General features: G+C 39.4%; 7 protein-coding genes and 1 pseudogene across 9 annotated transcripts; 1 reads left to right on the top strand and 7 right to left on the bottom strand.

Moving 5' to 3' along the window:
- Positions 1–15763: 15763 nt before the first annotated feature.
- On the bottom strand, positions 15764–16518 carry LOC142372690 (heat shock protein 30-like). Its single transcript, XM_075455641.1, has one exon. The coding sequence runs from the start codon at positions 16450–16452 to the stop codon at positions 15838–15840; it is 615 nt and encodes a 204-aa protein (XP_075311756.1). The 5' UTR covers positions 16453–16518; the 3' UTR covers positions 15764–15837.
- A 1439-nt stretch (positions 16519–17957) lies between these two features.
- Positions 17958–18740, bottom strand: LOC142372656 (heat shock protein 30-like; annotated as a pseudogene).
- A 1497-nt stretch (positions 18741–20237) lies between these two features.
- Positions 20238–21086, bottom strand: LOC142372645 (heat shock protein 30-like). Its single transcript, XM_075455599.1, has one exon. The coding sequence runs from the start codon at positions 21018–21020 to the stop codon at positions 20406–20408; it is 615 nt and encodes a 204-aa protein (XP_075311714.1). The 5' UTR covers positions 21021–21086; the 3' UTR covers positions 20238–20405.
- A 1433-nt stretch (positions 21087–22519) lies between these two features.
- LOC142372635 (heat shock protein 30-like) lies at positions 22520–23367 on the bottom strand. The gene has a single exon (XM_075455590.1). It carries the CDS (start codon positions 23299–23301, stop codon positions 22687–22689), a length of 615 nt encoding a protein of 204 aa, XP_075311705.1. The 5' UTR covers positions 23302–23367; the 3' UTR covers positions 22520–22686.
- Positions 23368–24694: 1327 nt separating this feature from the next.
- LOC142372671 (heat shock protein 30-like) lies at positions 24695–25661 on the bottom strand. Its single transcript, XM_075455621.1, has one exon. It carries the CDS (start codon positions 25569–25571, stop codon positions 24957–24959), a length of 615 nt encoding a protein of 204 aa, XP_075311736.1. The 5' UTR covers positions 25572–25661; the 3' UTR covers positions 24695–24956.
- Positions 25662–27077: 1416 nt separating this feature from the next.
- Positions 27078–27907, bottom strand: LOC142372663 (heat shock protein 30-like). Its single transcript, XM_075455615.1, has one exon. The coding sequence runs from the start codon at positions 27840–27842 to the stop codon at positions 27228–27230; it is 615 nt and encodes a 204-aa protein (XP_075311730.1). The 5' UTR covers positions 27843–27907; the 3' UTR covers positions 27078–27227.
- A 3924-nt stretch (positions 27908–31831) lies between these two features.
- On the bottom strand, positions 31832–33193 carry LOC142372819 (N-acetyllactosaminide beta-1,3-N-acetylglucosaminyltransferase 2). The gene has a single exon (XM_075455801.1). The coding sequence runs from the start codon at positions 33191–33193 to the stop codon at positions 31832–31834; it is 1362 nt and encodes a 453-aa protein (XP_075311916.1).
- A 1477-nt stretch (positions 33194–34670) lies between these two features.
- On the top strand, positions 34671–52230 carry smad2 (SMAD family member 2). Of its 3 annotated transcripts, none has more exons than XM_075455221.1 (11): positions 34671–34820; positions 37522–38045; positions 44551–44640; positions 44879–45072; positions 45254–45388; positions 45467–45529; positions 45766–45819; positions 45944–46156; positions 46258–46395; positions 47174–47318; positions 48449–52230. In XM_075455221.1, the coding sequence occupies exons 2-11, from the start codon at positions 37789–37791 to the stop codon at positions 48570–48572; spliced, it is 1413 nt and encodes a 470-aa protein (XP_075311336.1). In that variant the 5' UTR covers positions 34671–34820; positions 37522–37788; the 3' UTR covers positions 48573–52230. The 3 variants fall into 3 exon arrangements, with proteins under 3 accessions (XP_075311336.1, XP_075311335.1, XP_075311337.1); XM_075455220.1 differs by having other exon boundaries at positions 45467–45541; XM_075455222.1 differs by lacking the exon at positions 44551–44640 and having other exon boundaries at positions 45467–45541.
- Positions 52231–71331: the final 19101 nt, after the last annotated feature.

The raw sequence follows: 71331 nt of genomic DNA, 5'->3' as shown, positions 1-71331 counted from the left end.
AACAGAATTTACGAGCGATCGAATCAAGTTTGCTCTTCTAATGGATTGTACATTTAATTACTTTGAAGCAAACATAAATAAATATATACGTTATACCCCATAATTATGCTGACATTATTCTGTTTGACTTCAATTATGCACTAATTGAAGGTTAATTTGACTCTGTATATAACAAGGTCAATGGGAAGTGTAACCAGCGGTTGACTCGCTACTTTTGGATGCCTCGGCGCGTCAGACTCTTGGAAGGGAGCGTGTGTTCCGAGATCGTGTACATATCCTTGCAGAGACAGACAAATGGCTGACATCGCGATTTAGATTGCCAAGGACTGTGCTGCTGAAAATGTGCAGCTTGCTAGAGGCACAACTCCAGACAGAGAAACACGCCGATCAAACTCAATTCTACCACACGTCTCACCACCCTTGGATTTTTGGCCACGGAAACCTCTCAGTGGGAGATTGGAGATAGAACGGATATGTCCCAGTCCTCTGTGAGCCATGTGCTCCCCTTGGTCATTAAAACTCTCACTGGTTTATCACCCATGGTACATCAAATTCCCATTCAGTGCTGTCGAACAAGTACAAATTAAGAGGGACTTTCATGCCATGACTGGACTGCCAAACATAATCGGAGCAATAGACCGCACACATATTCACATCAAAGCACCGTGCCGTTGTGGAGCGCACTAGTGTTTTTGTTTATGCATTTAGCGGAAGCTTTTAACCAAAGTGACTTACAAATGAGGATATAACATTACAGCTAACAATAAGCTTGATGCCATTCTTATAAATCAACACTCAACACTTCCTGGCACAGGAGAGAGGAAGCGTAGCCTGATATGGTATTATTTTGGGCATGGAGTATACAAATTTACTATCCTCATGCACATGCACTTACATATGCACGGGTGGCATTCATCATTCACGCAGGTCGTTTATACACTCTTTCTGAAGTTAAAGGACAAGTTTGTTTCTTTTTAAACCTGGACCTTATTTCTGGCATAAAATACGTTCATCTACTCACCGAAAAGTGGTGAAAGTCAGCATCCTTCGGACGATATTTAGGTCTGCGTATATTCATATATAGCATCCAAAGTTTTTTTTAAAAAGTTTACTATTTTTTTCATGTGTAATTTCACTTCTATCACATATTCCAAACTGTTACTGTTATCTTATGTCAACCATGAACATAAATCCTGACATACTCTTCTTCAAAACCTGGTAAGCTTGTCCTATTTTAGAGATATTTGTTTGGTTCCAGTATGTCGTCTCCCATCTCATTTTCTAAACTCACACAACCCTGCTTTAATATGCAGTTGCTTCATGGTGATACCTCTGTCTCCACATCCCAATTGATAAACAACCCAAAGACCAAAACCACACTGAATTCACTCTTTGTTTGAACAGTTCAAGACAATACCACGAGAGATGCTGTAGCATGATACTGTCAATTAAATGATCATATCGGAAAAGTGCTGAAACAAAAAGAGCAGCAAAAAACATGTATAAAGGTGAACAGGAAGATTTTCATATCTCAAGCTTTGCTTGGTCTACATACTGGTACATTTGGAGGCTGTTAGCCCCTTCAACCTTGCTATAATGAAGAGGTACTGCCTGCCCACTGAGCTGTCTCGTCTGATAATTATTTTGACATTACCCGCTGTGAGCTGGAAAGGAATTATCCTCCACAGCGTCTCCTACCATACACTTCCCATAATCAGAGTTGCCATGCATGGGTACATTTGTGCATGCACTGTGCCCTAGTGCAACATGTGTGTATATGTGTTAGAGGGAACATGGTACAAATTACTTTTCTGTCTGCAACAAAGGAACAATCAGTTTAAGTATCATGGAACACGAAATCATTGTACAAAACTCTGACAGTGGTAGTCATAGATTTAAATTACAGAGAAACAAGTGTCTGTCATCGGTTTAACAGTTTTTTGCTGTATTGATTTGTAGGTAGCCTAGCGTTACTGTTTTATAGGATTATGTAAAGGGAATGTAATAAATTAGAAAATTAAGAATTTGTCTTTCATGTTGTGATCAACACATCTTTTTGAGGTGAAGGTCGATGAAAGTGCCTCACAGATTTTTGTACAGGCTGATCTTCTCAAAAACTGGGTCATTGTGGACGATCCACACAGTTATAGTTATTGAGTTATGTGCAATATTTTTACCGTTGGCTAAACATCATCTTCAGTACGGGAGCTAATGTGATACAATAAAAATATAGAAAAAAACTGGACACAAGCTTTCATTAACAAATGTTGCTTCTATATGTGAACTGTTATAACACTGTGTAAAGAAAACGCACTTTTTGAATTCTGTGTGTCTATTGATGGGATTCAAATCTTCCCGAATATGCTAAGTTAATTCAATTTCTTTCAGTGTAGATTAGCGGAATTTCATTTGGCGGAGAGTGATTGGGTTTATTTCTGTTCATTAAAAGCAGTTGATTGTGATTTAGTTAAAGTAAAATCCAATCAGCAGATAACAGAGTGTTTCCAAGAGAGAGTTCAATTTGAATTCTTTACTCAGAATAGAGCATAAAGAATTTGATTTAGCAATGCTTCACTTTCTTAAATGAAAATGCAGATTTCCAGTAATAATCCAGAAGTCATAGAGCACCACCGCTGAAGGACATGGAAATTTGTGATTATCCTCCGATATGTATGAAGTTTAGTTAATCGCTGTAAGAGTCTCTTGGTGTCTGTAAAAGGCAGCCCATCTGTCTTAATATTCCCCTTGCTCAGCATAGACTCCGTAATGACTGCAATGCATCACCTGGATATTACATTTCAAAGAAATGCATGCATGGGTGTGTCATTTCAGCTCATGACAGTTTTTCTCCCTCTGTCAGTTTCTCCTATATGCCACTGCAAAGTTGTTAATCTAACATAAATTATGTGCTACGCATCATATATGTCCAGAGACATGGCTCTCGGTTAAGCTCTGTCTCCATCATGCACATACAGTAAATTTGAATTGTGGGATACATTCACAGGCCGGTGCATTTTTCCTGCCAGTGCACCTATGCAGTAAGTGAGTAGATATAGTGAGGCATTCAAAATTAAGCATTTCATTTAAACACTTTGAGGCTCAGGTGTGTATGCCATCTTAAACTTCAACTCACCATTGGATTGCTTGATTTTTAACAACTCAGCTCCACCAAATTGTTCAGAATTAATCCAGCTTTTATGGTAGTAATGCAAATATTTTAATGTTAAGGGCATATATATATATAATATGTATATGTGTAAATATGAAACAATTTAAATGTGAAATTTGACATTTGACATTATAGAACGGGGTAGAACTAAGTGGACATCTAACTGTTTTAACTGCTCTAACTGTTTGGCCCCTTTCAAATAAATATGAAAGCTTTGTTTTCACTTTTTTTTCTTTTTTTTTTTTTTTCTTCCCACAACCTGGTTTCATCGCAGTCTGTAACACTCCCACAGGTCCACTACAGGAAAGTATGTGTCATGCTTTGCATCACTTAGATGGGAAAAGTACATGTGCTAACATAAAATAAAACATGAAAAGTTGACATAGGAATCCACATTTGGAGGTTGTAGGGATGCTGGACAGATAACCACACCACAGTCACTCAGTATACAGGGGTTTGAGTCCTGTCAAGGTCTGTCATTCTTTAACTTTTTTGCTTTTACTGTACATTTGGAGTTTCCAGGTGGCGTTTTGTAAAATTTAGTGTATAGCCCCCTGTATAGCAGGGTGTGCATTGGTTCATCATAGAGAGCATACCAACTTTTCAATCCCCTATTAATTGCATTGTATTTAGTAATGTGCTGCCCATCTTTGCCGCTCTGTGGTTAGAAGCAGATGCTCTCATTGTGTGGGTTGGTTGGGCTGACGTACTAAAATCACACTGATTCCTCTCTATGTCAAGCAGCGAAAGATTGAACATGCAAGTGGCCCAGCAAAATTGTTCAACCCCCAATCAGTGGGATCTCACACGCAATCGGGGTTGAGTAATTTTCCTGGCAATTGTATGCAAAAAATATGTACAAATACTACAAGTCTATTTTGAGTAAACTAAATATGTCAGTACATGTCATAACACGGTATTTATGCTCAACAGGCTGGTTCAAAGAAAAGTAAATCAAGATAAAAAAAATTTAACCCTCAAAATCAATTAAACACTACTACCCTACGCTACTATTTTTTGGTGGTGTCGCTCAACTGCTTAGTTATGCCATAGAGACCGACAGAACTACACACACAAACACACTGAATTTTTAAATGTATTCCAACTATGGTTAAAATGCTCAGTCTGATTTGAAAATCATAGTTGAGCAAGTTCAGGTATTTGCATGGAAACATGTTGTATATATTCCATGACACAGCAACCCCTAACCCTAGTGTTTATGGCAAACAAAAGCCTGCCCTGCACCTGATGCTGTAATGACCTTAGAACGCCTTCTACAAATGGATTAGCCTTAGACGATCTAGCTATGCCATGTACAGTAGCTGTTTATCTTACAACTAGCTACCTCATCTTTATACCTTCAAAGCAGAAAGGCTTTTCTTCTCCATCAATGTCAAAATTTGTAAAACTTGAGCTATCAACTCAAATTGCAGACAAAAAACGAGAAAGAAATATCTAAACGTGTGAAGGGCACAGTTAAAACACAGCACTGCAGGTGTTTAGAGTAGCTTCACATCAGCTCAGAAAATCAAATTTGTGCTCAGTGGATTGAAGTCAACAACATTGTACTTCAGTTATCGCGGCCTGGGCGTGCATGTTTTCACTCCAACTTACAAGTTATATGAGTGACACACTGTGCATTCATTTTGTGAATAGCCAATATGTTGTACTTTGGAGTTTTGATGATTACATGTAGTAAGTGGATGTCTGGTGGACTGACTGTTTACAGAGCCGCAGCAAGAGAGAGAGAGGTCACCATCGGCACTCATTTGATTTTTCACCTGGTAGTTTTACTTACTTTTGGCAGAGACAGCTGGAATTAATGGATACGCTGCTTCAACAATTAATCTTAACCGGATAATCTCACTCCTTCTCACATTAGCGTGCTCACCAAGCCATCGACTCAGCTTAATCATAGGCAGGAGATACCAACACCATAAAAGTATAAATTGCACGGTTTGAGGAATGTTAGAAGCATAATCAACGGCTGTTGAGTCATAAAAATATCATATACAATAAAAAAATTCTCCAGTCTGTTTGCACTAATAGCTCTATTTATTTATCTGGTCTGAGATCTGTCAATCAGCTTCCTCAGCGAACAGCATCTCAGAAAAGAGAAAAAGGCTTCTCTTCTCATGATACTGAACTTAATTTTGCATACTTGGCGATTGTTTTATGTTCTGTCTTGTCATGATATTTTATCTTTCATGTTTGGCCAATTGGTTGATAAGACATTCTCTGTCATTTATGCAAATACTCTTAATAATATAATAATTTATACTTTTTTCTCCCTTATTTCAACTTTAAGAAATTTATCAAATCGACTAGATATGACCAAGGACAATAACTCAAAAGTTGAGTTTAAGGGAAATCAGGATAATGGTAAATAAATATTTTTTTGCAGGTTAAAGCATAGCTGGTTAAAAAGAAAAGAAAAATACAATGTTATTAGAACAGAGTAGTTTATCTATATATGAACAAATATCTCAGAACTGGTTCCCCAGTCTGACCTTCATTCCGCCAGTGCTCACTAAAGAGTGTAATAAGTCATTATTAAGTCATGTTTCTAAAATGGCTATTGATTTTCTCCCACAGCAAGAGCTGTCTGCCAAGGGCCACGACAAAAATACAAGCTATGAGTGAATTTTCTATAAGGATAATCCCAGCAGAGAGATTCTTGATCATACACGACTGATGATGAATCATTCACCTCTATACTTTGATCACGTTGTGCTTTTCCCATTGTGATCATACAAAAAAAACCCTAGAGATATTTTCATCTGATTTTGTACTCTCCCTGGCAGAAGAATCAATCACAGTTGGAATTACTTTGAATGGATAAAGGGAAACGGGTAAGAAATAAATGATGTAGAAGCTAAGGATGTGCACATTTCAAAACATTCAATTTAAATGTTTTTCAGCTTTGTTACAAATGCATGAAATGGAATAAAAGAAATTTCTCCACCACTTGGCCTTATTCAGTGCAACAACTTATCCCGTTTAATGCTGCTGGAATTTACTGCTGTGAAAATTTGAATACACCAATGAAAAACACACATGTATATGTGCATGCATCAGCATGTGTATGCGAACCCATTTAGCTCCGTGTCAGACCATCTAAAAGTCCATGTCGTAATACATTCAAGTCCATTAATGCCTCTGAATGAAACAGAATCCAAAAGAGGACAGACAGTGCGTGTACACACACACAGACACACTCACATCTACGCACACACAGAGAGCACTGTATGTCTCTGATAGGTTCTATTATCTAGGTCTCCCTCCTGGCTGCACATCAAACATGGATGAGCTCCAACCATAAAAGGCTCCATTTTCCTTTGATTTATACAAGGAATAAAAATCGGAAAGGTGAAAAGTCCAAACTATGCATATTTTATCAGCTTACTGACACCAAAGGCAAGACAGAACAAATTTTAACTCGGAGAACTTAAAATAGACCACGGTAGGACCAAACACAGGAACAGCATTGCCAAACCTCTTGGCCTCACTTGCCAAATGCCTTCCAGCTCTTTTTAGTATTGACAAAAACTGGTCTACAGCTGCAGAAAGACAAACATTCTAACCATTTTACTACAAATTTGCTTGAACTGATTAATTGTTTGAATTCCAATGTGTGGTATCTTTATATTTTATGTTTGTCAGGACACCAGAGATGGAGTGAACAGATACCGCTTTGGAATCAATAAGCCAGTCCTCTGGGCCTTGTTTGTCTTCTTTCTTGCTAAAGGACTGCAGTGATTACATCAGTACTATGGGTAAAAGAAGCTTTATCTTGAGGTCCCCTAAGTGTTTTCAGTCGCTCCTATGGCAAGGGGGGTGGGGAGTCCAGGAGGTGGGGGGGTATCTCTTTTTTTAGGAGCAGCATGATAGTCCTGTGACTGAGTCACCTCACAGTAAAAAGGTTCTAAGTTCCTACCTGCTGGTTGGCCGGAGCCTTTAATGTGTGGAGATTTCTTGTTGTGATATTGACCTTAAGAGTAAATGTGAGCATGTATGTCTCTCTTTGTAAATCCAATAACAGACTGTCAACCTGTCATGGTTGTACCCCACCCCTCACTTGCCTCCAGCTGGGATGGGGATCAGCCTTCTGTGACTCTCTGCAGAGTAAATGGCGTAACTGATTGGTTTAAAATTAGCGTTACGGTTAAAGCAAGTCAAGTAACTGTTTAGCACCATTGGGGAGTTGTAACCCACTTGCGGAACAGGTTTGTAATGGGTAACATGTTAAACAGTTCCTTTTGACAAGTAACAAAACTTCAAATTCTTAAATGTATTGAATAATCTACTTAATAAGTTCTCCCTTGGGTAAATCTGTTTGGGGACCAACCCTATTTTGTTACAGAGCATCAAATACCTACATTGGTACACAGTGCATAATGCTGTAGTTTACAATAAAGATTTAAAGATGTTGGCATTATTGTCAGCATGTCATCACCTAGCTCTCCATATGTATTTGCACATAATGGATTCCATTTTCTTACATCTCATTAATGTCTACTTGGCCACAAAAGATTAGCAGAAGGTTGGGTAGGTAAGTTGATGGTGGAAGGTGCTTATCCCCAGACCTTTCTGACCCTCTGAACACCTTTGTACAAGAAATCACTGGTTCAAGACTCATCCGATCATTATTATTATCTTCTACTTCCCTACCACTTGCTATCCCTTTATTTTCACTGATCTTCTTAAAGGTGAAAGTTAGAATTTCAAACTACATGGTTGGGCTTAGTATCAATGTGTATGAATGGGTGTATATATTGCAAAGTACGTGGTTTAACATATACAAAAATCTACATGGTTACAGTTTACAGACATTTATATTCAGGCATTGGGATTACCGCCATATATGAATGTTACCTGAATTAAATCAACAAGCTAGGGATACATTACAATCCCACAATTTACAACCATGAATTGAGAAACCTCTATGTTTTTGACATCGGACAAACGTCTTGTGAGACTGTGGTGAATATACAATATAAGATAGCTTTCCTTCATATGTGTAATACTTTGGATAAGAGTTCCAAAACTCAATACTGGAAATCTTTGTCCCATGCACCTCATCTTTTTGTTGTTGATTTATCCACAGTCTTATCTATCTACTCCCCACTATCGCCTCTCTGTACCATGAATCTATTTTTTCTCCTCCCTCCACCTCTATTTCTTTCCATAAATTGCCCTATAAGTAGCTTCACTTCCATTCCCTGCTTCGGTTCCTCCTCTCATGCTTCCTTCCTGTCCCCTCTTGTTCGCACTCCCCTTTTTTTTCATCAGCCATCCTGTCTGAATAATGCAATGGACACGCAGCAACACTGCCATTGTCCCCGCTTCAATGTTAATGTTGTGTCCTTGTCACAATTATTGGGTCACTATCATCCATCAAAGCTAATCATTGTCATACAGACACGGACAAACAAAACGCATCACAGAGAACAAAGGAACACAAATTTAGAGAACAAAGGAGCACATGAGGCTAAGAGCTGTGTTGTGGTTTGTGATGCTCATATTGAATTAAATGATGAACTTTGACCACACAAACAAAAAAGATGCTTTATTTCATAACATCTCAAAGTTGAAATGAAATGTAAATGTATATGTTTATAGGTCTGTTCGGGGATTATTGTTCATTTAATGTTCAACTATGGGAGACAAAGCACTTAAAGCTAAAAACACTGTTATATAGAATAATTCCATCCATTTTCTATACCTGCTGAATCCATCAGTTGGATTGCAGGGGGGCTGGAGCCTATCCCAGCAGTCATTTGGTGAGAGGCAGGGTACACCCTGGACAGGCTGCCAGTCCATCACAGGGCCACACAGAGACACACATGCTCACTTGAATGGAACATTTTAGAGACACCAATTAACCTAACATGCTTGTTTTTGGACAGTGGGAGGAAGCCAGAGTACCCAGAGAGAACATGCAAACTCCACACAGAAAGGCCCCAGCTGGGAGTTGAACCTGGAACCTTCTTGCTGTGAGGCAACAGTGCTAACCACCACGCCACCGTGCAGCCATCCTATTAATCAATCCTAGATATTTGTATTTTGCTGCCAGTATAGTTCACACAAATCCCAAAATGTTAATAGTGACCTAAAGGGAAAAGGATATTTACTATATTTTCAAACTTGTGCATAATGGGGTTAAGTTATGAAGATTTGATCCCCAAACAAGAAGGGAGCCAATGATGGAATTTCTGTATTTAAATTTTCTTTTTAAATCGTTTGTTATATAGATCACTTCGTTCACTTACCAGTAAATAAAATAAAAAATAATTTAGAAACATAATGTTCATGACACATATATCACTTTAAACTAACAGTCATAGTTTTCAAAACATTACTTTTTTATCAATGATTCAATTACTGTTCTGCAGCTCTGTGCCTGTTAGTGATGTCAAATGGCACAAAATACAACAACAAAAATGAAAGCCCCAAGGAATAAGACAATCGTACTGTAATTTGCAGGAAGAAAGATTTTTATGAAGGACAGAGACAACAGAAAAATGCACATGTTGTCGGGTTTTTAATCCTCACTAGCTTGACAACATCACAGATCACACTTAAATCTCTGTGAATAAAGGATAGACTCAGAATTAATCTGAAGCTCCAGATAGAATCAGTGGCAATGAATTTGATTTCCTATTAGTCATTATTACTGATAGTTTGTTCTATGTGAGATGTGTTATGTATTTTATCACGAGTGCTTTCTGTCTCAATTGCCTCTTTGTAGTTTGCTTTAAATTTTTGGATTTAGAAAAGGAAGTTAGGGGAATATTTTTTCTTTTTAATTCAAACAGATACTTCCTAGTGAAGGATTCTGTATGAATTGTGACTGCTGCTGGGTCTAAAGATTCCAGGTCCATTATAGATTAGGTTAAATGAACCCATTGAAACATGAAAGCATGTTGATAGCTGATTTGGGAGTATCAGACATCTCCTCTTAGAGACCCGAGGCTTTAGAGTATTGGCTGTGTGCGTGTGCGTACGAGCACAAGAGTGTGTTTGAGTGCTGCAAATGAATCGATAGTGATGAGAGCAGACTGGCTTCTATTGCCTATTTAATTATCCTCCATTAAACAAACATGATCGCACCATGAGATCACTCAGACTGCAGTCTTTCACATACGCACACACAGAGGGAGGGAGTTCAGGGTCACTTTAACTTTTAATGCAGAAAATAAGAAACAAAGGTCAACAAAGCAGAGGAAAGAGAAGTGCACCCACCAAAGAGCAACGATAACAGGCTCTTTAATTAACCCTGTTCTATGACCTATGGGTTGTGGACAGAAGATAGGAGAGGTGACAAATGAGGCCAGTTAAGATAGAATTATTTGATCAATCTCAGGTAATAACGTAGCAATAACCAGTTTTATTGTCTTTGGTTGTGGAAACCAAAGCGTGTGCTGCCACTGACCCCATGGCACTTGGGCTGTGTGCGAGCTCAAGCACCAGGAGGTGAGGGGCTTTGTTTGTTCGTATGTTGCAGGACAATTTAGCAGCTGTTGACTTGCACCATCTGACTGCATAAACCACGAGGACTGTCTGGTCGGAATAAAAATGTTTGACATGGTGATATTATCCAAAGCAAAATTTAAATCGAGAAACAATCTTGTGATGTGATCACATCAGAGGTGACGCCAACGTGTAACGTGTTAGCATTCCAATCCCTAAGCTCTCAGCTATTATTACTGTACAGTCACTTATAGTAGTTTGTTCCCTGGTATCTCTGATAAGAGTACAAATGCTGTGATGTAAAAATGCTACAATACAAGTAATAATGCTGCACAGAAATCCTACTTAAGTAAAGATTCACAAGTATTAGCAGTAATATGGAAGCATGAATGAGTTGATGTTATATATCTGCTGTAGCTGCCAAAGGTGCAGTTAGTTTTAACTACACAAAAAACTGTTTGAAATTTTTTTCTCTGATATTGGGCTTTTAGTCAGATATAGGATCATTTTAATATTTACTAAAATTACACAATGTGAAAGGTTTCAGAGGGACAAAATGGTAATTTTGTGGCACTGTGAACACCTCTCAGACATCTGAAATGAGACCCTGACAGCACACTGTTCACCGTAAGATGTCGAATTCCATCTATTTCATCCATTGATTGAAATATTCATCCCTAAAGTGACAAGTAAAAAAAAAAAGTCCAATATTTCCATTTAAAATGTAGTGGAAAAAATGTAGAATTTGGAAAAGGTATTGAAAATGCTCAAGCTCAATTGTAAAGGACTTAAATGTACATAGTTGCTTTCCCCACTGCATGCTCAGATCACATCCATCTGTAAGCTTTGTGTTCATTTGGTTCTCACATGCTCACCTTTAAAGTTTGATGACTGCCAATGTGTTGAAAAAACTAACAGAAGCACTGACAGGGACACGTGAACCCCACCAAAGCTGCCTTTGGTGTCTACAAGGCCACATTTTTGCCATCAAGACACACACATACGCATAATGTTGTCGATAAGGTGAAAACAATACCAGCCATTCCGTCACTGCTGGTAACAAGCCATTTTAAACTGCAGCCTGGAAAGAGCAACACTGCCACTGTCAGGGTCTGACAGACAGCTGTGTGTGCGTGCTTGTGTGCGCGCGTGGATGTGTGTGTGCGTGTGTGTGTGTGTCTGCTAGTGTCTGATTAGTGCTTCTTGTCCTGTCTCTGTCTCTTTTTCTGGCATGATTACATAACATGAGATCTACCATGAGGGGGTGTGTGCACGCGCGCGTGTGTGTGTGTGTGTATACAGTCTGAGCATGCAACATAGAGAAAGTTTGTGTATCGTCTGACTCAGTGTGTATATCTGACCTAGAAACATCCAGTAGTCTCTCATGGCTTCATTAGGGCATAACCAAAAGTTCAGAATCTGTAACCTTCAAATTATCACCCTGCTCCTCTCCAGCGACCGTAAAAGTATTTTGTGTGTGTGTGTATGCGTGTGTGTGTGTTTTCATTTTTTTCATCTTTCTTTCCCATTTGTACGGTTTATGTACCTTTTTGTGCATGTGTTTGGGTGTCTCTGTGTAATTGTTTTGTTCTATTCCCTCACTATCTCTTTGTCACCTTTGATTATAGAGTTGGTGCTGAAAATACTTCTCATCTCTTTGACTTTTCTTTCAAATTTTCCTCAAAGTACATTCCTGTTGTTCCTTTAATGAGACATGCAGGATTTTTCTGGATGATTCATTAAAGATAAATCAGATGAAAGGATATAATAGACTTAGAAAATGGGCACTCAATTGTTTGTTTGAAATTTGTTTTCATGTGTCCCATGAGTCATTATCAGTGTGACAATGTTAGACCTGTTACACACACTAGCTTTGCCAAACAGCAGTGAGCAGGTGTTCAGTAGTCAAAATGTTCTGATTGTGGGATTGAACTCAAATAAAACTGTTGCACTGTTGTACCTGATATGCATTACTGCTGGTTCATTCCTGATTTGAGTTGACATACATCACTCTGTCACAAGAAGGCTTATATCTATAGTTTGCTGAAGTGTTAAATGTTATTTTCTTACTCAGGCAACTTGGTTGTTTACAATGATAAGCCGCACCATTAAAGCCACTGACACATAAACTGACACTTTGATCATCACATGGCGCTACAGTGTTCTGAAACTTTGGGTCTTGCCAGTCATACGAATGTTACTTTGAAATACCGACCACCCGAGCATTGCTGCAGATTACACATATCCCAGTGGCAGGGGCGCTCCTACATGGCAGCAGGCTCTCCAAGCAGCTCTACCACACAGCAAAAGTGTTCAGAAAGTGACACAACAAAGAGAACAAGTGCATCGACGCACCCTCAACACTCCCCAGATCCCCATCCAATCAAGCATCTATAGGATGCACTCGAACAAGCCTGATTTATAAAGGCTTCACCCTGCAACCCACATTACTCCAACACCCCCAAAGGTACCGTCAAGTGTTCGAGTTGTGTGTTGGGTTTATGCAACTACAGAATATTTGAGAGATGGTTTTAATGTTGTGGTGGATCTGTGTTTCATGACCTTAGGTCACTTCCTAAGTGATGCAATTCAGTGCTTTTTTATTGCTATGGGGATTGATCCATTGTTGCAAAATTAGTCCAAAACTAAAGCATGGAAGGGATTTCTGGCCCCAATACACCTGCTCCTGGAGTACACGGAGGCAAGACAAATACCCCACCAGCCCTATCACTCGTTTAATTTCTAACAGAGTTTCATCATCTAAAACTGAAGCAGAATCTGAAAGTGAACTTCAAGAAAATGACGAATGTTGCATCAGGTGCTGTTCAGCATGTAGGTGAACACAGGCTGAATTGAAGTTGCTGAGTGAAAATAAATCTGTTGAGTTGCTTTAGACTAATTCTCTTAAAATTTGCCTGTGTAATCTTTTTATGCACAAAAGTACACATTCAGTAAAATTTTTTACCTGCTTTTTGTGCTCTAACCAATGTCATGCAATCAGAGCTATCAGTGTTGGTCACCTAACATTGTCTTCACAGAAGCTGACCAGTACTCTCACAGCTGGGACTCTGCACTTCCCTGACTGGAATACCTGTGTCTGCTTTTCAACTCTACAACAGCATAAGAAAGGCAGAAGCAAAGGATAGTTAGAGGTCCCACACACAGGACCGCTGCAGTACTTCACTACATCTCCCTCACTCGCATTCCTCCGCCACCTTTTTTTTTTTTCTCTTTTTTTTTTTTGTCCTTTGCCAAGTCCCGCCTCATCACCTTTCTTCCTCCCTTCCCACTCTTCTAGGGTTCTCTCATCTTTCTCCCCCCTGCTGCACTCTCTCCCCATCTCTCACCCCTCCTCCCCACATGTCTGTCTGTTCGAAACTGGAGCAACATCTTAATCGAGCTCTGGGACGTGACGGGAATTCCTAAGCAATCCAAGCTCTGCAGTACAGACACAAACACACACACATGCAGAGAAACCCACACACACATTCTGCTTTGCAGCCAATTAACAACCTGCGATCCAGCACCAAAGGAATAACTGCATGTTGATGAGCTGGCGGCTCTACACGTATGTGTGTGTGTGTGTGTGTTTGTGATGAGCTGGTGGCCATCAGAACCACTTAAACAGAAAGAGGGATATCTCTTTTATGTGTTCAAGGGAGAGAAGGGGATTATGGCGCGTTAAAAAACATATCCGTGAGGGCCAAACTAAGACAGGAACAAGGAAGTGCCCGAAATTCTCTTTGTGTGCACGTGTAAATGTCTGTTTGATGCTGTCCCGGCACTTTAAGGGAGTTTCTGTGTGTGTGTGTGTGTGCGTGTGTCTGTGTGTGTATGTTGGTGCATACAAGCCGCATTAGGAGAACAATGCAGATGATTTACTTGGAGCTGAGCCTTGCTTTCTCCTCCTCATCCTCCTCCTCATCCTTCCTCTATTTTTGTTACCATCCATTCTTCTCCTCCTCACGTCTAACCTGCCTCCACTTTGAGGAGTTCATCCAAAGGTGAATCCCTGGCAAAAAAAATAGAAAAAAGTAGCTTCCCCCTCAGAAAACTCATATATATATATTCCCTTTATGTGTCAAAAATATTGACATCAGCTTTGACACAATATCCCCAAGCAGCAAAGCGCTGTGTTTGCCAGGTTTCATCATCCCCTGTATGTTCTTCAGAGATAGAAAATGTCAAAAAGAAGGCTGTGGGTTTAAAACCATGCTGTTCTTGCCCTACTTCTCTGCACAGTCCTCCAGATCAGTCTTTCTTCTGTACCATTAAATGAAGAAAACAAGTTTTAGAAAAGCAGTTTAAACTGATGTAAGCAACTGGGCAAAATATCTTAAATCTTAATCTTATAAAGATTTTACAAGATAGGCTACTAGTAGCTTGGAGAAACAAATCAGAAGAATGGAGAAAAAAGAAGAAGAAAAAAACACCTTTACTGTTGACAAGCAGATGTGGTCTTTTTAACAGCAGTGCTTTTGGATTGTATATTAACATATCTCTGATGAGACCATCAGTAAATCTAGATTTCCTCTTTTAAACTCATGACAATTAAGTATTTAAATAGCATAAAAGGTTGAAGAATGTAGAGGGTCGTTTGTGAAAGGAAATACTGCCATCTAGAGGAAATAGAAATAAATTACAGGACTATTCAGAGTTAGAGGGTTCGAACAGAAAGTCTTGTCCTTAAAGAAAAACAAAAAACAAAATAGTCAACTTCAACTCATGATGCTCTTCTAGTTTTCTCTGAAAGATATTTTGTGGCCAAATATATTGCTTGATTTAAGGGTTCCAAATAAACATGGCATCCATGTGTTTGTTTGATACATCACTTAAAGTGCCGCTTTCGTCCATCTCTGAATGTTTGAAATACCCAGTTATGGGCGCATGATCCGAATCTCATAACATGAAGGGCATCAGCTCTAATCGTGGGAAATGGTGTGTAACAGAGAGCAAAAACAAAAAAGACTTGAAAAGACAAGAGACAAGACAAGAAAAGTTGTAGAAAAATTATGCCTGCTGTGAATAACTGGTGAAAATTGTAGCTGACCTGGAATAAATATGATAATCATTTTAATGAATTGACTTTTATTTGTTTTCAATACAAAAAATATACACATGATGATCATTCATTAATATGAAATAGATCTGACTGGCACATCAACATGTTCATCAGTCCATGTCTTCAGGTAGTTCTATGCTCTGTTGTGCGTCTCTGGTCTGCTGTCTTCTGCCTGTGAACACAAACTCTGCTGTGTTTCCTCCTCTGAGCTCCTCTTGATAGTCAGCTCTCTCTCAGCCTCTTCCACACATGGAGCTTTGGCTGCCTGGATGTGGAGCTTTCCGTCTGGAGACAGGTAGCAGGTGACGGCTTCAGGGTTCAGCCCTTCGGGCAGATCAAACTCCTGTCTGAACTCCTGGAGTCTGTAAGAGTAGGAGCCTTTCCCGTCCTCCTGCTTCTTCTCTGTCTTCCCACTGACTCTCAGCTTCCTGCCCACCTGCCTGACAGACAGCTCCTCTGGGGAAAAGCCTTGAGTGTCCAGGGTCAGGCCAAAGTTTTCTCCCTCTTTGTCCAGCTGGTAGGAGACTGGTTGCAGGGCCACGCTGCTGTGGAAAGGCTCCGTCTCCTCTGGGATCTGTCGTTGAAATGTGTCCATCAGCTCCAGCCTGCTGCGCAGCGCCTGTAGGTTTCTCTGCAGGAGATCCTGCTGGTAGATCAGAGGTCTGACCTCTGGCCACAGACTGCGTACAGGCCAGTAGAAGTCCATGATTGGACCGAGGTCAGACTGGAGTCCACGAGAGCACAGCATCTTCAGGGTGTTTAGTGCTGAGTCCTCTTGTTGTGAGATCAAACTCTGTTCAGGTGTCTGTTCTCTTCTGTGTTGCTTTCTGTCTCAGCAGTGGGACTGTCCCAGCTTTATACTCTAACTGGAGGAGATCCAGAGTCTTCAGGAAGTTTCTGGTCGTTACCACAGACTTCCACTGGGTGGAGCTGTTTCACAGGAGTCATGACGTCACTCCATCCTTGTTGATGATTCAGTAAATGAGCTGTTTGGAATGCTCTCTGTTACCGTTAACAAATTGTGATCATTACTATGTAAACTATATCATCACATAGTAAACTCTCTGTGCTCAGGAGGCTTGTTCATCAGAATGTTTTAATATCCAACAACCTTAGATTTGCCCCTCTAAGTGTTGGAACAGCTGCAGAAAAGACTCCAACTAATGACCTGAAGTTCCAAACTAACTCTAATACTGACCTTGTGAACAGTGTCCCCGTGAAGCACCTCTTAGCCAGTAAAGATGATGGAAACTCGTTGGTCTCTTTTTCAGCCAGCGTAGTCTACTTTCATAAAAAAAACAACAACAACATCTCATACAAAGTTCAGAAAACACTCTGGCAAAGTGTACAACTGATATTTTCAAATGAATTTGAACATTTTTTATGATAGAATTCAAATTTAAAATGAAAACTTTTTCAGATTAAGATTTAATTGAGCCACTTCTGTTTCCTTTTTATCTCTAAGAAGATCTGGTGAATGAGTCAGTGACATGAAAGTAATTTTTAATACTAAGAAGAAAAATTTTCATCTCCCTTAGAGGGAAAAAAATGTCTTCACTTATGTCCTTTTAGGGACTTAAACTGGGGCTTATATATACTGATATTCAGTTGATTCTGAATCATTTGAGAGTTTCTTCCATAGTTTTCCATTCTTTGTGATCATTTTAATGTGGTCCCTACAGTCCCACTGGCATGAGCAGAAACAGTTCTGCAGTAGATATCACAGTCTGGTTGAGGAAAATGCAGTGCTGAGGTGAGATCATTTACTTTAAACTCATACACTCAAAACCAATATTGGAAACTTTTTGTTTCTATTGAAACATTTTCAACTATTTCCATTTGTGCAAGCTCTTTTTTCATGAGCTTCTACTGAATATATATCAGTTTGATGGAAGGCAGAGTGACCATGAGCCATCCTTTAAACACTCAAATTATTCAAAAACATTCCAAGTTTATGAACATACCTTTAATAGATCACATCATATATACATCATTTAATGATTAAAAACATTGGGAAAAAAATTCATTTTCAGTTTATACAAAGAAAAATCTTTTGATTAATTGGGGAAGGCGACACATTGGTGGAAGAAATTGCAATTATTAAGGTTATCATTTTTTGTTTGTTTGTTTTACCGCTGGGAAGATTCATATTTGAACCCTTATTGAATTTTATTGTTTGTTTCAAGATACGCTTCAAAGATTTGTGGAAAACACAGACAGTGCATGAGTAAAAATACCTTAAAAGACCTTAAAAAAGGTAATTAAGACATTTATTTTTTAAAAAATTAGTTATACACTTATACATACATTAATTTGGCTTCAATAAACATCAGAAATATACACATGATCATCATTCATTCATATGAAATAGATCTGACTGGCACATCAACATGTTCATCAGTCCATGTCTTCAGGTTGTTCTATGCTCTGTTGTGCGTCTCTGGTCTGCTGTCTTCTGCCTGTGAACACACACTCTGCTGTGTTTCCTCCTCCGAGCTCCTCTTGATAGTCAGCTCTCTCTCAGCCTCATCCACACATGGAGCTTTGGCTGCCTGGATGTGGAGCTTTCCGTCTGGAGACAGGTAGCAGGTGACGGCTTCAGGGTTCAGCCCTTCGGGCAGATCAAACTCCTGTCTGAACTCCTGGAGTCTGTAAGAGTAGGAGCCTTTCCCGTCCTCCTGCTTCTTCTCTGTCTTCCCACTGACTCTCAGCTTCCTGCCCACCTGCCTGACAGACAGCTCCTCTGGGGAAAAGCCTTGAGTGTCCAGGGTCAGGCCAAAGTTTTCTCCCTCTTTGTCCAGCTGGTAGGAGACTGCTTGCAGGGCCACGCTGCTCTGGAAAGGCTCCGTCTCCTCTGGGATCTGTCGTTGAAATGTGTCCATCAGCTCCAGCCTGCTGCACAGCTCCTGTAGGTTTCTCTGCAGGAGATCCTGCTGGCAGATCAGAGGTCTGACCTCTGGCCACAGACTGCGTACAGGCCAGTAGAAGTCCATGAATGGACCGGGGGGCAGACTGGAGTCCACGAGAGCACAGCATCTTCAGGGTGTTTAGTGCTGAGTCCTCTTGTTGTGAGATCAAACTCTGTTCAGGTGTCTGTTCTCTTCTGTGTTGCTTTCTGTCTCAGCAGTGGGACTGTCCCAGCTTTATACTCTAACTGGAGGAGTTCCAGAGTCTTCAGGAAGTTTCTGGTCGTTACCACAGACTTCCACTGGGTGGAGCTGTTTCACAGGAGTCATGACGTCACTCCATCCTTGTTGATGATTCAGTAAATGAGCTGTTTGGAATGCTCTCTGTTACCGTTAAGAAATTGTGATCATTACTATGTAAACTATATCATCACATAGTAAACTCTCTGTGCTCACAAGGCTTGTTCATCAGAATGTTTTAATATCAAACAACCTTAGATTTGCCCCTCTAAGTGTTGGAACAGCTGCAGAAAAGACTCCAACTAATGACCTGAAGTTCCAAACTAACTCTAATTCTGACCTTGTGAACAGTGTCCCCGTGAAGCACCTCTTAGCCAGTGAAGATGATGGAAACTCGTTGGTCTCTTTTTCAGCCAGCGTAGTCTACTTTCATAAAAAAAAAAACATCTCATACAAAGTTCAGAAAACACTTTGGCAAAGTGTACAACTGATATTTTCAGATGAATTGGAACATTTTTATTGTAGAATTCAAATTTAAAATGAAAACTTTTTCTGATTAAGATTTAATGGAGCCACTTCAGTTTCCTTTTTATCTTTAAGAAGAAATGGTGAATGAGTCAGTAACATGAAAGTAATTTTTAATACTAATAAGAAAAATTTTCATCTCCCTTAGAGGGAAAAAAATGTCTTCACTAATGTCCTTTTAGGGACTTAAACTGGGGCTTATATATACTGATATTCAGTTCATTCTGAATCATTTGAGAGTTTCTTCCATAGTTTTCCATTCTTTGTGATCATTATAATGTGGTCCCCACAGTCCCACTGGCATGAGCAGAAACAGTTCTGCAGTAGATATCACAGTCTGGTTGAGGAAGATGCAGTGCTGAGGTGAGATCATTTACTTTAAACTCATACACTCAAAACCAATATTGGAAACTTTTTGTTTCTATTGAAACATTTTCAACTATTTCCATTTGTGCAAGCTCTTTTTTCATGAGCTTCTACTGAATATATATCAGTTTGATGGAAGGCAGAGTGACCATGAGCCATCCTTTAAACACTCAAATTATTCAAAAACATTCCAAGTTTATGAACATACCTTTAATAGATCACATCATATATACATCATTTAATGATTAAAAACATTGGGAAAAAAATTCATTTTCAGTTTATACAAAGAAAAATCTTTTGATTAATTGGGGAAGGCGACACGTTGGTGGAAGAAATTGCAATTATTAAGGTTATCATTTTTTGTTTGTTTGTTTTACCGCTGGGAAGATTCATATTTGAACCCTTATTGAATTTTATTGTTTGTTTCAAGATACGCTTCAAAGATTTGTGGAAAACACAGACAGTGCATGAGTAAAAATACCTTAAAAGACCTTAAAAAAGGTAATTAAGACATTTATTTTTTTTAAAATTAGTTATACACTTATACATACATTAATTTGGCTTCAATAAACATCAGAAATATACACATGATGATCATTCATTCATATGAAATAGATCTGACTGGCACATCAACATGTTCATCAGTCCATGTCTTCAGGTTGTTCTATGCTCTGTTGTGCGTCTCTGGTCTGCTGTCTTCTGCCTGTGAACACACACTCTGCTGTGTTTCCTCCTCCGAGCTCCTCTTGATAGTCAGCTCTCTCTCAGCCTCTTCCACACATGGAGCTTTGGCTGCCTGGATGTGGAGCTTTCCGTCTGGAGACAGGTAGCAGGTGACGGCTTCAGGGTTCAGCCCTTCGGGCAGATCAAACTCCTGTCTGAACTCCTGGAGTCTGTAAGAGTAGGAGCCTTTCCCGTCCTCCTGCTTCTTCTCTGTCTTCCCACTGACTCTCAGCTTCCTGCCCACCTGCCTGACAGACAGCTCCTCTGGGGAAAAGCCTTGAGTGTCCAGGGTCAGGCCAAAGTTTTCTCCCTCTTTGTCCAGCTGGTAGGAGACTGGTTGCAGGGCCACGCTGCTCTGGAAAGGCTCCGTCTCCTCTGGGATCTGTCGTTGAAATGTGTCCATCAGCTCCAGCCTGCTGCGCAGCGCCTGTAGGTTTCTCTGCAGGAGATCCTGCTGGTAGATCAGAGGTCTGACCTCTGACCACAGACTGCGTACAGGCCAGTAGAAGTCCATGATTGGACCGAGGTCAGACTGGAGTCCACGAGAGCACAGCATCTTCAGGGTGTTTAGTGCTGAGTCCTCTTGTTGTGAGATCAAACTCTGTTCAGGTGTCTGTTCTCTTCTGTGTTGCTTTCTGTCTCAGCAGTGGGACTGTCCCAGCTTTATACTCTAACTGGAGGAGATCCAGAGTCTTCAGGAAGTTTCTGGTCGTTACCACAGACTTCCACTGGGTGGAGCTGTTTCACAGGAGTCATGACGTCACTCCATCCTTGTTGATGATTCAGTAAATGAGCTGTTTGGAATGCTCTCTGTTACCGTTAACAAATTGTGATCATTACTATGTAAACTATATCATCACATAGTAAACTCTCTGTGCTCAGGAGGCTTGTTCATCAGAATGTTTTAATATCCAACAACCTTAGATTTGCCCCTCTAAGTGTTGGAACAGCTGCAGAAAAGACTCCAACTAATGACCTGAAGTTCCAAACTAACTCTAATACTGACCTTGTGAACAGTGTTCCCGTGAAGCACCTCTTAGCCAGTGAAGATGATGGAAACTCGTTGGTCTCTTTTTCAGCCAGCGTAGTCTACTTTCATGAAAAAAAAAACATCTCATACAAAGTTCAGAAAACACTTTGGTAAAGTGTACAACTGATATTGTCAGATGAATTCGAACATTTTTTATGGTATAATTCAAATTTAAAATTAAACCTTTTTCAGGTTAAGATTTAATTGAGCCACTTCTGTTTCCTTTTTATCTTTAAGAAGAAATGGTGAATGAGTCAGTAACATGAAAGTCATTTTTAATACTAAGAAGAAAAATGTTCATCTCCCTTAGAGGGAAAAAAATGTCTTCACTTATGTCCTTTTAGGGACTTAAACTGGGGCTTATATATACTGATATTCAGTTGATTCTGAATCATTTGAGAGTTTCTTCCATAGTTTTCCATTCTTTGTGATCATTATAATGTGGTCCCCACAGTCCCACTGGCATGAGCAGAAACAGTTCTGCAGTAGATATCACAGTCTGGTTGAGAAAAATGCAGTGCTGAGGTGAGATCATTTACTTTAAACTCATACACTCAAAACCAATATTGGAAACTTTTTGTTTCTATTGAAACATTTTCAACTATTTCCATTTGTGCAAGCTCTTTTTTCATGAGCTTCTACTGAATATATATCAGTTTGATGGAAGGCAGAGTGACCATGAGCCATCCTTTAAACACTCAAATTATTCAAAAACATTCCAAGTTTATGAACATACCTTTAATAGATCACATCATATATACATCATTTAATGATTAAAAACATTGGGAAAAAAACTCATTTTAAGTTTATACAAAGAAAAATCTTTTGATAATTTGAGGAAGGCGACACATTGGTGGAAGAAATTGCAATTATTAAGGTTATCATTTTTTGTTTGTTTGTTTTACCGGTGGGAAGATTCATATTTGAACCCTTATTGAATTTCATTGTTTGTTTCAAGATACGCTTCAAAGATTTGTGGAAAACACAGACCGTGCATGAGTAAAAATACCTTAAAAGACCTTAAAAAAGGTAATTAAGACATTTATTTTTAAAAAATTTAGTTATACACTTATACATACATTAATTTGGCTTCAATAAACATCAGAAATATACACATGATGATCATTCATTCATATGAAATAGATCTGACTGGCACATCAACATGTTCATCAGTCCATGTCTTCAGGTTGTTCTATGCTCTGTTGTGCGTCTCTGGTCTGCTGTCTTCTGCCTGTGAACACACACTCTGCTGTGTTTCCTCCTCCGAGCTCCTCTTGATAGTCAGCTCTCTCTCAGCCTCTTCCACACATGGAGCTTTGGCTGCCTGGATGTGGAGCTTTCCGTCTGGAGACAGGTAGCAGGTGACGGCTTCAGGGTTCAGCCCTTCGGGCAGATCAAACTCCTGTCTGAACTCCTGGAGTCTGTAAGAGTAGGAGCCTTTCCCGTCCTCCTGCTTCTTCTCTGTCTTCCCACTGACTCTCAGCTTCCTGCCCACCTGCCTGACAGACAGCTCCTCTGGGGAAAAGCCTTGAGTGTCCAGGGTCAGGCCAAAGTTTTCTCCCTCTTTGTCCAGCTGGTAGGAGACTGGTTGCAGGGCCACGCTGCTGTGGAAAGGCTCCGTCTCCTCTGGGATCTGTCGTTGAAATGTGTCCATCAGCTCCAGCCTGCTGCACAGCTCCTGTAGGTTTCTCTGCAGGAGATCCTGCTGGTAGATCAGAGGTCTGACCTCTGGCCACCGACTGCGTACAGGCCAGTAGAAGTCCATGATTGGACCGGGGACAGACTGGAGTCCACGAGAGCACAGCATCTTCAGGGTGTTTAGTGCTGAGTCCTCTTGTTGTGAGATCAAACTCTGTTCAGGTGTCTGTTCTCTTCTGTGTTGCTTTCTGTCTCAGCAGTTGGACTGTCCCAGCTTTATACTCTAACTGGAGGAGTTCCAGAGTCTTCAGGAAGTTTCTGGTCGTTACCACAGACTTCCACTGGGTGGAGCTGTTTCACAGGAGTCATGACGTCACTCCATCCTTGTTGATGATTCAGTAAATGAGCTGTTTGGAATGCTCTCTGTTACCTTAACAAATTGTGATCATTACTATGTAAACTATATCATCACATAGTAAACTCTCTGTGCTCAGGAGGCTTGTTCATCAGAATGTTTTAATATCCAACAACCTTAGATTTGCCCCTCTAAGTGTTGGAACAGCTGCAGAAAAGACTCCAACTAATGACCTGAAGTTCCAAACTAACTCTAATACTGACCTTGTGAACAGTCTTCCCGTGAAGCACCTGTTAGCCAGTGAAGATGATGGAAACTCGTTGGTCTCTTTTTCAGTCGGCGTAGTCTACTTTCATAAAAAAAAAAACATCTCATACAAAGTTCAGAAAACACTTTGGCAAAGTGTACAACTGATATTTTCAGATGAATTGGAACATTTTTATGGTAGAATTCAAATTTAAAATTAAAACTTTTTCAGATTAAGATTTAATGGAGCCACTTCAGTTTCCTTTTTATCTTTAAGAAGAAATGGTGAATGAGTCAGTAACATGAAAGTCATTTTTAATACTAAGAAGAACAATTTTCATCTCCCTTAAAGGGAAAAACATATCTTCTCAAATGTCCTTTCAGGGACTTAAACTGGGGCTTATATATACTGATATTCAGTTCATTCTGAATCATTTTACAAAGTTTCTTCCGTAGTTTTCCATTCTTTGTGATCATTATAATGTGGTCCCCACAGTCCCACTGGCATGAGCAGAAACAGTTCTGCAGTAGATATCACAGTCTGGTTGAGGAAAATGCAGTGCTGACGTGAGATCATTTACTTTAAACTCATAGACTCAAAACCAATTTTGGAAACTTTTTGTTTCTATTGAAACATTTTCAACCATTTCCATTTGTGCAAGCTCTTTTTTCATGAGCTTCTACTGAATATATATCAGTTTGATGGAAGGCAGAGTGACCATGAGCCATCCTTTAAACACTCAAATTGTTCAAAAACTTTCCAAGTTTATGAACATACCTTTAATAGATAACATCATATATACATCATTTAATGATTAAAAACATTGGGGAAAAAAACTCATTTTAAGTTTATACATAGAACAATCTTTTGATAATTTGGGGAAGGCAGAAGTAATTGCAATTGTTAAGGCATTCATTTTTTGTTTGTTTGTTTTACCGGTGGGAAGATTCATATTTGAACCCTTATTGAATTTTATTGTTTGTTTCAAGATACGCTTCAAAGATTTGTGGAAAACACAGACAGTGCATGAGGAAAAACACCTTAAAAGACCTTAAAATGACCAATTAAGACATTTATTTTTAAAAATTTAGTTATACACTTATACATACATTAATTTGGCTTCAATAAACATCAGAAATATACACATGATGATCATTCATTAATATGAAATAGATCTGACTGGCACATCAACATGTTCATCAGTCCATGTCTTCAGGTAGTTCTATGCTCTGTTGTGCGTCTCTGGTCTGCTGTCTTCTGCCTGTGAACACACACTCTGCTGTGTTTCCTCCTCCGAGCTCCTCTTGATAGTCAGCTCTCTCTCAGCCTCTTCCACACATGGAGCTTTGGCTGCCTGGATGTGGAGCTTTCCGTCTGGAGACAGGTAGCAGGTGACGGCTTCAGGGTTCAGCCCTTCGGGCAGATCAAACTCCTGTCTGAACTCCTGGAGTCTGTAAGAGTAGGAGCCTTTCCCGTCCTCCTGCTTCTTCTCTGTCTTCCCACTGACTCTCAGCTTCCTGCCCACCTGCCTGACAGACAGCTCCTCTGGGGAAAAGCCTTGAGTGTCCAGGGTCAGGCCACAGTTTTCTCCCTCTTTGTCCAGCTGGTAGGAGACTGGTTGCAGGGCCACGCTGCTGTGGAAAGGCTCCGTCTCCTCTGGGATCTGTCGTTGAAATGTGTCCATCAGCTCCAGCCTGCTGCACAGCGCCTGTAGGTTTCTCTGCAGGAGATCCTGCTGGTAGATCAGAGGTCTGACCTCTGGCCACAGACTGCGTACAGGCCAGTAGAAGTCCATGATTGGACCGAGGTCAGACTGGAGTCCACGAGAGCACAGCATCTTCAGGGTGTTTAGTGCTGAGTCCTCTTGTTGTGAGATCAAACTCTGTTCAGGTGTCTGTTCTCTTCTGTGTTGCTTTCTGTCTCAGCAGTGGGACTGTCCCAGCTTTATACTCTAACTGGAGGAGTTCCAGAGTCTTCAGGAAGTTTCTGGTCGTTACCACAGACTTCCACTGGGTGAAGCTGTTTCACAGGAGTCATGACGTCACTCCATCCTTGTTGATGATTCAGTAAATGAGCTGTTTGGAATGCTCTCTGTTACCATAACAAATTGTGATCATTACTATGTAAACTATATCATCACATAGTAAACTCTCTGTGCTCAGGAGGCTTGTTCATCAGAATGTTTTAATATCCAACAACCTTAGATTTGCCCCTCTAAGTGTTGGAACAGCTGCAGAAAAGACTCCAACTAATGACCTGAAGTTCCAAACTAACTCTAATACTGACCTTGTGAACAGTGTTCCCGTGAAGCACCTGTTAGCCAGTGAAGATGATGGAAACTCGTTGGTCTCTTTTTCAGCCAGCGTAGTCTACTTTCATGAAAAAAAAAAAAAATCTCATACAAAGTTCAGAAAACACTTTGGCAAAGTGTACAACTGATATTTTCATATGAATTGGAACATTTTTATGGTAGAATTCAAATTTAAAATTAAAACTTTTTCAGATTAAGATTTAATTGAGTCACTTCAGTTTCCTTCTTAACTCTGAGAAGAAATGGTGAATGAGTCAGTAACATGAAAGTCATTTTTAATACTAAGAAGAACAATTTTCATCTCCCTTAGAGGGAAAAAAATATCTTCTCAAATGTCCTTTCAGGGACTTAAACTGGGGCTTATATATACTGATATTCAGTTGATTCCGAATCATTTTAGAAAGTTTCTTCCATAGTTTTCCATTCTTTGTGATCATTATAATGTGGTCCCTACAGTCCCACTGGCATGAGCAGAAACAGTTCTGCAGTAGATATCACAGTCTGGTTGAGGAAAATGCAGTGCTGACGTGAGATCATTTACTTTAAACTCATAGACTCAAAACCAATTTTGGAAACTTTTTGTTTCTATTGAAACATTTTCAACTATTTCCATTAGTGCAAGCTCTTTTTTCATGAGCTTCTACTGAATATATATCAGTTTGATGGAAGGCAGAGTGACCATGAGCCATCCTTTAAACACTCAAATTATTCAAAAACATTCCAAGTTTATGAACATACCTTTAATAGATCACATCATATATACATCATTTAATGATTAAAAACATAGGGAAAAAAACTCATTTTCAGTTTATACATAGAACAATCTTTTGATAATTTGGAGAAGGCAGAAGTAATTGCAAATGTTAAGGCATTCATTTTTTGTTTGTTTGTTTTACCGGTGGGAAGATTCATATTTGAACCCTTATTGAATTTCATTGTTTGTTTCAAGATACGCTTCAAAGATTTGTGGAAAACACAGACAGTGCATGAGGAAAAACACCTTAAAAGACCTTAAAATGACCAATTAAGACATTTATTTTTAAAAATTTAGTTATACACTTATACATACATTAATTTGGCTTCAATAAACATCAGAAATATACACATGATGATCATTCATTCATATGAAATAGATCTGACTGGCACATCAACATGTTCATCAGTCCATGTCTTCAGGTTGTTCTATGCTCTGTTGTGCGTCTCTGGTCTGCTGTCTTCTGCCTGTGAACACACACTCTGCTGTGTTTCCTCCTCCGAGCTCCTCTTGATAGTCAGCTCTCTCTCAGCCTCTTCCACACATGGAGCTTTGGCTGCCTGGATGTGGAGCTTTCCATCTGGAGACAGGTAGCAGGTGACTGCTTCAGGGTTCAGCCCTTCGGGCAGATCAAACTCCTGTCTGAACTCCTGGAGTCTGTAAGAGTAGGAGCCTTTCCCGTCCTCCTGCTTCTTCTCTGTCTTCCCACTGACTCTCAGCTTCCTGCCCACCTGCCTGACAGACAGCTCCTCTGGGGAAAAGCCTTGAGTGTCCAGGGTCAGGCCACAGTTTTCTCCCTCTTTGTCCAGCTGGTAGGAGACTGCTTGCAGGGCCACGCTGCTCTGGAAAGGCTCCGTCTCCTCTGGGATCTGTCGTTGAAATGTGTCCATCAGCTCCAGCCTGCTGCGCAGCGCCTGTAGGTTTCTCTGCAGGAGATCCTGCTGGTAGATCAGAGGTCTGACCTCTGGCCACAGACTGCGTACAGGCCAGTAGAAGTCCATGATTGGACCGGGGTCAGACTGGAGTCCACGAGAGCACAGCATCTTCAGGGTGTTTAGTGCTGAGTCCTCCTGTTGTGAGATCAAACTCTGTTCAGGTGTCTGTTCTCTTCTGTGTTGCTTTCTGTCTCAGCAGTGGGACTCTCCCAGCTTTATACTCTAACTGGAGGAGTTCCAGAGTCTTCAGGAAGTTTCTGGTCGTTACCACAGACTTCCACTGGGTGGAGCTGTTTCACAGGAGTCATGACATCACTCCATCCTTGTTGCTGATACAGGAAGTTAAACAAGATGTGTTGCATGCTCAAATAACTTATGCACTTTTTAAGTGCATTACTTTTCTGAAACCAGCCAGACATTTAAAATCAGCCCCTTCATTTATCATGTGAAAAGAAGCCTCTCAAACAATTCTTTATCAATTAATCCCTTGGATTGTATCCTGGCTACACTCACAACCATTCTTGTTTGTCTTTTCTTGGTTTTCTTCATTTTGTTTGCAGCAAACAAAGTAGGTCTCCCTAAAACGTCTCTGAAAATGAAAGATGCCTTGAAAGTTGTGATTTTAGGCTTTTACCTTTTCATTCTTAAATATTCCTACGTGAAATCTTTATTAATACATTTTTCAATGAACAAAGGCCTGTTGAGCAGCTAGAATACTGTATCAGACAAAACCCAGACATTTTTCTCCCAAAGGTTCAGCAACTGGTCTTATTTTTACAGACTGTTGTTAACAGAAGAGAAGAGGCTGTTATTTTTCACAAACATAAAAATGTCTCTTTCAGCTTTGGATATGTTTTCTATGTTCTATTGCGAAGAAGACAGTAGTCAATGAGTAGTCATTACATTGTGTTTTTGTTTACATTTAACCTAGCCTCTTAATGCTTTTATGATTGTGGTTGAATTTTATCTTCAAAATTTCTATGAGCACTTTCCATTTTCAGCAGGACATTTTTTAAACCCGTTTTCTGGCTTCAGACTATGAACATTCATCACTCAAAAGAGAGAAACCATAAATTTTACTTTCATGGTGGTGACATTTGCAACAGAGTCATCAAAAAAGTTTTTTTTTAATTATTTCAGTCATCACATTAAAGTTGTCTGTTGTAATCATGGCTACTTTATTTTATTCAATCCTAAGCTTTTACATGGCAGAATGAATGGAAAAATGACACAAGTGCAGTTTTTACGGTGAAACAAACAAATAGGCTAAAATTCTGTGTTTCCATTAAGGAGATTCAATACACTTTCATTTATCTGTGGAGATTTCTTCCCAGATGGTCCACCTTATGAGGTTGGTATCTCTCATTCCCTTTAATCCATCCTGAATCAGCAGAGGGAATGTAATAGAAGAATGTCACTGTTTATCGGTTTACCACAGATCTCCACTGGGTGGAGATCTTTCTTAGGAGTTCTGACAGGAGTGCTTATGTGATTATTCCTTTGCTCCCAGGATAGCGCCTGCAAATTCAACGCTTGTTTTGATCAAACCTTTGGAAGATTTAAGTGTGGGTTAGTTCAAATACCAAAATTGTTTATTTCTTTTAAATTATTTTAAATCCTATTTTTTCCAGATGCTCCATCTACTAGAAAATGCATTACAAACTGAACAAGTAAGCAAAATAGCAATAATAGTAAAGTGATAAACATTTTCAGAGCTTCTCCCCTCTTACTTTCACTTGTATAGACGGTTCATCCGCTCTGTAATGGTCCTCTTGTGGTCGACAGATGTACTTATCTCATGCTCAGGCATTACTCCAAAGCCACTGTCTGCCTATTAGTACCAAGATCAATTGTCAAGACTAGACAGGGATGGACTATAATATGTCCAGGAGAAGAGAAGACTGTTGTTATCATGTTAGGCTGCTGATGTGCGAGGTGCTTACTGCTTCAAAATGGGCTTTGTGTTAGTACTTCTTTTATAGAACTGATGTTGTTAAATGTCTAATTTTATATGTTAATTCAACCACGGTCATGCTAATCAAATTAAGACACTCAAAAAAATTATTTGAAAACATTTATTCACCCAAGAACATATCAGGCAGTTCTGTAACAACCCTTGACGACGGTAACAAACAATATTCCTGTTGATCGTGTTTTTATCTCCAATGACACTCCCATCCCTTTCAGTTTCAGTACAGATGATGTGATAAATTATTCTCTGCCTAAAGTGTCACAATCCATGGCTGGAAGACGATGATGAGTTTGGCCGAAACACAGGACTAACAGGTGGGAGCCAGGAAGGTGAAGAAAACAGTAACTTTTATTAGAAACATATACTCAAAACAAAGCAACAGACAAAACTCTGGAGAACTGACTGACTAACTGACTAGGATCCTGCAAAGGACAAAGATAAACCAGGGAGTATTTATATTGAGGGAGATAATGACTTGATGCAGAACAGATAGCAATCAGGGACAGAAAGCTGGTGTGGCAGGAAACAAAACTAACTGGAACAAAGGAAGCATGACCTACCAAAATAAAACAGGAAGGACGACAAACAGAACAAAACACTAAAACAGTAAATAAAAAAATTCACAGAACAAAATACAAAGTCAAGCATAATAAAGCCAGAATACCATGGCTTTAGGTCCCATACCTTCACAGAGATATTCATCACAGCCCCAACTAATACACTAATATATAACATCCTGCCATCACTTGAAGACAGTCACAGAAGTATCTAGCTATGGGCTGCTCTTTTTTTGTTTTTGGTGCCGTTAGTCCTTTTACTCATCTCTGCCTTTGGAAAATAAAGAAGTCAAAGTGGACTAAGATCTGCATTGTGGTGGAGTGAAGCTAAGGTAAATAATGAAGACTGTCCCATGCAGCTCTTGTCTGGACTATTCATCAGTGCTTTGTTGCTATTTATGTTGTGGCTTTTGTCTTTTCACCCCCTTTGTCATGACATAATCTGTTGTCAGCCCCTCCCCAGCTCTTGCCGATTCAAGCTAACTTTCAACCAATAAGTATTTGATTGATGCTTAACATCATTTCAGGAATCTGTGCCTTGTTAGCTTTTTGGATAACTGCACAGATGTTTATCTGAGTTCAGTCTGTGGGGACTGAAAGCAACTTTCGCATTTTGTTTTGAGCCTCCTTGAACTATAAATGTGTCATTTAGTAAAAATTACATCACTCTACTCTTAAAAATATAGATTTCCCATTTGTCATTGAGTGCACCATCCCCACGGCACCAGTAACAGCAATTACAAAACAAGCTTCAGTGAAATGTTGACCATAAAAAGCAGCAGTTTTAATGTTAGCCGCCAAAAACTTAAAGAAGAAAAAAGAGAAATGGAGTGACAAGGAATTACAGGGTTTATGGCTCTGATATGTGAAAGGAAATATGATGTTATTTCTTCATGGTGTTATCAATCATCCACCAACTGTTACATTCTGAGGCATGTGTTTGAACAACTTTGACAAGTCCAACCCATGACTCATGATGAGATTGTGGCTAAAAGATGGCTCACTAGCCTACCAGCTGTTTATGGTCAAACTACAGATGAGTGAAATGAAAGTATTTGAGAATAAAATTGCCAGTCAAGTATTTTTCAATCAGTTTTTGATGTGTGGTCTGAGCTCTCAGGCTATTGTACTGTATGATCTCTCATACCCTATAGCATGCTCCAATTGTTTTTGAATATCATAGAGTAATTTTCACATACCACTGTATTACATAAATTATAAAGTAATCTATTTACACGTACAATATGTAAAGTATTTTATTTTTGGAATAGGAAAATAAAACTTTAAAGGTAGGAGTGCACAGGCATACAAGTAGTGATTAAGAGAGTATCACATATGTGTGCCCTTACTCTGTAATGCTATCATAGTAAAAGTACCTTCTGAGGTAGATTAGTCTCCTCCTTGGAGTTGCATAACTCTCCAGAGGCAGGTTGCAATATATGTGACTTTAAACAGGTGCTGCCTGCTTACCATGACAATGTAGTCTCAGCGTGTACTTTTTTTCAAATGAGTGCGGTGGCAGCATTCATCCCTTAATCACAGACTCTCATTTGGTTGGTAAATGAGCCTCAGCATTGACCGTGCAGATTCTGGAGCTGTTTCCATAGAGTCAGCATCTCCTTGGGACTCCGTTTGTGAACAAGCACAACAGATCTGTATGCACAGGGATTGCCCCGGTCGGTAACTGGGAGATCAAATGTTAAAAATCCTGGGTGATGGCTTGGAGAGAGCCCGAGTCTGTGCAGGCACATGCCAAGATACACATCGTCGATTGGGAAAAGGTGGACCCTCTCAGACACTTCTCTCAAACGTAATGCAAGTGAGCCAGAATACACCACCCCTCCTCCACCGGCATAAGAAGGGTACGCGCCTTTGTAAAAGTTTTCCGGTATGTAGTATTTAGCAGATGGCTCACGGTTTGGCATTGCATTACTGATCACATCCCCGACAAACAAATCCATATCAGTTTCATTTCTATTGGCTCTCCACAGGTTGTGCTCCTCCCTCTTCCTGTGCAGGTAATCCAGAAGGGCATCTGTTCGGACAAAGACATCATCATCCCCTTTGAAGACAAAGCTGGCAGTGGGGCAGTACTGCTGGAGCCATTGCCAGAGCAGCAAGTCTTTTAAGGTCAAATTAAAAAAAGTGTCTCTGAAATCCCACTGTAGAATATCCCCATACTTCTGGTTCTCAAGCTCAAGTAGGTTCTTGAGATCTGGGTGAGGACCTGTACTTGAGTCCTGCCTTCCAAGCAGAAAAACTGTGCGCACAAGTCCCCCTTTCTTATTTGATTCCCCCTTCACCAGACCACTATGTCCCCATGTTTCACGGATGGCCTGTCTGTTTTCAAAATGTCCCACTTGAGATTTCACGGCCATGAGGAGCATGGGAGAGTCCACTCCAAAGCTATCGTCGTTCCTCCTACACATACCAGGCTGATTGATAAGGAGGGGGTACTCCCTGCAGTGCATTGACTTGATAAATGCCCTCATTTGTTCTGGAAAGCTGTTCATGTCATGGACACGAGGGACTGAACACTTGCGTGACATGCAGTCAGAAAGACATTCATCCTCGATTTCCGTTAAAAGCTGAGCTTTCGGCTTCTTCATTATCCCAGTTGTGTTGTATTTTAACCCAACTGATCCTTTCAGTATTGGATTGTGCTGACGGTCCCAAGCATGCTGCAATCGGTTCCACAGCGCACTGTCCTCCAAACGAAGGTTCCAGAAAGAGCCAAGTGGGTGAGAGGCCACAGCAGAAGTATTAGCAGAAATCCCTGGGGCAATATAGTGAACTGTTATTTTTGGAGGAGCGTAGGAGATGGTGATGAATATGGACACCATGATGTAAATCAGAAGGTGGCCGGTCATCATACAAGGCAACAGACACATGCACAGCAATCTCCCGTTGCACTTGCAGCATTTTCCCATTGTGTACAAGTCATATACCTAGAAACACACAGACAAAAAATTTTCTTATAGTTTTATACAGTGGTAGCAGAAAGAAAAAAAAAAAACTAAAAAACCCTCCCTCTAACAGCAGAGCACTACAGTGACATGAGTTTTTATGGGATTTATAAACTGCAGTCAAACCTCTGGAGTTTCTGTCTCCTTGGTGATGGTGCAGTGGGGATTATTATCTGTTCTTGTCTGCACACTCAGAGCATCATCCTGTATACCTGTTGACAGACACACAGCCCCTGTAGACACAGCGTGGGACTTCTAAGATGAAATGATGTGGATTATCTTTATGTTTCATTGGATGAATAAAATTATTAAAGTTACAGTGTTATTTGGCCCATGGTTTAAACAGAGTATTGAAACAGACCTCTTGAGTCCTCTATCTTTGTCGTAGTGACTGGAATAATCTTGTCTGCTACAGTTGGTTAAAATACAAATATATACCAAACTTTCCAATTCAATATTTCTACAAGACAGCATACACTTTAATTACCGAAAATACATTCATTTTGGCAAAAGATGAGAGGTGAGGCTTATAATTACTTACAAGTGAGTGTACTTTCGCTGGTTAAGCCAAATAAGATAATAAACACATTGATCTGAGACGTCCACGTCTTGTAGTTTCCTTATCCGGTGTAGCTACCGGCCGGTTATAGTGGCAGGTCGGAAGAACATCATTTAACGGGACAGCTTTTACATCTAACAGCAAACAGCTCTCGCACCGTATTACTCTCTTTAAGTTCCAGTTGACCACGCCTCTCAGGTGAGGGACCTCTGTGCTTGGAGAGCATGCGCCTCACTGGCTCCTGAGTGTGAAAGAGGAAAACATGCACGGGAGTGGTTCATTACCCTTTGCATTACACTTTATTCCAGGCTATGATTTCTCAGTCACAGATTTAGATTTGCATTCACGTGATGCAGGTAGATATTTGCATGGTGAAGCCAAATGGTCTGCTAAAGTTGACCCAACCTCAAAATTATATTAGTCTATTAATTCATAAGGAAATTGAGCAAGTCTACACGCACACACACACGCGCGCGCACACACACACACACACACACACACACATAGCAATATACGTATATCTGTATAGATATATATATATATATACACACATATCTGTATATAGATATATATATACACACACATATACATATAGAGAGATTAAGGAATAATACAAAAAGTGTCTGTTTAATGTAATTTTATGATTGCAACCAAGGTATCCATAGACATAAAACATGTCTATGAAGGTATCCACTGATAAACATCGCACAAATACCTTGGTGTATAATAACGCATGACAGATGTGGCATTGAACCAATAGAATACACGCCTGACTATACGTCACGTGCTGACTGTCTGGATTGAGCCTATTGGAAGAAAGAGTAGGCGGGGCATTGAGGAGCCCTTTTTAACTTAATGTTTTGCGTGGAGCGATACACGTTTGGTTGAGCTATGAATGAGGGGCCATCATCCCGGCGGCTCGGAGGTGGAAAATACAATTTAAAGACTCTGTTTATGCATTTAAAATGAGCCACCTGGGTTTTCTGACAGGCACCTGAGTGACCTTTCAATGTCATTTCGTCTCGCTGCTGGGTAAGTGTGTTTCTAACAGTGAAAGTTATTTGATTTTTTTTTGAGCGACAGACCTCGCAACAGACCTGTTTATTTGTCTGTGCCTCTAAGTAGCAAGCTTGCTAGCAGATTTTTTTTTTTCGTACTCTTTTTGGAGGCGATGGGAGGAGGGGGGGGGGCAATCAGTCATTTTGAGACAAAAGAATCGTAGACAATTTAACTGTAACTTTAAATGCAGACAATAGGCACCCAGCAGTGAAATGTGGACGCTTTATGGGGCTTTTGTTTAAGTCAACAGCCATGGGCTGTTTTGAACCGCCGTAAGTAGCGTTAGCTTATTCTTCAAATCGTGTGTGTTTGGAGAAGAAGTAACCCAAACACACAGTTTCTCACACCATACCAGACGTTGCTTACAAAATAACTGTGCTCCTCTTATCCACAATACCCCCGATTGCTGTATCAGAATATCGAGCTGAGATGTGTTATGACCATAAGAGCACTCTTGGTGCCCTGACTTGTATTGAGACTTTCTGCTCACTTTGAAGGCTCCCTCATGCGACAGCGTTCTGTTCCTGGTGTTCCCAATAACAAAGGCTTTTGTTGTTTCAGGAACTTATTCCCCCTTCTTTGTGTATCAACTTTTAGCTCAAAGAATGACTACAATAGCGTCAAAAAACCTCCCCCTTGAAACAGCCATTAACTTTGTCCAGCTGGACCTAATGGGCAGCATACTTGAATATTTAGACCACATTGAAGAAAACACAGACACACTTGTTAGGTCTGCGGCTAATTGTTTTCAGGAGTGATCCAATTGTTCCAGAAGTCCAAGGGTTAAGCCTGCGAATGCTGAGAAGGAGCTTGGGTTTTCAGTAATTCGCGAAGGACAGTTGTCCCTTCTCCTTGGCATTAGAGTTGAGAAGTTCTGCATCACTCAGTAGTTCTATCCGAATTATCTTTAGAGCCTCATTGATCAACAGGGCTGCTGCTCGGTGGCAGCATGTGTGCTTCCATCTACACGAATGAATGTATTAAAATGCAGGCTGCATTACAGGATGATGTTACTTTAGCAAATCAGAGTTCATGTTATCATCCAAAACTGGATGATACTAACTTTTTAGTTTGTATTGTGGTCACTGAATTACTTTATTTCTCCTGATTTATGTATTTTTTACTTTTGCTTGCTTGATGTTTAAAAAACCATTACCTTGCTACTGACCAGGGTATGTTATGGCTCACTTTTTGTACAAGTGGGTGAAAACTGATTGAGGCTGCTTTTTTTATATAAACATCAAACAGATGTTACAACTTCAGGGTATTTTTTAAATTTTTTTTTCAAAAATGGTTCAAATGTGATTGTAGCTCGTCATGCTCGCAAGCAGGCTTCAATGAGTTTGTAAAGAACATGCATAAAGGAAAGACACCACCTGGGGTTATAGGATCATCTCCACCATCCACCACTTGGTGTGAAATCAATATTTATACAAATGTACCTGACCTTGGATATGCCAGAACTTGCCAGTCTTGGACGACAGATGTAGGAGCTTGATTTTGCTTAACCACAGTGACATCAAACCTCCTTTCTATGGATGGAATGTGGAAATTGCCCAAAATTTCAATATGCAGCTGTACATTTGTCATGGAGGTGAAGACTGGGACCCTACATGTTTAGGGGCTGTGTACATTTTCTTTCTTTCTTTCTTTTTTTGTTTTATCCCTGGCAGGCAGTCGGTCATCTTTATGTTTCATTGGACTCGCACCAAACAAAGTGCCAGCATCTTCTCTTTGCCTCTGCAGATTGGTGATTCATCACTGAAATATCACTTCCGTCCAATCATTCACAGTCCATTACTGCTCCTCTGTAGCCCAGTGTAACCTTGTTTTCTTCTGATCAGGTGTTAGTGATGGTTTACATTTGGCTTTTCTGGGTGTAAGTCCAATTTCCCTCAGCTGTTTTCTCCCTGTTCGGTCACAGACTTTCGTTTCTGCCCATTTGTTTTCCCTTTCTTTTGTTTTTCTACATTTTTGTAATTTCAAGGCATTTGTTTTCAGTTTTCTTTGATGTCTTTCTTGGTCTGCCTGCATGCTTTCCCTTTACAACCTTCCCATGATTGTTCTTGTTCCAAGTTTTAGACACAGCTGACTCGGAAGAACCCACATCTGTTTCCGCACTCTGATTTGATTTACCTTTTTGAAGGAGTTTTGTATTCCTTTCCATTGTCTCTGGCGACGGCTCTCTTGTTTAGGTTACCTTCCTTGTCAGTCAGCAAGGTGCACCAGCTCCTTAAGCTCTGCGAGCACAGTTTTATGACATGTAGCCTCTATGTTTCGTTTTTTTTTTTTTTTTTTTTTTATCTGCAAAATGAAAAACAAAGCTGAAAAAAAACTAATTTCAAGTGTCAAGGTTCTATAATTTTTGCCAGGGGGTTGCATTTTATTGAAAAGATTGACAAACAGAGAGAGAGTTGCTTTGTATGAAATACAGTCGATACTTCCAAAAGATGTGCAGGGTGTGCTTTGACTGTTTGATTCACAAGGAGGCTGTGATGGAGATGACAGTAATGACAGCTTGGGCTCGTGGCAAAGATGCAATAAGTGTGGGCATAATAGCATCGCTTCAAAAGGAAATGTTTTAGGAAATCTTTTTGTATCTTCTTAACCTTTTTTATGTTCGAGTGCTGATCTGTGTTTTCTCTGTCCCTTTTTTTTTTTTTTTTTTCCCCAGGTTTCTTTGGATACTCTCTGTTTCTTTTACACCTCAAAGATTCCTCAGGGCAACTTAAGACCGATGCCTTAGTTGTGACATTACTCAGAAAACCTACATACACTCAGTCCATATAGTTTTTTTTTTTTTGTCTTGTCAGGCCCATCGCCTGTCTCATCTTCATACCTCTCCCCCTTTTTTTTTTTTTTTTTTTTTTTTTTTTTTGCCTTTCATCAAGTTGAAAGGGTCACAGGTCGCTCGAGTCCACGTCAACAAACACAAGCCATCATGTCCTCCATCCTTCCCTTTACTCCCCCCGTTGTCAAACGCCTGCTTGGATGGAAGAAGACACCTACAGGCAGCGGAGGTGCAGGAGGAGGAATTGGAGGAGTCGGGGAGCAGAATGGAGGAGGACAGGAGGACAAATGGTGTGAAAAAGCTGTGAAAAGCCTGGTGAAGAAGCTTAAGAAGACAGGGCAGCTGGATGAGTTGGAGAAAGCCATCAGCACGCAAAACAGCAACACAAAGTGTGTCACCATTCCCAGGTGAGAGGAGGATATGCAGATTTAGTATGTTTTCTTTTTTACGTTGTTGAAATGGACACACAATATTGGAGCTGTCACAACCGCTATATACGGTTCGATCTCTAAGTAAAGTACTCACTGTTTCAGCCATTCTCTCTCTCTCTCACACACACACTTGGACACAGACCAAATATGTGTGTGTGAGTGTGCTTTTATGTGACTTGAGAAGTAAACAAATATACTTTTCACAGTTAATATTCTGGAACACTACCACGTTTTTTTTTTTTTTTGCGATGGCCTTTCAAATGAATCATTTACTGATTTTAATTTATTCATTTTGCCCAACACTTTCACAACAAAAACCACATCCGCTGTGAGTTTACACCGGTGTTCCACGGTACCACCTATTCTGACGAGCACAGCAAGGTGTAGAAAACGCATGAAAACAAGAAAAGGGCTATGGGCAGCCACAAACTTAAAGGAAGAGGAAGAGAAGTCACTGTTGTGCAACAACAGGTCCACTTCCCCATTATGCCATACCAAAGGATAGCTAGGCAACAGAAGTGAAACCTCACTTAAGGAAACAGATGTTCTGCACACGATGCAGGCCCAAACTCGCTGCGCGTTTGAGTCGATCAGAATGAATTAAGCTACGTTCACGTGGTAAAAAAAGGTTGTCTTTCATTTTCAAGGTTTTACATTTCAGGACACAGTTGCTTCCCTAAGATCATCGCTGATGTCTTTCCTCCTTGGCATTGCGTTAACACACACACACACACACACACACACACACACACACACACACACACACACGAAGGGTCCAGACCAGAAAACTGCCAAAACGTCTGCTTTTACAGAAGTGCCCACACATTAGCAGCAGCTGCTTGAATTTCTCAATCCCTGTGTAAGGTGTACTTACACTGCTTCAACATTTTGGCCTAGGTTTTGCTTAATTAATCCTTTTTCGCTTATATGTCCATACCCAGTGTGTTTTTTTTTTTTTTTTTTTTTTTTTTTTTTTAGGCCAAACGAGACAAAAAAAACATGCACACACACACATTCACCCTTACTATTTAGAATTACCAATCATCTTAATGCGCATATTTTTGGGCTGTGGCAAGAAGCCGGAGTACCTGGGGAGATCACAGGCGTGGATGTAGTTAAATAAATCATGTGATCTTGGGGCTGGACTAATTTTAAGAACTAAGAATAAGATGTTTTTCTTTCTTTCTTTTTTTTCTTTTTTTTTCTTTTTAAAGCACACGATAGTTGATTAAACCCTTAAAATTGAAAAAGGGATGTGTGTTCATCTTTGCATGATTGTATTTGCAGAAAACTCAGAAAAACACATGTTCTCACGATGCGCCTGGTTGTGCAGTGGTTGAATATCTTCTGATCGGATCTACTTTCTGGTTTACATAGAGCAGGTCAATCATTGAATCAAACAAACAAGGGAATCTCAAAGGCTCTTCGGAGCAGTTGGCCAAAGATCCTAAAAGCTTGGCAGAGGCAGCGCATGAGAACCCGAAGCTTTGATTGCTATTTAAGCGTTTGTGCACTGTTAACTGAAATATTTGGAAGTCTTAAGACAGAAGATGAAGCGGTAGGTGAAATGATGAAACAGTGCACCTGCTAAGCGGGAGGTTAGAAGCCTCTACTGTGAGGAACCCCTACCCCTTCAGAGCCAGTTTTAAGTTAAAAAAAAAAAAAAAATATATATATATATATATATATATATATATATATATATATTAATAAAAAGGACAAAATAAACAACCAAAAAACGATTTTATTTAGCTCCCTGTGTGTACTCTGAAAGCACTCCAACTAACCCAGATGGTGCATCGGTTCTTTGTCTTGTCAACAGGAAAGTGTCAGTCTAGTTTTTGTGTAAATCTTTCATCTGAAACATTTAGCAGCCAAACCTGCTGCTACCTTATGCCATCAGTTAGTGGTCATTGGTATTTCTGTGTAGTTTCACAATGGTGTTGTGTGATCAGGGATGCAAGTCGAGACGTTATTGGAAGGAAAGTCAGCACCTTGAGATTTGATTGGCTTACCATTCAGAAGGTTGCATTGCAAACATAAAGCGATCATCAGTGCATCTTTATTTTTTATTTTTCTGACAGTGTGACTACTTGGAACTTTCAAAGTCAATTATTTCTAATGATACATTGGTATTCTTCCAATATATTTTACTAATAAAACAGAGATGCGGCCAGTTAACTGGAAAGTCACATTTGCCAAATGCTTTGAAAAAGAACCAACAGGTATGCCCATACTTGCAGTAGATTGATTTGATGTCGGCATATTTTGAATTACTAACAAAAACAAAAGACTTCTAACCACCATCCTCCTTTTATAATCACAAATCTTATTTGGATGACATGAGACACCGTCTGCTAACAGTCCGACTGAATGTGTATTTTCTGTGACATGAGATTCTGTTGCGATGTGGCACATTATATGTGTAAAGCTATCCTACCTGCTTTTGATAAATTATTCCATGATTTTCGTTCAAGCTTTGTTGTACAGTGTGTGGATCAATGTGTCGATAAGATGTCTTCGCAGTGGGATGCACACTCACTCTTTTGCAGTAAAAGTTCAGCTAGCTTATTTGTGTCACTCTTTTCGAGGTTTTTGGAAGCTTTGCTATCGCTTGCTCAGTGGTCCCCTGTTGTCAGCAACTACAGCTGGGTGCTTTTAATCCTCTTCTGGCTGGAAACGTGTAATGTGGTTTTACCATGTTTGAAGTGTATCCAATATATTTCATTCATAGAAGCCAAAGTGCTTCCACGTACTAGCTCTTACATCAGATGGTGCCAGTCAGATTTTTTTTTGTGCATTCTTCAGACTGTCCGGGTGCTTCACTTCTGCTTTTGCAAGTTCCTCTTTTTAAGGGTCCGTCAACATAACTATATCCATTTTTACATTTGTGAATGGATTTGGAATCTTGCACATCTGCATCTTCATGCATTTGAGATGTGTTTAATTCCGCCACCCCTACAAGACACCAAAGCAGGTAAATTCCCATCATGATAGAAGTGGAAAAATTCAGGCGAGCCCTTAAAACATGCATGTGATTAATGTGGTGTCAGCCCGCTAAGCATCAGGATAACTGTAGGCTGCTCTGCAGATATTTTCTGATCTTATATATTAAATTTTCTCTTTCCTTTAAGTCTCTTTGTTTAGTTGTAATTAGAAGATATAAGTGGTGTGATTAGTTCCTTTAGAAAATGTGACATTTCTGATGCCTCAACACACACCCATACTGGTGTAAATTCAGTCCACCAGCACTGGATTTTGATCAATCCCATTTCTCCTCAAATTCGTTTTTGACACATGGAAACGAAACCGGAAATCAAGATCTCATTTACTTCTTACTTTACAACATGATCTGGGTAAATCTGGTTGTGCATCTGGCTAGACAGTCCATTAGTGTACAGCATAGTATTGACCAAGCCTTATAAAACCAATTAGCAGCTTGTAAGGTGAGAAGAAGAAAAAAAAGCTTAGCAGGTGCACTGTTAGCAGAAGGGTGTTAATGTGCTGTTTGTGTTCACTTTGCCTTCAGCGTGGAAAATGTAATGATCTGCGTCTATTGATGTCGGAAAGTGGTGTTCTGAAAATGATGTGAAGTCCAAATGAAACTTTTTGGCTCTTATTCCAATGGCAGGAAAACTGAGAAGCTTTACTTACCCCAAATATTATTTTAATCACTTAAAAAAAAAAAAAAAAAAATTGTACTTTGCACCGTAGATGTGTATTCAAGATGACATCGCAGCATACTCTGTATTGCAAAGTCTGTTGTTCATGCAAAAAAATATATACAGGCCTGAAATAATTAGGTATCAATGTGAAGAAAGTAGGAATCTGTTTGAATAGTCTTTTCTGCTCCGGTATAACCGAATGGAATGACTCTAAAGTATCGAAACCGCAGCGGATTCAATTCTTTAAATGCTAAGAAAAGGAGGTATAGGACACAGTGTAACACCATCTATGAAAGAAAGGAGATAATTCAGTCTCAGCTTCCAAAGCAACACATTCAGTCGTACTAACTAATTTATGTGGATAAATATGAAGTCAAGAAAGTAAGAGTGAGCAGGCTGTGAGAGCAGTGTTTCTTTCCTTTTTGGAATGATGAACTAATATTTTATATTATCTTGTTATACAAATATGATATGCATGAGGTGGCCTTTGTGTAACAGTGTGATCAGATCGCATTAGATGAAGTATCTAAAGCACTTTCTGTGGAAAATTTGTTGAGCAGATGTAGTTTCAGTGCTGCAGACCCTGCCGTTACCGAAGCCCTCAAGAATTCCCCGACCGTCTTTCCTTAACCTCTTGACTTTTTCGCACAAGGTCAAGGAACAGGCCTTGGGACAAGACGGTGGGTTGTTTCTTCCTACTTTTCGATGTGACTCTAGATATGTAGGAATTGCAACAAGTGCAGCTAAAGGGGGTAAAAAGGACTAGCCAGGGTGGGAGGGAAACCTTGCGAGATCGCAGACCTTTCTGACCCGTTTCTTCACTCTGAGGAATGTAGGCTAGATACTTGCTCTCCAAGTGGAACTGATAAGGTCACGGTTGTTCTTTTGGGTCACTTACTTCAATACAGCCCTTGTCCTGCCAAGAAGTTTGAGGAAAGGAGGTTTTATGTTTTGCAAGGTTTCAGAGCAAGTTAGGACTCGTGTTCTTTCAGCCCCATCATCACACATGTTGCCAATTTAAAGAGTTGGCTCTTATCTGTTTGTGCTGTGGAGGGGGGCAGCTGGGAATCTATGAATAATTGAAAATGGGCAATTAAGTGTTTTCCATTTTGTTTGGTTTGCTGATTTTCTGATTGGATTACAATGAAACTACACTCTTTACAATAAGACGGGCTGTCCGTACGGTGTTGATCATTTGCCAATAGTGGCATTAAGGAGTTAAAATGGAACCGTATCTGCCATCATTTATCCCGGCTTGATGGCAGCTCAACAAAAATTTCTTCACGTTGGGGTCAACCCTGTCATACGGGGCAGGATGTAGTGCTTAAAAGTACACATCGGTTTTCAGTAGATAGCATTCCAGGCTTTTGATGCATGGCTCACTTCCCTTTGAACAAAAGGAAGCAAGGCTGATAAACCCTTAAGATAAATTGCTCTGGTTCTGGTCTTGCTGTTGTCTTCTGTGGCGAGTGGGGGTTGGATGGAGGATGTCAAAAGGGTATCTGAAGGACTCCGAGGTGATAGCAGGTGTAGAGCTTTGCCGTGTTCTGTTTTGAGTGGAGTTGGTCACTGTGTCAGACTGCAATAACTCAAATATGTAGAGACGGCAGGTTTGGGTAGCTGTTATGGAAATCTCTGTAGCCTCAGTTAGAGAGGATGTTTTTATCTGTTTAAATTGGCTTTACATAAAGATTCCTGTGTGGTGTTTTGCATAAATTCCAATTGTACTTTCACTTGAACCTCTTTATATTGCAATTCTTGCTCTCTAGTTTTCCTCCAGAGTGATTTGCAGACTCACATATTGAAGGTCAAGTTTCATGCTCGGACTGAGAGCTTTTGACAGACGGACTCTGAAGTGATTTTACTTTTGACCTTTAAGTCGGATAGAAGGCAAAACATTGTCTTTGTTTGGTGATACTATGCTAGGCGCCCGAAGCTGTGGAGCTCTACGGTTATGTCGATAAGTGTTGAGATAAATTCTTGTACATGGCGATGACTTTGTCGTGATCATATGGCAGAATCTCTTGTCCAATAACGCCCTGAGGAAACTAAACAAGTTGCGTTCTTCACACCCACTTCTTTTGTGTGCACGTGTACACATTAGTGTTGTAGATGTGTTTTTTTTAAAATTTTTTTTTTATATATATATATATTCTGTTGTCGTGTCTTGAAACATTCGGCATTGTCCTGAATTTATTCATCTATGTCCTCATTGACATGCCATTCTTATGCATTTCCTCTATGACTTTCTTCCTGTTACACTTATGTCCTGGAAATGACCTTTTAGAAAAGTGAATTTGGAGAGTTGGTAGTTGAGATAGTACTTGCAGGAGGAGCTTTGTAGGAGCTTCCTTTATCTTAAAGTACTATGATAACAGAAAACCTTTTTAGAATGTATGTTATGTTGATGCTTTAACAAAGTTATGAAGTGTTTCATTCTCCAGAGCAGCAATTGCATGTTACATGTCCCATGAGTTTGACTATGTGTTTGATTTACTTTCAGAAGATCAGCTTATTTGAGACAGATAACCATAGTTCAGTCCCCTCTTACCCTGTGCATCAACTGATTGCACAACATCAGAATCTGTCTGATTTTGATTTGTCTCACAATCATCTGTCATCCATTAAGTCTCTTACTGAGAAGCAGAGGGTGGGATTTTTTTTCCTGCTCTTCTTATCAATAAGAGACAAACTGTACCACATGAAATCTCATCTTAATAAGTTAAAACACCTCATGTTTGCCATCTGTTTGCTTTTATTTTGATTCCTTTTTCCACTTGTCTTGTGTGTGTGTGTGTCATGTGTTGCATCTGTAGCAATTGCTCAGACCTTTGGGGTCTAGGCTCAGGCCACACGATAGAGCAGTGGGAGTCTGCAGGCATGTACGGATACCCTGACCACAGCAGGTGAATACACTCACATCAACACAAATATGCAATGCATTGGCTGTCGCTATAGATCCTTTGATCCATGATAAATGTTCTGCTGCAGAAACTACTGCTGACATATTGTAATCTGTAGTCAGTTTGTGCTGGTTTCTATGATCGTCACACTGGTTGCTTTTGCTCATTCTCACGGCCAAGTCTGCCTTTAGGACTCTGGTATCTTTTAGCTGTTTGCCATTTTCTCTTCTTACTTTCTCAGGTCATTGGACGGCCGTCTTCAGGTGTCCCATCGTAAGGGCCTGCCCCACGTCATCTACTGCCGTCTATGGAGATGGCCCGACCTTCACAGCCACCATGAGCTAAGGGCCATTGACACATGCCAGTATGCGTTCAACCTCAAAAAGGATGAAGTGTGTGTCAACCCCTACCATTACCAGAGAGTGGAGACGCCTGGTAATGAGCCTTGATAGTTCTATGCCTGTCTTCAATACAGCTTTTGCTCCGAGTACTGTTTACTGTCTTACTGTGTCCATTTTCTTTATTTTCACATGCATTGCAGGCAGGGTGTTGCACTTGTCTTCTTTACATGTAATAACACAGTTTTGTTTGTCGATGACACTCCCTTCCTCACTAGTGCTGCCTCCAGTGTTGGTGCCGCGCCACACAGAGATTCTGACAGAGCTTCCACCTCTAGATGACTTTACAAACTCCATCCCCGAAAACACCAACTTCCCTGCGGGCATAGATCCTCCCAATAACTATATACCAGGTCTGTATTCAGCACAGGATTACCCCCCCCTCCTTACATGACAGAATGCTTTCTTTCATTCTTTGTTTATTTTTACAGACACTCCTCCACCTGGCTACATGAGTGAAGATGGAGAGACCAGCGACCAGCAAATGAATCAAAGTATGGAGTCAGGTAGATTAGTTGAGTTTAATGATAGTAAATGAGCTCCTGTGTATCTCGGTGCAAAAACACAGGAGAACAACCTGCTATTAGGACAGTGTTGGCACCTTGAAGGAGGCGTTTCTTTTTTTTAACATTAGAACACAATTTAGCAGCTCAGTTTACATACTGTAAGCTATATATCAGATGTTAAACAGGAAACAATGTGCATAATAGGTTGTTTGTTTTTCTGCCAGGCTCACCAGCAGAAATGTCACCAAGCACCCTGTCACCCGTCAGTCATGGCCTGGGTAAATTGCTCTCTTTGCATTTTTTTTATTTATTTTTAGATCATTCTTATTCTTTGTAGTCTTTTTCTAAATCTTAAAAGTAAGACCGTATTGCATAAATATTTCTTCTTTGATCTCTTTTCAGACCTTCAACCGGTCACCTACAGTGAACCGGCTTTCTGGTGCTCTATAGCCTACTACGAGCTGAACCAGCGGGTCGGCGAGACGTTCCACGCCTCTCAACCATCTCTGACGGTCGATGGCTTCACCGACCCCTCCAACTCTGAACGCTTCTGTTTAGGGCTCCTTAGTAACGTTAACAGAAATGCAACTGTTGAAATGACAAGGAGGCATATAGGTAGGTGCACAAAGAAGTAGTGCAGCAGTTTATCAGTTATTGGGAGTAGAAAATGTTGAACAGTCTGACATCTCGGTATGTTTTTGTCTCACATTGTGCAGGACGCGGCGTTCGGTTGTATTACATCGGTGGGGAGGTTTTCGCCGAGTGCCTCAGTGACAGTGCCATTTTTGTCCAGAGTCCCAATTGCAACCAACGATATGGCTGGCACCCTGCCACAGTCTGCAAGATACCACCAGGTTTATACACTTCTACAGACCTCCAGTCTGTCTAACAATAGAAATTGCTGTGTTGTTTTCTGGTCAAACGTATGATTGAGCTCCATCTCTTAGAAGGGTTAGCTTGAATTAAAGCGAAGGATCAAAAATAATCACCACCAAACGAGACTCACCTGCCCAGTGAAAATAAGCTGACTGATACAAAGCAGATGCAAAAAACCCAACTTTTTCTTTCCCCTCCAGCTGATACACAAAGAAAATAAAGCTGGAAGAAAGGCACTAAAGAGCGTCCACAATGTGACAGTATTTCTCACACACTCCCCCACACACTGACTCATCTGTACCCATGTAACTTCGAACATTTCATTCCTGGCCAAATGAGTTGTGTGAACTGCATCATTACTGAGGTGCAGAGCTGTACAGAAACCAAACACAGGGATCTTGTAGACGTTCAGGGTTAGGTCTTGTCAGCCTTGTGGAGAATAATTGCCGACAAAACACCCACACTTCGCAATGCTTCTGCTCGTCGCTTGAGTCAGTAAGTAAAAACACTCATTTTCAAGTGAACTGGGGTTTTTTTTGTTGTTGTTTTTTCTTTTTTTTAAATGTGCAATGCTGCCGGTTAAGTCCTTATTATATTTGACTTAGTTTTGTAAAACGTCTTTTAATATTCTTGAATAGGATTTACACAAAAAAAGTGCTGGAAGTATTTGCATTGGTGTCATTGGCGGGTGTCACACGTATTTCTCAGTTGTGGATGACTAGCCTGAGCCTCACCTCTGCCTTTTTCTCTTTTTAGGCTGTAATCTGAAGATTTTTAACAACCAGGAGTTTGCGGCACTGCTGGCTCAGTCAGTCAATCAGGGGTTTGAGGCCGTGTACCAGCTAACCAGAATGTGTACAATCAGAATGAGCTTCGTCAAGGGCTGGGGAGCGGAGTACAGGTTTGTTCCACTCTCAAGCGCATCATTCCATTGTATTAATATTCAGAACAAGTAGAGGCCTGTGAGATTCCCTTCAGATCAGAGAAGTTCACTGGCGTGTCCCTCTCAAGCGAAATCATGCTGAAAAGTAAGACGTAACTGCTGTGGGTACTGTGAGCTTTGTTTTCTCTTGGGTTTTAATGCTTTTCAAGTTAAAGTCTTTGGTGTTTTTTCAATGTTTTATTAAGTGGTGATTGTGGAAAATCCTTAAACTCTTTAATGACTGTTTTTTTTTTTTTTTTTTTTTTTTTTTTTTTTTTAGGCTTTGCTTTGCAGTTATCCGGCAGCCGTAAATGGCCCGGAGGCATCTTTTTAAAAACTTCAGTTATATATGAGGGGCTTTTAATGCTCTGTCAGAATAAGATTGTTAGTGAGGAAAAAAGAAAGCTGAACTAAAGAAATTAAATCACCGCTACTTATGAAATACAATTTTTTTTTTTTTTTTTTTTTTTTCTTTTGGCAAGCCACAAAGCAGCCAAATATGCAGAATGTCACCTTCATTTATATAGTACTTATTATGCATCAAAACCTTCAGAGCTAAAATGAGACATGATGTGAACAAATGGTAATCTTGTGCAGACTCTCATCTGCATCGTTTGGGTATAACTCCTTATTCTAATCATCCTTTTGTTCAAAAATGTCAGGGATTGCAGTGCATTTGTTCGTTACTCTGTCTTTGTGGCTGTCCAACAAACATCTGTTTTGCTCCTGGCTTTGTTTTGTGTGTTGGTGACCCAGGTGCCAGACAGCAGTGTTTTTGGCTCGTCCTCACCAGCCTGGACTAAGTCTGTGGGGAGCAAAGCTGGATTTGGGAACTCCCATTCACTTTCTATTTATCAGTTGTTGTGCAAGAACACTGTTGTACCCCATCCCACTAATAACATTCCTCCCACCAATAGGTTGTTGGACTGGCTGTTATCAGAATGAAATTAAGACATCCTGTCACTGTTACTAAATTCCTCTGGGGTTATCATTTATCTAATCAATGACTTATCACATGATATTTTATATTTCTTAAGCTACAGTGGGGCCATACTTTCCCCTCACCCTTTTTTTTTTTTTTTTTTTTTTTTTGTATTTCGTTCCCACAGGCGTCAGACGGTAACCAGCACCCCCTGTTGGATTGAGCTGCATCTCAATGGCCCCCTTCAGTGGTTGGATAAGGTGCTGACCCAAATGGGTTCACCATCGGTGCGCTGCTCCAGTATGTCCTAAACAGGGTTCCCAGCAAAGTCGGACTGACATTTCACAACATTAAACAGTTTGTCCTAAAGGAGACCACCATGCAGTTTTAAATGATGTACTAACAACATTTTTAAAAACAGCAATGGACCTGGGGGACAAGCTTTTGACACCGTACCATCATATAAATGGAATATTAACAGTGATGCGGTCAGTTGACCCGAATACCCCCCCTTTTGTTGTGTTGGATCAACATCAGGCTGACTTTCTAGTTATTATCAACTAAATAATTTAAATCAACCTGCAATATCCAAATGATGAGAGTGATGTCATAATGGACGAGCCAACATCTGGGCTCTGAACAAGAAACTGGAGGCAGGATGGACCTTTTGTGTCGCCCTCACTGACACAACGGCAGTTTCGGGGATCAAGCATGTGACTTAATAATTTTAGAACAGTCTGTCAGACCACTAGTTCAGCTTGACTCTTCACTACCTACTTACCACAGCACAACTTTAAGTGTCAATTTTTCTTCTTTTGTTTACACAAGGCTGACCAACAGTAGAACTGCCACTCCAGGCTTATGTTTAACCAAAGTCAACTTCACGCCTGGGCATGACTCTCTATTATTATCTTTATTATTATTATTGTTGTTGTTATTGCTTTTAGTGTTTTTTGTTTTTTTCTTGGTTTTGGTGACCAAACATCCATTCCATCTTTGAGATATTCCTCCTTCTCGCCCTTTCGTTTCTGGGTTGTTGTGATCATAGAGTTGACTACACTGGACTGCATGGTCTTCAGCTCTTAAAGGGGAGAAAGCTTAAAACTAACAAACTCCCATGTTCACATTGCTACATGCAATCAAACATAATGTCAATGCAGAAACTCTTGTGTTTTAGCTATAACAAAAAAAAAGGGGTTGCTTCAGTCTGCTAAATCTAAGTTGAACCAGTCAGACCATGAGTTGTGGCAGAAACTTAAGTGAGGAGTTTTGATTTTATTCTTTGATCAGCGATTACCCAGCACAAGCACCAAAATTAAGGAATTATCAGAGCAAGAGGAAGAGCGTCTTCTGGAACGTAACAGAACCCGCTTTTGAATTTAAGGAGTTGACCGCAACTGAGTTTTTCACCTCTTGTTTTTAAAGCATAATTGTGCTTCACCTCTCTGCATGCTCTAACTCTCTCTCTGTTACACGCTCGATATTAGAGGAGCGTTGTGTAGAACTTGGAGATGTACAGGATTAAGGCTGAGCTCGACGCGTAAAAGTTTGCCTTCTATCCGTTCGATAAAGTAACGCTCGCCACCGCAGCCACATGCAATGAAAACGCACAAGTCTCTAGAACCGATGCACAGTTTTCCAGTTATTGTCCACTTATCGAATAGGAAAAGTCCTACAGACTTGAAATACTAGTTTCTCTACTTTACTTGCACTGCCCCAAATTATGCACCCTTAAGAAAGTTGCCTTTGATGTAAATTACGATGTGCAGAAAGGAATGTTGACAAACCATTTAAAATCAAGGTCAATTTCACTTTGATGTCTCCATATTTCAGAGTATTCACTGTAAAGATTTTGTTTCCTAAATTGTCAATTTGTTAATCAGCTTATTAAAGAGTGACGCACACATTTGATTTTTTTTTTTAATGAGATTTCTGATCTGATAAACCAGCTTGTACATTGGTATTTTTAGAATAAAGTATTCAAGCTTTAAGTGTTCAACAAAACTAGTTATACGTCACATTTATTTTCTTTATGCAATGTTTTAGCTACATTTTGTATTTTCATGCATTTTTATATAAATATATATATATATATAAATATATTTAAAATCATCAAAGCTTTCTTCCTTCTAATTAGATTGATTTTATTTTATTATTTTTTTTTTTAAATACCCCCTTGAGGGATTTCAGCTCGATTGGTGAATTGTGCTATTTATCAAGCACGGAACATAACAATTTCAGAGAGTTTGCCCACGTAAAATATTCATAATTGTGTGCTCGGTGACTGAGGAGCTTTTCCATTTACCATCTCCATTCCTTCAAATCCAGAATTGGCTTTAAAATGATAGAAATGGCAGGGGAATCTTACAATCTGCTTAATCAGCTTGTATCAAAGCATGTAGAGTAGCTTCTTGTCTTTATAGTAACCAATTTTTCAGCTAAGGTGTGACCAAATACTACGTGAACATACTTATTTTCCCTTGATTGGCCTAATCTTTAGTTTGATATGGGAAATGTACTTTGAGGTTTGGTTTGATGAATAGCTCTACAAGTGAACGGTTACAGTCTTTTAGATATCAGAGGTCTGAGGTGTGTATGATATTTGGATATAATTCAGCAGCTGTTCAATACAGGTTTGTGGGCTTTGTATCGCAGCAGTTGGTATTTATTCAAATGACTTCAACACTGGAGGGTGCTTTAATTATTATTTTTTTATTTTTTTATTTTTTTCAAATTTTATTAAAAAAAATGTTATTCTGTGTCTCATAAATAACGTGGGACCTTCCAGTTTTCAGCGTAAAAGCTTACATTAATTCCAGTGCTACCACCGTTTTGTAACTCCATGCTTTTACACTGTAAATTTGATGTGAGTGTGTGTAGATCCACACATGCTGTTCGAGGTCTTTGTCCTGTAAAGGTTTTCTCATGTGGGGGTCAAAATCCAATGCACATACTGAATATTATCCAGAAAATGGAGAATTGTACCTGGGCATGTAAATAAAAAGTATTTTATTGTGACGAGGTGTACGACTTACTTGCCTTACCTGCACTCGTGCCATCAATCCCGGGTGTCCTGTTGAAACGGAATTAATGGTGGATGTTGGTGGGCATGTAAACACATTCATATTCTGCTTTGATAACTGACGATCGATGAAGAGGTATTCTTCTTTTAAATTTTGGTTTTTCAGCACCAAAATGACAGATTTTTGAGGGTTTTGTTGCATACTGTTAGCATTCTGCAGAATCTGATATTCAAGAGTTGCATCTGAGGTCACACACTTGACCAATCCCCCACCCCGCTAATGGGGGGATGTAATTGTGCGGTGAAGATTGGCAGGTTTAAAAGGTTTTTAAAAAAATATAATTATTTTTTTTTAATGTTGTAACCCATCTGGTTATTCATTAAAAGGTTAATTGCAACAAATACGTTAAGGTAAACTGTTATTGTCTAGCTAGCACTTCCAACCTTACACCAGCCAATTTCTGTGACTCAATGGAATGTTTCATGTTTTTCATTTGTACACCTGTCTTGTGTTTTTACCAGACTCTTTTCCCTTTTTTTTTTTTTTTTTTTTTTTTTTTTTTTTTTTCAGGAAAGACAATTTGACTTATCAAGGTCAAGCCAAAATCCTACAACCTGACACAAAAATGCGATTCATGTGTCATTGTTTCATTGCTGACCTACATATTTGTTCTATGCATTAATATCAAACTTTTGAGAAATCTACATAGTGTGTTTACTGATGGCTAAGCTTCCATTTTTGTGCACAATGCCAGGATTCAGCAAAAGCCTTGGCATCTTTTTTAAAAAAAAAAGTTTTTTTTTTTTTCTTCCTTTGAGTGCCACCTAAGATTGAACCGTAAGTTCGACTGTCTCTTCTCACCTTCAGAGGCAAAGGTGGAATCAAATGAGGTTTTATGCAGGTCAACACATTCTGAGGTCCGCATTCCTATAAAAAAAAAAAAAAAGATATACATATAGATATCTATATATATCTTTTTTTTTTTTTTTTTTTTTTTTTTTTTTTTAACCTTATTGTGATAACAATTGTGTATTCTAATATAAGCTTCTTTCTGGTGAGTCCCTAAGAAAGTGGCTTTTTGGAAAAAGTGAAGTTCCTACATGTCACCAGTGATGTTCTATAGTTGTAATTTTATTTTTTTCCATATACAGTACATTTCTTCTGCTTGCTATTAACAGAGCATTCACAAGGCAACAATCTGTTAGTGGTTCTGTGTTCTTCAATCACTGATTTTCAAAGGCTTTCCAACTATCCTACATTTACGACTTCTTACAGTGTACACTAATAAAGCTGTTTAAATTCAACTGAGAAATGGTCTCATTTGTGTGCCTGTCGGTAACTTCTACTCTGTGGAACTGCATGTTCACTATTAGTGTCTGAAAGTAGGATTATACTCTTTGACTTCGATTGGTTGTCGATTTTTCCTGATTCTGGTTCACTCTGTCTCAGAGATTTTGACTTGACTGACATTATAGGTCATTCGTGCAGGAGTATTAGTCCTTGAGTATAGGATTTTTTTTAAAGCGTTAAAATACTGTCACATTATAAATGTATGAATCTTTTACCACATCGCATATGTTTATTGCCCATAAGGTATACTGATTAACTCAACGAGGAACAGGTGTGGCAGGAAGAACGTGACGTGTGCTTTTCGCGGGCAATTCAGACTGACGTCTGGCTTGATGGAGACCCGAACTTGAATCGTAAAAAATCTTTTTTAGACGACTTGTTTTGGTTTCCGGTTGCTTGTAACACAAGGTAAGCCCAAACAGCCAAATGTGTAGTTAAAAGCCTCTTAACATGGATAAAGCCAAACTCCGAACAGAAAATAATGCCTAAAAAGTGACAGTGGAGTAAAATAGAATAATTCCCAACTGTCTGCCCCACTGCTGTTTCATTGTTTAGGTGAAAGTTAGTAATGTTCAGTCTTAAAAATGTATTGAAAATGTGTAAAAGTTATAAAAGTATGCGGTGTGCAGTAGTGTAGTGGCGTTACTATATGCCATGTGCTTTTCGAGCCAGAAGAGGGCGCTGGAATGACACAAGTGAAAAGCCTCTGAATGAGAGGCTGTGTATCAATCCAGTTATGAACTGAAATGGTTCTCTTTTATTTTTTCTTCCCAGAGTTACTATTCTTAAACAAGACCATAATGGAATGATTTAGAAATCTAATCTGATGAGTAACATACCTTGACACTTAATTTGCATTTTTGCACAGATGGTGCCGCGGCCCCCCCCCCTTTTTCTTTTATTGAGTTCTTCACCAAAGAAGACTGTTTATGAGATTCCGCTCAAAGCAGATATTTCTACCTCTGCATCTCATCACCGCTCTAACCTGGCCTTCCTCGTGAACACTCTCATTCACACAAACGTGCATACTCTGAGACACTGGATCACAACCCTGAAACAATTACTGTTTCGGGGTTGTAACAAATAAATGAAATTTTAATTCCTCCCTCTGAATAATTTAGATTTGTTTACTTTCAGGGAGTGAAACCTTTACCACTCCCCTCTGTTTATTGAGCAGCAGGCTACTCAGCCAAATGACGGTCTTCTAGTTAAACATCCCAGACACATTAAAACACATTAAAAACCTTTGCGGTACAGAGATTTGGACTTACAGCGAACAGACTTTGAGAGTACGTCTTTGTTTGCAGTTGTCTTCCTTTATCTACCAATTGCAAGTGCAGTTTATTGCCATTACTATAATGTACCAAATGTATTATTATCATTTCAAATCTGCAGATGTTATTATATTTATTGTTAATATTATTACTGCTACTACCAGGCATACCTAGTTGTATAAATACTTGGCACTTATCGGTTCTATCTGTAAGAGTCTGTGATAGTGCACACACTTTTTTATCAATTTTCATTTTGCATGCCAGAGTGAGTACTCTTTCTGTTTGACCCTCTCCATTACCAGAGCATCATTAGACTGTTTGTTGATGCTCACCCTCCTTCCTTATGGTTTGGCCTTGGATTTCATCCAGTCCCCAGAGCCCTGTTACCCTCCAGAGCAGTAAGCATTTCCCAAACAAATTAATACCATATCCTGAGTGTACCTAAACTTTCTGGAAGAGTAATATAGACTGGTAATGTTGGCAGTCATTTTTGTCTGTTGTGGTTGCTAAACAGACTTCCATTTGTTCTTTTTTTTTTTTTTTTCTTCCGTAAACACAAGCCCGTTCATTTTTTTCTGTCTGTTGCATCTGCTTTATGGACCGGACATTTATCGGATAGACTTTTTCATATAGCAGTTGCGAATGCAAAATCCTTCCCAATGACGGTGTAATTCAGTTTGGTAAATTACATCGAAGAGCATACTGTAACTGTGAGCGTTCAACCTGCTACGGTGGTCGCATTTTAGCAGAAATATATATTTGACATTTGATCTGTACTGTGGTGTTATTTATTTGCTGTAGTTGTGTACCTGTCTAATGTTTTCGACTACACTTTCAAGGTAAAAATTCTACTTTTCACAGATGAGGGGGAATTTTACAAATACACTGAACTCTCCAAGTCTGCCATCTTTAATTCCTGGTGACATTGCAACGTAGGTTTGTGACACACACAACCTGAGGACTGACCCCAGACTGTCATCTATCATTGATATGACTTTTGTTTTCAGACGTTGTATTTTTGCCATCTGACAGCCCAGAGTACGGTTCCTCTCAGGCTTCCTTACATTTCACCCAGCTGACCCCTTGTTTTTAAACCTTACACATGCTGCCTGATGTGTGCATGTGTACGTGCCTCATTCTCCGGGGTGTTTCTGTCCTGGGCAGGGATCACTGGGTTGTGCCTTGTGGTTTGGTAGTCTGGCTGTAGATTAACCCTTCTTCGGGGTGCTATGTCTTAGTAAAAAAAAAAATGTGTGTGTGCGCGTATACATGTGGGCCACAATAACTGAAGAAGGTTAATCATGTATAAGTTATGTCAACTAATTAAGACTGGGTCCTAACCTATGGCTGACCCTAGTGTTACAACAATGCACCATCTAAGAGCTTTTGTACTTGTGGCCTCTTAGCCACAGTAGAGTGTTGGATGTCCTGTGTGTGTGTGTGTGTGTGTGTGTGTGTGTTTTGGCTGACTGGTAGTGCGGGGCTACCTTGATCTGGTAACTGGAGCACGAGAAGAGAAGAAACGAGAGAGCAAAGAGAAAAGGACAGTGAGAGAGCCAAGGAGAATGGAGATGGGTGAAAGAAAGGAAGTGGCTCTTTCACTGAAAGAAAGTAAGAGAGAAGTAGAAGCCGTGCCCGTGTAATTAGGCTTAAATGAGTTTTCCACTGACTCAGTGGGTCGTGGCAGCACTGGGACAAAGATAGACTGAAGGTCAGGCAGTCATTGAGTCGGACGGGGCATGATGTGGTCATAAGAAGACGGAGCTAAAGGAAGGGATGCTGTAGGCTCTGTGGTTACTTTTTTCTTTTTCCTGGGAGAGATGGATACTAACAGTTTTGTTTGTTTGATTTGTTTTTGCAGAAAAAAACCAAAACATAGATAAAAATAAAACCCATAAATCTCTTAATCAAAGGCCCTCATCCATGGTGTATCAACAAAGGTTACTTCATCTTTTATAGTTGATTAGGTTTCATACCTACGTGAAGATATTCTTGGGACTTGGCTGACAAATATTTCCTTTCATCAATAAATTGATGAAAATGAGAAAACTAAATATAATTAAATCACAATCAAGCCTCTCTGTAAATAAGCAACAGCCGTATAAACTTCAGTCGGGATCCTTTGCTACATGTTTGCTGATTTGGTTAAATACAACATTCTTGAAAAGTTAGACATATGCATTGAGAAAAAGAGGCTCCATGAAGATGGCAACCCAGTCAGGATGGATTTTAAGAGCTTAAATTTAATGGTTGTGTTAGAATAAATAAAGTGGATTATGTGTTTTCTCAATAATTTGCACAAGCTCAAAATATTTCTATTTCTTAATGACTACCAGGGTACAAGTGAACACCTACCAAGCTGCAAATATGAGTGTATGCAGTCAGCTGTTTAAATATCTGAAGTCTAACACAGAGCAATACTGTTTTTCACACCTGTATACCAGAAAGATTTTCCCAAGTCTGTGTAACTGTTTTGTATAACTGTAACCAATTAACCATAACCCCTAACCAAGCAAAAAAAAAAAAAACAGTCGGAGTTGGAGAAGGGGTGGGCCATCCTCATGTCGTTTCTCACAGTACACTGTTAATTATAGAGCATGCAAGGAGGAGGAACAAGAGAGAAGCGAGTAGATGAGTGATAACTCTGGGGAGTTTTAAGTTCTTGAAAACATTCAACCATCCTACAGGTTTAGCTGCCACTCTTGGATAAACTGACAACTGTAACTTGATTATTTTGATACTCATCACTCTTAAATAAACCACTTTCCTTTAACTCCATTCAGTTGCTTTACCCTCCAAAATACACGGGTCAGAACAGCCATGTTTGTGTCTTTAAAACTAGTCGAGTTGTCTTTTTTTTCATAAACTCTTCACTTTAGTATCGGTTTTGCATAAATTAATACAGGAAGTAGTCCAACTATATTTCTCATTGGTAGCAGGTGAATTCTACATTTAGTTAAATTAATCAGCCAACCATTGGGAGTCAAGCCGACCATCAGGAAGTTTGTGGTTGAAATGACATCACTGTCACACACTTGTGACCTGCAATTAAGTTGGGTTCAAAAGGTCACTGAATAACCACAATGGTCATTTGATTGTATAGTAGATGATGGTTAGATAATATTACATTCACCCTAATATTACAACGCACATTTGCAATTTCATGTCAAGATTATTCCACTCTTTCGATAATTTTTGAGCAGGAAAAATGTTTCTCCATTTAATGTCCTAAAAAGCAACGATAGTGCACCAGAAAGACAACACATGCCTATGGAAGTGGCAACAGAATGCAACAAACATATTTGTTATTAATTATGCTCGTGCAATGAAATGTCAAAATGTCTCGTGTGAAAAAGGTCTACAACAATAATGAACAGTCATTCTTTAGAGTGCAACTCGGCCAATGATATGCAGCAGGCGTTAGATCAATGCTAAAATACATAAAATATTCAACTCTATGCTTAGTGATACATGTTAGGGCATTTTTTTTCACATTAGAGAACCTGTAAAATCCTTTTAAGTTCAAATTCTCTAGAATAAAGAATGAGTGAACATTTTAATTAAGCTTGAGTGACTAATTTAAGATATTGTTTTGGTGTTTCTCGGTAACAAAGGTAAGGCCACTCATAGAATAATCAAACATGTGAAAGTGAGAGAATCAGACTTCATTAACAGCAGTGACCACATATATTTAAGGTAGGATGGTTTCTTTTTCGTTTAGCCAGAGCTGCAGAAAGTGATGAGTTTCCCCTTTAAACTCATTACGTGTTTGTACTATATTGCTTTGTAATCCTTAATCTTTGTTCTATAATCTCCCTTTCCATCATTTGCTCATCTCTTACAGCTTTTATTTGTCCCTCCCAGAGTTACAAAAGTGCAGTCGATAATTTGAGCGGATACAATAATTTTACAGATTTTATCGCAAAGTGATTTTCATGTGTGTGTCTCATTTCTGTGCAAGTCAGTCTTTGTATTGGGGTACACCGTATAGTTCACTATATCTTCATGTTATCGCAAGGCTCTTTATAGCAAGAAGACACTGAAACACAGAAAACACTGAAACAGACACGCACAAACTAACACACACATATAATCAGGCCTTTCTTTTCTTATCATACACACTCCTGTACCCCCTTATAATGCCTCCCCTCCCTCCCTGTGCTACATGGTGGGGTGTGTGTGAGGTTATGAAAACAGTTAGGCTTAATAATTGATGTTCTGCATTTCAATCAATTTCAACACAGTGTTAGGCTAATTAAGGTTAGCGCCATCCTCCCAGGGGCTGTGCATGTGAGTGTGAGTGAATGGAGAAAGTGTGTGTCAGCTGGCTTGTATGTATGTGTGTTTTTTCTGCTCCTGGGGCTCCACGCTCCATTTTATATCTCAAAATACATGGGAATTCTCTATTTCAGGAACAAGAGATGAGAGATGGTCGTTCACTCGCTCTCTTGCTATTTCTCTTCCTTTCTCTCCCTCCTTCTCTGTCTCTCTCGCTCTCTTCCTCCCTTCTCTCTCCCCAGGCAGGATCCTAAATGCAATTAACACAGCCGCTTTACTGCCCACTAATTATTAACACACATACATGCGCACTCCCAACACACACTCTCTCACACTCACATCGGAAATGATTGTTTTATGCTGGACTAATTTAAAGTTCATTGACAATTGTTTTAATTAATTAAGTAGGAAAGTACACACTTTAAGAAATGCTAGGCAGACTCTACAGGCATTTGGATTTGAAGGTAATGATTATCCTCAGCATGTGTTGTAGTTCACCAACATCATTTTTGTGTTTCCGTCTGTGCAGAGTTCACCCAGACACCTTAAAGTGTGTGTGCCAGTATGGATCTGTGTGTGTTAATGAGTCTTTAAAGGCTCAGTGCCAGTATTTAACATTAACAGGAATAACTAAAAAGTCCAATTAAGAAGCAGAGTCAACTTTATGCCCTGCAAATTTGTTTCTTTTAGTCAATAGTCAAGGGTGTCTCATGAAGAGACAGGACGTCATCAGAAACTTGGGAAATTCTAAAAAAATACTTAACAAGCATATTCTCCTTGGAGGTTTTGGGTCCAGCTAGCCTTAGACTGGTGTAAAGAAACTAAGTGTGAAGTGATGAAGTTGACCTCCTATGTACATGTGTGTTCTCTGATAATCGGTTTGCTTTAGTATACTTGTGATCTATGATGACTGAATTTTTTCTCTGTCAGTATTAGTTCAGTCACTTATGTACTCTATTCTGCTGTTCACTTTGACTCAATGCATTTTCAGTTTAAATGTGGATTTTGAATAGAAAATAAAGCCATACTCATGGCATCATACTCATGGGGCTGAACTTTAAGCTGGCTGAAGCTGGGCTACCACATCAACTGTAGTGATGCGTTAGAGACCTGATAGCTAAAGGCTGACAGCTTGGTGCTATGAGGCAGTTATCCATACAGTACAATACTGTAAAAGAGAACATTTCCCCAAAAAGGCTTTTATGATCTTCAATTCCAATCTACTGTTTTCATATATTTGCCTTGGTCTGCTTGCAGGGTTAGACTTAAACTTCTTTTCTTAGAGTCCCTCTTATTCATCATTCTGGACCACAGTGTTAGTAAATACTATGTGAGTGAAGTGGACTTCAACCAGTGCTGAACAAAAAGACGTACACAGAGGTAATAAGATGGATATGTAAGATGATTGGATGTCTTCTGTGAAGAATTGATCGAGTACTGCATTTGTTCTTGAAGAGTGAATAGAACCCATATGTGACCTGGTGTCTGAAGTAACCAGACACCAGGTGTGTTTGTTTAATGTCAAAGGAATAGGAAAAAATGAGAACTAAACTAAAAGGATTGAAAGACTACGATACGACTAAAAGATGAGAGAGAGCAAATGAACAGCGACATGTGTGTTCTTGCTTGTGGTGGACTCAGGTGTTAAAGTACTCTCTCATTACACTTAGGACTTGTGAGACATGAGGCTTAAAACACAGCGCCACCTTCGTTCCACTTCATGACCTCTTTTCTTCTCATCTCATTTCATGCTTTCATGCTTTATTTTGTCCTTTCTTTTAACTCCCCTTTCAGCTTTTACCCCTCCATGTTTCCTTTTTCAGTCTGTCAATCGTTGTCAGTCTTTGTCAGCAGTCAATTCAGTATTGACTATTGATGTATGCATGCATTGAATACTGCAAGGAAATAGAATAACCACAAGTAATTTATATAAGTTCTGTATTTATTTGGTTATGCAGGTGTTTAACTAAACTTAACCACAAGACTGCTACTTTATCGTTGCTGTGAGATGGAATAAACGGGGGAAAATTATCCATTCTACTTTTCTAAGACTGTTAAAAAAAGTGTTCTCATAGATTTAGCTGTTTTAATATTGTCCACTGCAGTTGAAGGGGAGTTTGGTTGCAGGGAATGGATCAGTTCTAGCACTAATGCCTTGCAGGAAAAATCTGATATTTCTAAAGCAGTGCCTTGTTTCACCATGTAACTGTAACATGTATGTCCCCATAGAGCGAAGCCCAAGAGTAAAAAAAGTTAGTCCGAGTACACCTCAGCAAGAGAGATGGGCAATCATTCAATAATTCTCTGTTACACTTAAGCTTTTATGGGAGGGGTGCTCCAATTAAGCACAAATGCTCTTTTGTTATTTTTTTACTTCTTGAGTGAAGTGTTCCTGAATTTAGTACATTTACACGCAAGGCATTATTCTCACTTTAGCCTGATCAATACACTACCATATCAGGAGCATTTTCTAAAAACCCAAACCCAAATAATGTCATATTCACTTATTGGCAATAGTTGATTTTAACTGTTGAGTCTTTATTTCTTAATGGAATCATTAAGAACTTAATGTAAACTCTATACCTTCACTTCATAATCTAGTTGAACAGCATTACATTGTACTCGGGCAATGATGTTAGGAGGAAATATGGCACACTTACGCTAAATATTTAAAAATTGTAGGTGATTAATTTTTTTAATTCATATTTTTTCAGTAATCTAGTATCACCAAATTTAGTTTTTATATAAAAGTATAAAATCTGAGGAGCTTTGATATCCCTTTTTCTCTTAATTTCAAATAACTCTCTGTTACTTTTTCTATTTCAGCCCCTCCATCTTCCTGTAACGTTTCACAAGCATAATCTATTTCATCTTTACTTTCAGAGATCTTACTTTGGTTAACAATGCATTCATCTCTTATTTCCTTGTTTTGGCTATCAGTAAACACTGAGGAGCTGCAGCAGGGCAGCATGGGACATGGGGTTCTGGGTAGGGGGTAGGACCTGAGGCCCGAGGGCACAGAGCCATATTGTGTGAGTGTGTGTGTGTGTGTGTGTGACAGTGTGTCCAATGTATTCCTCTTTATTCACCACTAACCTTGCCATCTTGAGTGTGTCTGTGCATGTGCATGTTGGAATACATGCATGATTATGTGAAAGTGTCACATATGGGGATGTAGTCATACACTTGCTTGTGTGTTTCTGTGTGAATGAATGTGTGTGTGTGAGTGAGTGGAGGCCCCTGGCCAGGCCATTCGTTATTGATGCTCCCGCCTCGGGGTACGTCGGGGGAAATGAATGTGTGTGTGTGGGTGTGCCCTTATAGGCGTGTGTGAGTGTGTGCAGGGGGGTCATGTGGTGTCGTCAAGCAGCGGCTGTTGAAAGATGGCCAGCACTGATATGATCAGTCATCTGTTGATCAAGATGTACTGCTGCCGCCTCGTTGCAGTTTCTCTTTGAATTTCACTGTTAACTCGCTGTTTCACTTCTCCCTCAGTTTTTGGTCTTTTTTTTTTCTTTGTGTCTTCACTCCCTGTGTCTCGTCATTTAAAGTTTTGCTCTTGGTGTATCTTGTTTTCTTTTTTCCTCTTCATCTTTTTTTTTCAGTGGACATTACTGTAGTTACAGTCAGCACTTTTTCAAAGCTCTTTCACATGCCAGTATTTTTTCCCCCACCCACGGTTTATCTACTTTCTGTCTGAATGAGCTTGAAGCATGTTTGATTCTAAAAACTGAAGTAATAATCTGAGTCTTTGCAAACACTGATTGATTTCTCTTTTTATCTACACTGTTTTTTTCTGCACAGTTATGTTCCTTATGTCCCATTGCACAGGCCTAGATTATACTTTATTTATTTTTTTTGGTCAAGTGCTACATTTTTGCCAAGATGTAGGAAATGTGAAGAGACATCACTGGTTCTTGAAATGTGTTTGGTGTGTTCGAAATATTAGCATCTGCCCAAAAAGAACATTTTGCATGCAGATATGTGTTCTATGGTTATGGTTATTGTCACAATTGTCTCTTGGAGAGCGTCAACCAAAGCTTTCATAGAAGGATGACGATCACAGTTTTGTAAAAGAATGTTTCAAAATAATGAATATGACATGTTTAACATGTAAGTTGAATTTTTTTTCTTATTTTTCCCAGTAAATAGATTTATTCATCATATATCATTCATTTATTTCATGTCTGTATCTGCAGGAGAGCCTTGTTCTGTTCACTTGGTATTTGTTTTTGTATTTGCTTCCATTCTTTCTCTATAGATGTTCCAGTCTTCAAGCCTTTCCCTGTATTTTATTCATCCATCACTCACCGTAACACAGACATGGGATTGTCTCATCAAAGTCATGTGACTTTGTGGTTTGTCAGTATTGATACCCATGTGTTGTCTGTGTTGTCTGTGTGTCTTTTTTTCTTCACCACTTATTTCGCTCAATATTTTTCTCCTCTGAAGTCTCTCTCTTCTTGTGCTTCATGTCTCTTCCATCCTCATCTCTGTTTTCCTTTCATTAAAGTGTCGTATTACATGTACACGCACAGAGCCAGGAAACGTAGGACACAATCACACAGATGCTAAAATGCACATGCATAACGTGAGCCACAGACTCTGTACAAGAGACGCGCATATTCTGAAACTGTGGTAAGTAGGTAAAGTGCTTTAGTAATTGTGGTTAACAGTAAAGCACCATTCTAAAGTGCTCTGCCCGGCGATGAATTGGTAACAGGCTTCAAGAGACTTTAGATTTTTTATGACAATGATGTTTTGGTGGTTAAAAGATAATGGGGGGGGTTTACTGTGTGGTTGTAAGGTGTGTTTGTGTGTGCGTGTGCACATGTACATTTTCTTTACATGCTAAAAATTCTCATTGCATTGATGGAATAGTTAGGTGCACTTAATTGGTAAAGTGTCATGATGCATCAAGTGTATCACTGTGGTTATCTGTGATTCAGTTAAGACCTGCTCAGACTGTTTGACTTACTTCACATGCATGTGTTTTTTTTAACATTTAAAATACTTAAACAAGATGAAGAATAACTGTTTCAATCAATGTTGAAAAGTTTATTTTTTTCTCCAACACAGGTTTGGCCATACTTTTCTGTATGCTTTAAATCTACGCTGGTTTTGTTTTATCAGTGTTAATAGTCAATTTAGTACAAAGATACTGGCAAAGTTCTGCATATCCCTTGAAATCACTAATTATTGCATCAGCATTGTTTTCTGTGGGAAATGGATAATGTCTTTACAATGTGTGGTTAGAGTCAAGACCAGCACAGTTCACTATGTACTGACCCCATCTGATGCATAATGTAACGGCACTGACCGCACAGATGTATTAGTGGACTAAATGACTGTATTAATGGTGCTCAACACAGGGAGGAAGGCACTAAGAGGCCTGAAAAGTGCTTTAAGGGAAGGTGTGGAACAGTGATTGGCTATGATAGTGTGTGTGTCTGTGTGTGTGTTTCACCAATTGTGGTATTGTATTGACATATGTAATGCTGATGTGGTCTTTGCCCAAATAAATGGATAATCAGACTTTACCACTGGAAAGTCATGTGCACTGTGTTCCATCAGTATGCCTGAGTCATTATCACTGACATAAGTCAGTATGATGATGTCTTTGACCAATTGGTTTGATTCTTATAAGTGATAGCTTATACTTTGTGTTTACATTGGAAGAGCTTCTACAGCTGACTAACCACTGTGTGTGTACACAACTCATAGATGTCTCCAAAGGTATTACTGAGTGTTTGATTGGTGATTTTTCATGTTCCCCCTGTGCTTGAGTGGGCTTCTCTGTATGCCCTGGCTTCTTCCCACAGTCCACATATATGCACAATAGGTTTATTGATTTTTAAGTTGACCATAGCAGTGAGTTAGACCATCAGTTATTGTCTGTGTTACCTCTGTCATGGATGGAGAACAAGTCCAAGGTGTACCCCACCTCCTAAGCAGTGTCAGCAGTGTCAGCAGTGTCAGCTTGGTCAGCGTTGATCAGTTAAGCTTTTTTCTTTGCTTAAGTGCATGGTTGTCATTTTGGACTACATGTTGACATGTGTGCTTTATGTGGTTACATGCAGAAATATGAGGTGAACTACAATATGTAATCTTGTGGAAAATCTTGGTAAGACTGACAAAGTTTTGGTTTGTCCACATCCTCTGACACAACTTATCATAGCTGTTTTTCATACCCTGTCTTAACTTGTGTGTTTGGTAACTATGCTCCATGGTGCTTTTTCTTTTCTTCTTTCATTGTTTATGTAATTACCTTGTGATGCAAAGGATTAGGTAAGTTAAAGTGGTAGATCTGTCTGATAGTAATTTTCCATGAAAGATGTATGAACCGCTATGCATACATGCCATACTTCCATTACTTAAGGGGGGAAGTATGGCAATAGGGGAATACTTTACATGTTTGTTTGTGTTAGGCATTTAGTACAGATGATTAAGGTGAGGAAATTGGAAAGGGTAGTTATGTCAATGAGTCACTTTACAAAGACAGCATGAAGAAGTGTCAGTGTGCAGCCCCCGTGTGCTATCCTGACATGTCTTCTTTGATTCACATCAGTGTAGTGTAGTATTTGTCATCATGGGTAACATTATCTTCTCCCATCCATCTACCATCCTCTTTTCTCTTAAGCCCTGCCTTCCACCCCAACTTCTTTTGTGTCTAGCCCATATTGTAAACAACTGTCATATTTGGCCTTCTTAAATAGCCTTCACTGTTGTACTGGCAAATACAAAGACACACAAACACACACATGCGCGGAAGCACACACTCACTCCCAAGCATATCACATCAACATTTCAGATACAGGGCAGCATATCAGCTAGCTATACTCCGTGCCTAGTCCTCATTTATTTACATCCGGCTGCCCCCACACCACTGAAACCTCAACACCAACATCAATGATTCATCAGCCATTGTTTTAGCAAAATGCATACCTCTTCTGTCAATATGGGGCAGGATAGGAGGGGGAGGAAAGGGTGGGACGATGGAGGGCATGAGGAGCAGACAGAGACAAATAAAGAGTAAAAGGAATGTATAGTAACATATTGTTGGAAGAAGAGATGGGGGGGAAAAAATAAAGAAAATCAGGTGCATTAATTTAGGGAAAGAGAATAGAAAAGAAAATTTGGACTAAAAGAGAAAATAAGGGGTAAATGAGTGACACAATGGGACACACAGGAAAGGAAAAAAGATAGATACAGATAAAGAAGACAGGATAGTTGGGAAAACAAATGGAAAAGAGGAACAAATAGGAGATAACCAACATATTCTCCTCTTCCTATCTCTATCCCTCTGCCGCATCCTCTCTTTGTTACTCTCAAGTCTGTGCCCAACACTTGATCCCTCTTTTACGGATGAAACATGGTCTTTTTTATTTTATTTTAGTCAGAAATCAATGGCATTCTGCAGACACACAGACACAGAAGTCTGATATGTCTTTAGATTTCAGAAGAACATGACTCCACTTTTCTCCTGGGGCTTTGTGGAAGTTCATGGACATTTACAAATTGATTTTTGAAAAAATCTACCTGTTTTTTAAGATTGCTGTGGTTTTGTGGCATACAGTTACATAAGAAATGAGAGGAAAAGAGGCTGAAACCAAATGGGCAGGAACACATTTGCCAGTAAACACTATGCACATAACCACAGTGACCACTTGCTTTTTATCATACCTCTGGTGCACTGAGTTTTGTTTAAATTGTAAACTAGAAAATAAGCAATACCCATTATTATTCATACATCTGATTTAATAGTTGTAACAGTTAGAAGCTTTAAAAAATCTTTTTGCACGAAATAAATCTACTTAGAGTTGGATAGATAGCAGAAAGAACATAACTGTCTTTAAAATTGTCACGTACTCAGGTAATTTAGTTACCCTTAAGGACACGGAAATGGGGAATACGTAACTAGGGATACGCCAGCTGTGAAATTCTGGGCCAATACCATTTTGTCATTTATTTTCCCATTAATAGATAAAAAGATCCTAAAGTAAACAATTGTTTTTATGAATGGTCGTTAGCTGGTAAAGGATAAAACATTCACTGTAGCTTTGTTGTTGGAAGTCATTTCAAAGTTACATGTTTAATTTTGATATAATGGCAACAAATGTTTCGGATTAAGGAAAATGAATTTACTTAAAAGACTTAAACAAGGTTCGTTTATGATTAAATGACGTTATAATGGGTCTTCCTGTGATATGACAAGATGTTGTTTCATTATGAATTTCTTTTAAAAGAGTCAAATTTAGCTTATAATTGCACTTTCCTTTGGATCAAAAACAAAATTTACAAAACAGAAACACATTTGATTGTTTTGACCATCAAAATTGTTGCTTTGAGATAATGTCACCTGTCAGCCCTACTGTAAATTACCATTCTGACCTTTTTTCTCTTTCTTTTTCGTCATTTAAAAATGTAGAACCTTTTAATAACTATCTACAAACCTGCAGTTTTACGTATGACTGGCTACACAAATGACTGACTTGATTGTTATCAAAAAGGAAAGAAATAAAAGAAACAGACAGACAACACCTTGAGGACAGACACACAAACGGAGGAAAACATGAGTAGTTGGCCTTGACTTTGACAAAGAGTTGTTTCAGGGTAACAAGGACAAGACGCCTCTGCTGTCTTGCTCTCTCTACCTTTCTCTCTTTCCTTTTCTGTCATTTGGTGCCCAGGGTGAAATTATGATAATAAGAGAAAGGAAAAGCTATTACTGTGGCTGCTCTCTCATTATGTAAATGATATTAAACAGACCCACTGTGTGTGTATGTGTGTGCGCAGTTGTAGTGTGTATTCAAGCCTGATCAGCTGAGCAGGCCAATGCCTGTGCACACATTTGTGTGTGTGTATTTTGGTTTGTTGTGGACAAGCTGAGCATGTCTTTCTAACACTGCGTGTGTATGCATGTGTGTGTCCTGGGGCTATGGGTGGTAATCTCCGCACAGTGATTACAAGGTGTCATACTTGCCCACATTGATTATGACATGTTAATTACATGCTATACTTGCTTTGACATAACACACACGTTAAAAGCAGTACTGTAACTATCTTTTATATTATGTTTTTTTATATCATGAGCTGATTGTGCATTTCACAAAACATTCCCGTGTGTGTGTGTGTGTGTTTGAGTGGTGTTCAGACAACTATCATTCAATAACATATCTAAAATGCAGTATTTGTGGAGTATAGTTGGGGTTAACAGCCACATAGTAACTCTGTATATACCTGCATGTAACTGGTGTCTGACACAGCAGCCGTGACACACAAATGCACAAAGGTAAACTGCAATTACATCCTTACTAGTATGATACCGTTTATATTTCAACAGTAAATGTAGGTGCTGGATACATAACTACATTGACTTCTTCTAAATTTTGGACCAATAGAGTGTAAACACTCAAACTGCTCTGCATCTGCAATAACCTATGAAGGAATAAAAACCTACACAAAGCTTTTTTGACCTATTTTTTTATAACGGAACATATTTGTAACCATAAAGTCTTACAATTGTTTTACACCATTACATTACCACCATTATGCAAAACTTTTAGAAAACAACTATTTCTAAGGATGAAAAAAATTCTAAACACTGCAAGGCGCATGATTCTCAAAAGTTGTTTGTCTGAGATAAATGATTCCTAATTTTAAACCCAAGTTGTGTGGTTTAAATGGTTTAATGGGAAAACTTTTATGTTAAAAGTACAGTGGAGGCTTGTGAGGTGTCAAACCTGCTTGTTTATTAAAAAAATACTATATCGTACAGTGACAGTAAAAAAAAAAAAAGCAATTCTACTTTTGGCCAACAACATTGGGTGAGTAATAAGACGCAGAACTGTAATGACAATCAATAGTCATTGTTTCATGTAATTTCACATGGACCCTTTTAAGCAATCCCAAAGGGAGGTGTTCTTAGAAACTAATTACAATATTGTTTATGTGATTATGAACTTTTCCAACAATTATTGACAATCCGCCAAACTTTTTAGCTTCTCTTTTTCGCTCACCGTCTTCAGTTTTTGTGTGATTGCATGTACATTTTGATGCTTTGATTGTTGCTATTTTGCGCGTTTGTTTGTTGTTCTGCTCTGCTCTACTCCATTGCTTGTTTATATGCTTCATACCACAGGTCCTCAGGGATTCATAAATATTGATCGTTACAGAGGATGGATAGCTGCTTGATAGCCTGTCCAGGCCATGGGAATACACACACACACACACACACACACACACACACACACACACACACACAGACACACACACACTCTCATAAATCCCTCTTTCCTAGTAGCCATGAACCAATAAAATGTCTCTATTTTACTTTTATTCAGAAAACAAAAGCAGTATTTCTAAATGATAATGTGTGCAATGCCTTCACAGCACTCATTTTTTTAAAATGATTTTATGGTACTGTCATCCACAGTTAAGAATTAGGATTTCACATCTATTGAAGCTGTTGGGAGGGTCATACTGGGGGTTTTATATGCTCACTGAATATCATGGCTTATTTGAGTATTTAATCCAAACATCTTTAGTTGGTAAAAATAAAATAAAACTGCTATCAGGAAAATTTCGAATGCTGTGAAACAAGATTTTAGAGACACTTGAGATTAATAACATTTTATCAAAACGTTTGTGCTTAAAGAATTTAGGATCCAGGATTTAAGGTTTTGAAAGTGTGTAACTGAACCGTATTAAATACATTAACAGCATTTTTTCATAAAATGAATTTTTTATATATATATATATATATATATATATATATATATATATATATATATCCATCCAGTGGCACATTTTGAATTGGAAGAAAAACCTGTGCTTCAGATTAATCTGAAGATGAAAGCTTCTGAGCAGAGTGGTTTCAATTAATTCAAGTAATATTTGTAAAGTGGAAGACTGTCTCTCCATAAGAGATGCATCCACTTGCTTTTTCTGCAATATTCATCTGCACCAAACATCTAATGCTTCTTACGTTTGGAAATTTATAAGTCTTTCATTTTTCTATGTTAGAGTGGTTCAACTAATACAAAAGATACTTCACTAGATGTAATTTTATATTCTCCATCAGTATCGGTGTAGGTATATGGTGCCGCATGTTCAAAGCTTGAATATGAGTGACAGGATGGTCCCGCATAGGACACAATAGATTGCTATGATTGGATTGAGGCTTGGCTTAAAGTGCTGCAAGACCACTTGAAGAAGCAGAGTGTCTGAACTGGAATAATGTGAAACTGAGATCAGACACGGTTACCATGATCCCATCTGCAATACCAGATACTTCTGAACACTCTATAAACCATCTTTCTTACACACTCTTAAAAGGTCCCCTGTGAAAGTGAGAGAGTAAAAGTGAGGGGGAAAAAAAAGGGGGGGGGGGGTGTAGTAATGAGATGGAGAGATGAGAAGACAAGCTGTATTTCTGGGTATCCAACTGGATTACAAGACCCTTGTAAACACTCCATAGTTCACACACATTCCCCTTCACACACATGTTAAATGATCTTGTGTGTCCATTCGATGGTGTGTTTTGTACCAAGGTAGAATATTAAAGGTTTCATGTTTGCACTGTCTGTTCCAGTATAATGTAGTGTGCCAGTAGCCTATATACATGCCGAAAACATGAGGCATGAGTGCATTTGGGTAGTGTCACCTCATGTGATTTGGTGCCAATGGGTATCAAACCTTGCAGTCCATGGCAATGCATAGTTTTTATCCATGAACATTTATTTTTTAACATCTAATCTTAACCATGTAGTGTATTTTATCACTTTTAACTATGGAAACATCAGTAGTGACATGGGAGTTGCATCTCAGTCAATGATAAATGGACTAAATATATATACTACTAGGCTCTTACAATCTAGTAGACAACTCAAAGTGCTTTTGCACTACAAGCCATATTCACTCATTCACACCACACAGCCATACAGACTACTCATCGATGGATGCATCAAAAGCAATATGAGGTTCAGTGTCTTGCCCAAGGACACTACAACATGTGGTCAGGGAAACCACCAACCTTGTGATTGGCAGTTGACCGCTTTACATCTTGAGCAACAGTCGCAAATAGAGAACTGTGGAAAATGTGGCTTTTTTTTTTTTTCTTTTTTTTTTTTTTGATTGGCTACTTTGACTAATTCATCAGCCTTCATTGTGAAATTGCCACAAGATCGCATTGTCAGTTATATTCACCTAAGCTCTTCTTGATCAACCTTTAATCAACAAGAACACTGTTCAATACCGTAACACTGACGTGCGCTCACTTCTCGTTCATCAGTTGAAAGGTGGCTTGTTCTGTTTAAAATGTACTGGAAATATGAGCGCCGCACATGATTGTGCTTATTTGAACACTGTCATTGAAACATCTATTAATGAAAATATTAACTGCCGCAGACCCATTGCTGTGTAGCTGTTTTCATGTCCATGACTTTAGAATGACATTGACGGGTGTCATCCTTTTATGTCCACATATTTTTGGTCATGTGGTGGACATGTTTAAGAGCATGTATGTGTGCGTGTGCCCACCCCAGCTCATATCCCATGGTGTGTGTTAGGGTCTAATTCCCAGTGACAGATAACTGGTCAGAGCAGCCCTGTGTCAGCTCTGTTTACTCAGGACAGGCCTCCTGGAAATTAGACTTAACTCATAACCACAGGCCCCAATTGTCCTCTTCCTACCTACACTCTGCTGACACACACAGGCTCACAGCTGTGTGGCGAAAACTCACCATTTTCATAGGTAGTATGCACAAACAAATATAGACATGCACAGTGCACACACAAACAGACATTATTAAACAGAAACTTATGGATGTGCACACACAAACTCCTTGGCTACGTAGACAAGCCCACACGTGCACACACTGTTCCAGAAAACAACTTATTCAGTACCTGTCACCTCTGCTTAATAAATAAGAATTTGGTTTGTGTGTCTGTGGGTGTGTGTTTGTGTGTTGGGGGGAGAGGTTTAAGGTTTGAGTGTGTTCATTTGTTTGTTCTTGTGTGAGAGAAAAAACGAGATGGGGTGAGTAGAGGAGCAGAGCTGTCTAGATTAACCATTTAGTCAGTGTGGTCAGGCCCCTTAATGAAAACCAATAGAGATTCACCCTGCTTTAATGAACAACACACAC

The sequence above is a fragment of the Odontesthes bonariensis genome, chromosome 22 (assembly GCF_027942865.1).
Source record: "Odontesthes bonariensis isolate fOdoBon6 chromosome 22, fOdoBon6.hap1, whole genome shotgun sequence".
Classification (NCBI taxonomy): Eukaryota; Metazoa; Chordata; class Actinopteri; order Atheriniformes; family Atherinopsidae; genus Odontesthes; species Odontesthes bonariensis.
Note: the sequence above shows the minus strand (reverse complement) of the source record. Positions and strands in the feature narration are given on the sequence as shown.

Bases quoted from the DNA above. Each gene is read 5' to 3' on its own strand.
- LOC142372690 (XM_075455641.1), bottom strand. From the start codon at position 16,452: ATGCTGTGCTCTCGTGGACTCCAGTCTGACCTCGGTCCAATCATGGAC.
- LOC142372663 (XM_075455615.1), bottom strand. From the start codon at position 27,842: ATGCTGTGCTCTCGTGGACTCCAGTCTGACCCCGGTCCAATCATGGAC.
- LOC142372819 (XM_075455801.1), bottom strand. From the start codon at position 33,193: ATGGGAAAATGCTGCAAGTGCAACGGGAGATTGCTGTGCATGTGTCTG.
- LOC142372645 (XM_075455599.1), bottom strand. From the start codon at position 21,020: ATGCTGTGCTCTCGTGGACTCCAGTCTGACCTCGGTCCAATCATGGAC.
- LOC142372635 (XM_075455590.1), bottom strand. From the start codon at position 23,301: ATGCTGTGCTCTCGTGGACTCCAGTCTGTCCCCGGTCCAATCATGGAC.
- smad2 (XM_075455220.1), top strand. From the start codon at position 37,789: ATGTCCTCCATCCTTCCCTTTACTCCCCCCGTTGTCAAACGCCTGCTT. The intron at 38,046-44,550 runs GTGAGAGGAGGA...TTGCATCTGTAG, and splicing joins AAGTGTGTCACCATTCCCAG to CAATTGCTCAGACCTTTGGG. The intron at 45,389-45,466 runs GTCTGTATTCAG...TTATTTTTACAG, and splicing joins TCCCAATAACTATATACCAG to ACACTCCTCCACCTGGCTAC.
- LOC142372671 (XM_075455621.1), bottom strand. From the start codon at position 25,571: ATGCTGTGCTCTCGTGGACTCCAGTCTGACCTCGGTCCAATCATGGAC.